At 42.8% G+C, this 65,769-nt stretch overlaps 1 protein-coding gene and 1 long non-coding RNA gene across 2 annotated transcripts; both read right to left on the reverse strand.

The window, feature by feature from the left end:
- Positions 1–513: 513 nt before the first annotated feature.
- On the reverse strand, positions 514–36,307 carry BARX2 (BARX homeobox 2). The gene is made up of 4 exons (XM_040534613.1): positions 36,021–36,307; positions 6,100–6,397; positions 3,080–3,164; positions 514–1,824 (listed from the first exon to the last, which is right to left on the reverse strand). Exons 1-4 carry the CDS (start codon positions 36,205–36,207, stop codon positions 1,573–1,575), a joined length of 822 nt encoding a protein of 273 aa, XP_040390547.1. The 5' UTR covers positions 36,208–36,307; the 3' UTR covers positions 514–1,572.
- A 1,879-nt stretch (positions 36,308–38,186) lies between these two features.
- Positions 38,187–52,987, reverse strand: LOC121058720. The gene is made up of 3 exons (XR_005814316.1): positions 52,835–52,987; positions 52,438–52,568; positions 38,187–44,760 (listed from the first exon to the last, which is right to left on the reverse strand). It is a non-coding gene; the product is annotated as an uncharacterized LOC121058720 (long non-coding RNA).
- Positions 52,988–65,769: the final 12,782 nt, after the last annotated feature.

Consider the following 65,769-nt stretch of genomic DNA (forward strand, 5'->3'; position numbering starts at 1 on the left):
GAGTTTTGCCATGTAAGTATTACCTGATGCAGATGCATGTGCCATTGCAGAGCTAATGCTGAGGTGGACTTAAAGTCTTTCAAATATCATTGAGCAAGAAGCTGGGAAAAGAAAAGAAATCCTTTCTCCCCACTGAACACTCCTTGAATAAGTCACTTGAGAACTATGTGTGTGAATTGTTACGCACCCCCTCGTTTATTGGCTGTCCAGATATAAGTGCAGGTGGGGAGGTGACAGAAAAAAAGCTAGAACACCAGTGATCCCACCCTGACACGTTCATCTGCACCCAAGGACAAGGTGGCATCAAAAGCACCCCTCACCTACCTTCACAAGGTGCTACAAGGAGTTTGCACAGTGCTTCCTGCATTGTGGTGTTACGGAAAGTTTGATGACTCCCATTTTCTCCAGTTTGTTAGAATGAAAAACCTAGCCCAGAAGTGTCTGGGCATTCTGAAGAAAAGTAAAAATAAAAATCTAGCATTCTGAAAGAGAAACAACAGCAATGTTTTTATTTATATATTTATTTTTTAATTAAAAAATAAAGGTTATCTTAATACATCTCTTGCAGCCTTTGGGCAAAATGCACCCTTAACAAGACTTTATGAAACATGATGCACATCTGTTCTTGGCACACATCTTAAACACGAACTTTCTGCAACAACTTCTTAAATCCATTCTTCTCCCCAAACCCTGGAAACATTTAAATGCTCTTTAAAAACCTTACAAAAATTAGAAGTGGGCCCAAAGCAAAAATCCCAGATCCAAGCATCCCAAACCTTTTGGAGCAGACTCAAATCCAAATCCTCATCTCATTCGAAGTTTTATCCTGGATCACTGCAAATTCACAGACACGGCACCCAAATAACCAAGAGATATGAAATCTGAACGCTGACCCAGCTATCAATCTCTCTTCAGAAGCTTTGATCTTTATACGGGGCCAAAGCAAACCCATGGGTCTGAACTCTTTCCTAAAAATGTTGAAGTTGGGCCCATCACTTACAGAAACAAGTGCTGGTTACATGATGAAATGGTGCTACCACAGCTCCCATTTTATTAGCTGTCCCTGGTCTGAGACCAGACCAAGTCCTCTGTCCATTTGCACTACTAAAAGGCAAGGATAAAGCCAAGCGAACACACTGAACCCTCCAACAGTCATATCACTACACATTTGCCTCACGCAGCCGGAAAGGAGCCCTGGCCTTCTCCTTTATTTGCCAGGAGCTGTCTCAGGTTTCTAGATGCAGTTTTCTCTGGAAATACGTCCAGCTTCTCTGGAACTCCGTCACTATCTGTGGGAAGGCGTACACACGCCACCAGAGAGACAGGTCATCACCACTCACACAGGATGTCTTTGTTCCACTGTGGCCCATGATGGCTGATTCCCAAAGGCACAAAGTGACAAATCTTTCGACTTATACACAAGGTCTACATATATATATATTTATATATATATGTACACACACACAATTACATACATATTTAAATATATATATATATACACACATATATATATATTTGGTTTTGGTTTTTCTTTTCTCTTTTTATCCCCCCTTTCCCTTCGTTCTTTCCCTTTTAACTTAATGGTGTAGCCTCCTCTGAGGAGGGTGCTGGTATATGTTCTGGAGACTTCTCTGTCTCTGAAGAGCCTTCTGGCTTCTCCTCTGTCACTTTAGGTTCCTCAGGGGCTTGAGATCCCTCCAGCTCCTGATTCTGAGCCTGGCTGTTCATTTTCTCTTCTGCTTCAATTTCCTCTGAGGTGGGAATGGAGTTTTTCTTTGGACGGCCTTTGGGCTTCGTTGGAGCTTCCTGCCCGCCTTTCAACACCTGGAGCAAAGAGATTAACAGTCAGCATCAGTCTGAACGTCACTGTTGTGAGACTGCCTTTAGAGGGTAGGATGAAATTCAGCTTTGACTTTAGAGTGGATCCATGGTTTGATCACCATTGCAGCTTCATAGAAATTCCTTGCATTCATGGAGTGAGTTCACTCATTACCTCAACTAAAACTAAATGCAAACAATACCAGTAAGGACACCTAGAACTCTGGAGCTGTCAAAGTCAGTTCCTACAGCAGGCCCAAAAGCAATCTAAGCACAGAGTCCTCAAGATTACATACAGAAAGATATTATGCAGAATTCACTTCCTTTTTTCGAGTGTTTGCTTTAATCAGAGCCCAAGTAAGAACAGTCATACTTTAGCCAGAATTTCCTCTGGCTGCCTATTCTCTTGCCAGTTCCACTTTGGCTTCTGAAATAGTCTTTATTATTAATATTATTATTATTTTTGTAACTCCTGCATTAAAAGACATGACACCCATGTGTTACACATGACACCCTGTGTAAAGGCAGGGAGTCATTAGAATAGGTCTGCTCTTATGTTTAATTCCCTTTCCCTTCACAAGCTGCAGCCTGAAGACACTTTCAGCCAAGGATCTGGATCCAAGCTATTCCCAAATTTGTTTCAAGTGGCAGTAACTTCTGCAGCTCTCACATACACTCAAAAATTCAGTTCTGATGCAGTGCAGAACTGCATCTCCTCTACTGGGTGGGAATACATAAACATCTCCACTGGAGAATGCACAGCATCAGTTCCCAGCAGGATTTATGGATAGCTCTCCTTTCTAGAAGCATTTTAATTGGAAAATTAAAGCTGGAAGTACAAGAGGTGACAGGAAGGTATGAAAAGCAAGAATCAGTTATATTAGTGCTTAAAACTGCATTGACTCCCACTGAGCAATATCATCTTTTTGGTCTACATGGATAACCGATCCCACAAGTGTTAAGATCACAAGAATGCCAAAAATGCAGAGGTAGATACTTTGGTTCTTTTCTCTGCTGTTTTATTTTCTTTCATCTCTTGTCTTCATATTCTTCTTACTGCCTGTTGTACAACTAGCCCACCACATATGCTGTAGTGTGAGGTTTTTTGTGTTTTTTTTAAGTGTATTTCTAAAAAAATTCAGAAAGAATAAAATAAAATTTGGTATAAATAGAGACAAATCACTGACACTATACTCAGCTTCAGAACCCATTCTTTTAAATGCAGTTTAAGGACTATGGAAAATGGTAATGAACCACTTACCATTTTCTTCCATTTCATCCTGCGGTTCTGGTACCACGTCTTCACCTGGAGCTGAGTCAGCCCCAATGACTGGGCTAAATCGAGCCTGGAAAACAAGACAGACATTGAAATGACTTGACAGAGGACGAGAAGAGCCCAGATGCCAGGGGCAGCCAATCCAACACTAAGTGCATGTAACAGGAGGACTGCCAGAAAAGACTGCTATTTGTTCCTCCAATCTGTTGTTTGAGAAAAAGTCAGACATAAGTGGTAAACCACTTTTGGATGAAAAGATAGCTGGCTCTTACAGAAGAAGCAAGAATATTTAGGTGTTTGCAGCACTGATTTGAGAAATGAACTCTCTCATTCGTTCTCTTTTCTCCTTCTCATGGAGGAATGAGCAAGCCTACAAATATCAGAGGTTTTTCTGCCCTTTTTGAAACACAGGACTGTGGTATTCCAACTGCTGACACTCCACATTTGTGCATGAAGCTACTGGTACACAGCATCCCTGAAAAACAGGTCTATGGTGTCTGAAGCAAACACGTAAGAAGAAAGACACTCAGCATCAGGCTGCCTTTGAAAGCGTTGCTCCTTATATTTCATCTTCACTACCTACATAATGGGGATAATGATACTTTTTCATTTCTCATGGAGTAGTAGTACATCTAAATCTATTAATTTCTTATGCATTCTGCTACTATAGGCAATTTAGGCTTATAAATGAATTTATTATTTGCGTGTTTAGCTTAAGGGTATATGTGGCAGACAGCCCATAATCCTGATTCATTCTCTGCAAATCTCCAACCTGTGCAAGTTCATCTGAAACCATTCATTAAAACCCAGGATATGAAGCAAATACAGCTCAGAGTAACCCTTTATCCTTCCCCACAGGTGATAGTAGCATGCATCTGGCAGTGTTGTAATGGCGTTGCACAACGGATGGAGTTGGAAATCCTCAGCAATGCTGGGCAAGTGCCCCAGCGTCACGCAAGTCCTGCAGGTGGGACAGCTCAAACAGAGTCACATTCCAAGGTGTTCTGGATTATGTGAGCTTTTTGGCAAATATTTCCCCACCTTTGCATGGAGAAACACACTGGTGGTTCAAGGCCAAGTTTTTCATAATACGACTTTTATTTCAGCTGGGTTCCTGAGGCAGACAGACACACTTTTGTATTTACAAACACCTCTGTACCCCACACCAGCTCTGTGCTCACACACATACTCCTAGCTTCATTCTTTTCCCCACTTTAGATTCCCTACAGGTTTGGTTTGCCTGCTGCCTATGCCACTACAGAAAGTCTGCAAGATATCCCATTGACTTAAAAATGCCACCACTGTTGTGTGAGTAGCAGAATCTAGCAGAGGCATTATCCCCTCATAGCGCACTCCTTTACTACCAATAAACCAGGTGCTCCAGTTGCCATCCAAGCAGTACAATGTTGCACCCAGGCCAAAAGCTGCAGGACTCAACACAGAGCACAACCCATTGCTTCACCATCACGTTTCCAGCCATGAGTTCACAGAGAAACACTGCTTGACTAACTCTTGCCACAGTGCACATCTTATCACACTTTGATTACCTGCAACCAGTTACCACCTCTTGCCACACACATTATTGTAACCAGCATTGCCTAGAAACCCAAGGAAACAAACCAAGAGGGGGAAGCGGTACAGGGACAGGAATTGCTCATCAGCCTCGAGCACATACAAAGCCAAGGAACAGTCATACTATTAATTTAATTTACCAGCCCTGAGTGCTTCAGCAATGGTGTCAACAATCTGCTTATGTGAAGCTGTGAGGAGTCAATAGAGGAGCATTAGGAACTCTGAAACTGTACAAGACAGTTCAGTCTTGCCCATGAAATTTGGTCTAGCTGTGATCCTTGGCTTCGTGACAGGCAGTACAAGTAGAGAATGCTGACTTCAAAACCAATTTAAATATTGGAATTCTGCCATCTGTGGAGCTCAAGGTCTGGTCAACCTTTCAAACCCTCTCTAGGTTTACAAACTTAATAGGAATTGGACAAAATCTTTTTCCTGTAATTTAAGTTTGCTGAGTAGCGTCCAAGGTCTTTAAAATAGATAGAACCTTTCCTTATTTTAGTTCATCCATTTGGTACCAAGCACTCCCTAAGAACTCGAGACAGAAGCAAGGCAGCCTTCAAATGTATGCATCCCTGGCTCTATTTCCCTGATGGACAGGCCACTAGCTCCTCATCGAATTGCTAACCAGGTTTGCTAGATGAAAGCTAGTTCAGCAGCCAGCTGAAGCCACAGCCAATCTCCCAGCCTCCACAGAGACACAGCCATACACCATTGGATCCCTGGAGGAAATCAGGCTGCATTTTTTTCCAAGGGTCTAGCAAGAACAGGAAAGGGAGAGCTTTTGCTCTGTTTCTTGTGCATCTCTGAGTGCCTGCTAGCAAGCACATTTATCAGCATGTGACATTTCCATTGATACAGCCTATCCACGTCACCTTTGATCCCAGGAAAAGTTAGCCTTGAAATCGAATCTGGTCATCTGCCCATGTTCTTGGCCAACAGCAGAGGCATCTCTGTGGAGCTAGAAGGCAGCACACTGCAGCCAGGGAGCATCTGGTATGGGAATGAGAACAGCTGAGCAGGGCTGCAGCAGCCCTTTTGCTCTCCTTCCTTTTCCTAGTTTAGGAAGCAGTATTTTCCTGCTCCTTTCTAAGCAGTATTTATAGCCACTCACAGGCCTTCAGATAGTTTCTACCCTGCCTGGTTGTCCCCATATCGAAAAGGGACAGAAGTGAGCTACAGATGAATACAAGGTGTGATCTGGCTGTCTTTCAGATCAGCCACTGTCAGTGCTGTCCCTGAAAAGGAACCAACACTCAAAGGTGACACTGAGCATTCAGATGCACTGCTGAGATAAAGCAGTGAACCAGAATGTTTCCTAGATGAAGACGAGAGCTTCCTGCACAGCAAAATGACTCTAGGAGGTGGTGCATAGTGGAGAGTCTGATCTGTGGCGGGCAGCTTGTATTTCACTGCCCAGCCCAGCAAACTCCTACCTGTCAGGGGTAGACAGATACTTCTGCTTCTGGAATTTCTTCTCCAAGCCCATTAGCTGGAGCTCTGTGAAGATGGTCCTACTCCGGCGTGGCTTTTTTAACCGAGGTGTGGGCTGCTCTGCCTCCGACTCACTGCTGGCATGGGTCTCACTGGCTGGGGTCTCCGAACTTGCAGTCCCTGAGGAGGCCTGGGCAGGCAGCACACGGGAGCTGGTGGCAGCTGGCACAAGGTGAGGGACCACAGAGGGCTGCCTGGTGATAACGGAGATGAGAGGATATGCCCTCAGAGAAGGGGACCCTGGAAAGGAAAAAAGAAGAGGTAGATAAGGGTGAGTTGAGTGGCAACGTGGTTAAGAAATAAGAGCATTGGAGAGAACAGGGAGAGGGGAACACTTTCCCTGGCTCTGCCATTCAGCTATTAAATGACCACAACCAAGTCAATTCCTCTCTCTGGACCTGTTTGCTCTTCCAGATTGTGTTTAGCCTTCTTGGGCTGGCAGTCTCTTGCTGTGCATTTCGTTTTCCTTAGCATAGAGTGTCTATTTTCATTGCCTTTTTTTTTCAGGAGCTATTAGGACACACATTGTTGAAGTCATCCATTTAATTACCCCAAGAGACTAACTCAGAGCAAACAAGACAAAATCTGTCCCCACTCATGCAAATCTGCTTCTCTATGGACACTAGGACAGCGTTCATTTGAGATAGTTTCCTAACCTTCCTTTATACCTGACAAAAAATCTCAAGTCACAGTTCACCTAGCCCTCTATCAGGTAACTCAAGAAGTCAGGTGGATCACACTTCTATCCTCCGTTGTCCATACTGACCCCACTGACCATACAGGCAGATGAGGCTGAATAGATAAGAGGCAGATTTCCTCACTGACTCTTAACTCTACTTTTTATACCAACCAGTGGATACCAGCCCTAGAAGTAAATCAGCAGCTCTGCTCCAATCCTTTCAGACCAGAGCCAGTCCGGGATGACAAATTTAAACACTCCCAGACACTACAGGAAGCTCTGATTCACTTCAGATCGCCTGAATTTACAGCTATAGACAGATTTCTGCTCAGCCTTAGCCCCAGGAAATCAAATATTCCTTTAAATCTCTGGGCAGTGAAATATGGCCACGTACGGGAAATGTGCACTCATTGCAAGATGGCTCTGTATACAACTTTGCAAACAACCTGCACAGTCTTGGGCAAGTCACTTTCTTGCTCGGTACCTCAGTTTACCTCATCTGCAAAAGGGAAACAATCCTTCTTACCTACCTTGCTGGTGGTAAAACATGGATTAAAGCTTAATGTACATAAAGTATTCTGAGATCCTTAAGATAAATGGCACTGTGGAAAGGAACGTATTACACCAACACGCCCGATTGTGAAACTCTTAATATGAATCACCACTAATGAACATAATGATCTATAGGCCTCAATGAGTCTATTTTGGTGAGTAACTAACTCATCACCAGCAGAGGAAAGATGTTACCAGCCTGGCCTGCTGATGACCTATATTCCTTACCCTCGTCCCCAGCGTGAAGGGTTGTGGGGCCATACATCAGGTATCAGGTAAACAGCCGTGCAGAGGGTACATAAGGAATTCTGAAGCTTGTTGATTGGCACTTCTCCCCACAACCACTTCAGTCACATGGAAAATTCAGCCGCTTACAAAGTGGGCTTGGAAAATTTTTGCCAATACAGTGTAAATCACAGCAGTCTGCATACAAATTAAGCCTTGCTTTTCCCCTCCACATCTTTGCAACACCATAAATCAAAATATTTCCATTAAATTTAAGTTATTCCACCTAAACCACCCAGGAAGTACATGAGAGATGAGATCAGAATTGCTTAGCCAACAACTGCTTGTGTAAAGCGTATCTATATCTTCTTACTGTGGATTTTTTCCCCCAGCTGATGCCTGTGTGCAGATCTACTACCACCAAGTGAAATGGCAGAAATTCTGCCTTGATTTACCATCTCATTGGCAGCTCAAAGAGCATAAATCAGGAGAGAGCTGTCCTTTGCCTTACACTACTAATTCTGCCCTCGCTGATATTTCTGCACCTGCTGACACCAGCCAGCTATGCAGAAGGTACAGCAGATCCTGCTCCCACAGTTTATACCTCCCAGCCAGTGCCTGCTGGGACAGGCCACTGTGGGACAGGAAAGGCAATGCCAACACACCACTGGAACATTCTTCCTCTGTTTCAGCCAAACTGGCCTGAAAAAGTCAACCTCAACCAGTGCTCAAGCTTACATGCCACGAAGGAGGGCGTCTAGCCTTGTGGCATGCTCTAGGGGGCCAGGGGGCCCTGGTTCAAACCTTCCCACCTGCTGAACGCAGCTCCTGCTCCCCAACAGCTTCATTCCCTGAGCCTTATCTCACAGCCTGAAACACCATTCCTGCCTTTGCACATGGGTGGTTTTTCGCAAAAAATTGATACTTTTACCCTTATGCCCTAGTGTGCTTCCAGCAGGGCTCTCTGCAAACCACAGGACTGCTGAGGAGTAATAAATCACCAGGACCCAGAAACCCCTGCAAGGCTCCAAGTGAGAAAATCCTATAGCGAAATGCATTTTTACATGGGACTCTCTTCAAGCGAGGTCAGCAAAAGGTATTTGGTATCAGAGCAATCAGGGATATTTGTTTTCCTGCATGCATGGTAGCAGCATGTGGAACTGCTCGGGGTGAGGGAGACTAGCTGTGACGGTCCCAGAGCTTGACATTGGCTTCAGACTAATTTTCTAGTAATTAGGTAAGATCAGGACAACAATCATAAGAAGACCACTTTCCTCCTTCCAGGATCAGCAGTTTCAGTGTAGCTATTTTTGCAGGGTAAAACAGTGGCTGGTTATTGGAGAAGCAGATGACACTGGGGTTGCTCGAGTGTTGAGCACCTGAATGAGGGGATACATTTTCCAAACTGTTCAGCAGCCAGCAACTGAGACCTGGCAAAAGCTCAGCACACACTTATTTTTGGTGCCCACGTCAGGACACTTATTTACTTACACAACTTCTGAAGCTGCTGCTCTACTTCTGGACAAGTAGCAATTTGCAACTGCTGAGTTGCTTCGAGCTCCAGGTGGTGAACAGATTTGTGAGGCTGTTGACACCAAGTGCCTTATTTGTTTATCATTTGTGATCATAAGAGAAGCCTTTGCTTATGGCATGACCCCAACAGATGGGACGGTGCTTTTAGAAGTGATTGTAAATAATAAAAGCATCAGCTGATGTTCGGCTCAGCCATATACATATATAAGACATCTCAGCTTTCTGCCCTTGGCCTGATGAGGGCACAGGATGGCTAGGACAGAGTAAGGACAGCATTTAGCAAAAAAACAGGGGTTCAAGGCTTTCAGTGGGGAAAGCTGGAGGTCAGGAAGAGGGCAATGTTTTAGCAACCACCTGCAGTTAGGAAAAAAAAAAAAGCAGAAATAGCTAACCTCTACATTGCTACTAGATCACAAAGAAAAAAGCGAATCACAAAAGCGAATCACAAAGAAGTTCAGCGTCCTGTTCTGGATATAGTTACCCCAAAGTTCAAAGACAGCTGAAGTTGAGTTAGTCCACTGTATCTAGGTACACTATTTATACAATTCCCCTTAAACCATCTGTACAGTTCTTACCCTGATAAAGTCTTGGCTTCCAAACACTACAAAATCTGAGGCTAGATCTTAATTTCACATCCCCCAGAGTTCAAAGGTATTTCTAGACTGACATGGTATTGTAAGAATGGAATAATTTCCTAATCTTCAACAAATTAAATGCTGGCAAGCAGCTCTTGTCTGCTCAGCACTGTTGTGACATGCTCTGTCTCCCAAGACGGGAAGGAATGGAGCTGAAGCACTCTGCTTTTTCATACCTGCCTTACAGAACAGTTTCAGCTGAACGTGTACTTTCCCATATCATTCTTTGAGTACCTTTTCCACTTTTGACCCACTGTCCTTTTGCCCTCAAAAACCAAAAAGAAGTCCAAATATGCCAGAAAATGAGGAATTAGTTTGCTACCCTAGCAGCACAGTGTTTTAACATTCCCCACTGATACAATCAAGAGGCAGCACTGATGAAGTGCTGTGAAAACACCACAGGTTTAGGATTCAGGAGTTCTTAACACTCTTCATAAGAGGACAGTGTCTTGCTACGTGGTTTTGTACAGAAAAGTCCTAATTTTATGTATTTGAATATTCTTCATCACCTTGTTCTTAATTTTAGGATAGTTTCATGTTTGCTGTGCTGCTGAATAGTTCCCAAATACTTGGGAAGTTTTAGTACAATCCATGCTTCATACCATACACAACTGGGGGAATGGTGGTTACACAACAGTTTTGCTGTAATTATTTTAAGCATTTAACTAGTCTCAATTTTAAGCATCAAGAAAGCTCTTATTTCTGTCCATCTTTATAATGCTAACATCTGGCCACTTGGTTGCTAAAACTAATAAAGAGCTAAAAATAAAAAGGACATTGGATCTGCAGAGTGTTTTCCAAGGATCTGAAAGCATTTTGTTTCGCTATTTAAATGAGCCCATGTTGGCAGCCTCCACACAGTGAAGAACAGACCTGACCCTCGCACAATGCACTGACCACGCAGCCTTGAAATGAATTGGCTTACTCAAGCCATGCAGGTCTAGAAGAACCCTGGACTCCTGTTTCCTAATTACATGCAAGATATTTTTCCTAGAAATGTATCATGATCTGACATATTCACAAGGATCTTTTTCTCACGTGTTTTGCTTTTCAGTACTAGCACCAAGAAGAAGGACAGAGAATGTGTCCCGTTTTCCCCAGAAGGTCGCAGTCAAGAAAGTCAATTTTTACTGGCCAAACCAAGCCAATATCCCAGGCATCAACCTGCAGTGTATCAGCCTTCAACTTCCACTTACCACACATGTGAAAACAAAGAGTAAAGCAGCAAAGGCTCCAGACTCCCCACCCTGCTCCAAGTCCAGATACATGAACTGAGAACAATTGCTTTTCATCAGCCCAGCCTGCAGCCAGCTCCACTCATCTGCTGGGATGTTTTGATTAAACTTATGACCATGAGATATGATGCAATAGGTGCACCACCACTGAACTGTATCACACTGCAAAAGTTTTAATTAAAAATAAATGCTTCAAACAAATCTTTTTCTCTCCTTTTTCCCCTCCCCCTTCTCGCTGGCTCATTTTCAACTGCAGCAGACAGAGACTAGAGGAAAGAGAAAAGGGAAAGCACTAATTAATTGCACTGTTTGACTGCCGGCAATGGCAGAACAGTTTTCCTCCTAGGCAAACTCAGCTAATTCTGTTTTGGAAGGAAAGGAAGGAAAGATTTATGGATCAGCTCCTCTTGGCAGGTCAGTCCTGCTCGGAGGCAGAATGAAATCTCACTCCGAATGGGCTGCAGTGAAAGGTAAATAAAAAAAGAAAACGAACTTATGACTTAGGAAGGTCTATAAATCTGCTGTGTCCCGAGTGTCAAAACAAAAGGGTACCAAGAAGGAGTTGGGTTCATTTAGGAGAGTTTCATTTTGCCAAAGGAATGAACAGCCTATTGAAAGGAAAAAGCAAGCCCTGAGCAAAGCAAAGAAGGCAAAAAGAAGAAACGTTCAGAATAAGCGGAACCAAACACAGTTTGTTTAGCAGAGAGAGCATTGAATCTACTTTCTCAACCAGATTCCCAAAAACAGATTTTCCAGCCATGCCATTGCCACACATCTTGGCTGGACTTTGCCACCAGCTTCCATGGGAATGGAGCCAAGCCAGAGCTGAGCACAGACCAGGTACGATCCAGCCACTCAACTTGGCCCAGGAGTCAAGTGGTCAAAGACAACAGCCAAACACCTACAGCATGCACTGGGACACAGGATGTCTTCTCAGGTCCCAGTGGGCTCCTTTGCCTTGTGGCTGCTAGAGCCTGTCAGAGGTTGGCTAGGGACATAACACGGCTCTTGCACAAGGGCCATGCTTCTGCTGGCTTCCTCAGCCACCATGTACCGCGCAGACCTGCAGCACCTCTTGCTCATCAGAAGAACAGCAACGAGCTGTGCATATAATGGGCAAATTCATTCCCCCATAGAAACAAGTAGTTAGGAGAGGGCTGAAGGGAAATAACTGGGTCTGCCAGCCTCTTCACAAATAACTCAATATACAGCCCTTTCCTAGGTGCCCTCCTCATTGGTGTGCTGTCATAAACTAATGCTCAAACCCCCAGTTCAGAAACGACCTGGGTGATGTTCATGCTATGCAGCATGGTGCTGTGCACAGATCTCTCAGCTATCTTTAGAAATGGGAAGCAGCACAGCCATGCCAGGGTATGATTGCACCTGAGCTAATTATGGCCTTAAAAGAGGTGGGCTAATTAGGCTGTGAATACTGTGTTGACAGCTTGACAGCTTCCAAGACATGAGTTGGTGTATTTGTATGGTGTGGCCCTTGCAACACATTGACACAGATGGTCTTTCAGACATAACTACCCCTCTTGTGTCCTCTGCTGATGGGCTGGGTGTTCAGTCATAGCCCCAGCATCTTCCTGAAGCTGCTCCCTGCTCAAGTCAACTGAACCTCAAACATGCAAATGCTACTTCTGGACTTGAATGTTTTTAGCATCCCTATCAAACCAAGCTTGGCCAGAGAGATGCTGGTAGATAACCTGCCAGGAATCCTTTGCACCAACCAGTGAAGAATGATTTTCTTCTCATTCTTTCCAGGCTTACTGTAGACATCCCTACAGAGCCTGCCCCTCTTTGAATATTGAAATGGCTGGAAAGCTTGGATGCAATCCTCTGACCTTTAAAAGGGCCATAACTCAGCTCTATAATCAGATCTTTCTGTGGCTATTACATATTAAATAGGAATTCTGGAACTGGGAACACTTGATAATGCTCTTTATCATCATTCTTTTCCAGCATCTCAGCACCTAAGAGCCTGGTTGATTAACAGAGTTAGCACTGCTCTGGGAGGGCAGATTTTCATTTGTTCTTGTTGGTTTTGTTTGTTTAAATGATTGTTTTTTGTCATTGTTAGTTTTGTTTTTCTACTAGCTCTTTTTCTTTGGTTGCATGGGGAACCAGTTGTAGCTAAACAGGAGCCAAAGTCTTTGCTATGAGCAGAGGTGAAGGGCACTTCTGGGAGATTTTGAAAGCTTCCATAAATAGTCCCAAAACTCAGCTCAAGTGCACAGAGCCAAAATTTCCATGGGAATCATGAGTGTCACAGAGGCTATGGGGAAAAAGAGCAGTCAACCCTGAAATCTAAGTGCAGAGCTTGAGTACAGAGACACTGGTGGTGCTCCAAAAGAGCATTCAGTGAGGTTCCTCAAAACGAAGTCTAACTGCTCCTCATCAGAGGTTGCAGGTACAGCTCACACCATATTCTCTTTCCAAATCAATTCAATAAAACCTATTAGCCTGACAAGGGCCATGAGTCTTGCCAAAATTAAATGCAACTCAGCTACACAGCAAAAAGTTGGCTTGGTAGCTAATGGCTTCTCTCCCATAGGGAGAAATCCAGAGCCAACTGATGTCCATGGCAAAATGCCCATCAGCTTCAGTGGAGCCAGAATTTCACCTGCGTGTGTCCACAGAAGAAAAAAAAAATTAGTGCAGCTAATTTTAGTGAAGCAAAAAAGATCCTTCACAGGGCACTCTGATTAAAGGACAATTCTCTTGGAACCTATACCTTCTGTGATGAGTCAAGCCAAAATTAAGGCTTATCCTCCTGGAGTCTTATTTTGCCTTCCCTAGGCACATGAGATAAAGTCACTTTCCTGTTCGATTAGATTATTACTATTTTTTTTTTTCTGAGGGGGGAAGGGAGGAGGGTTGTGTTTTCATCTAAGTCAGTTACAAACAAAAAACCCTGATGCCTGTAAATATTACCTTCCATAATACTGAATATAATGTATTGTCACTAGAAACTGCTCTTCCACCATGCATCTCTCACTGTGCAACTACCCATCCAGCTACCCAGGGGTGAGCAGAGCTAGACTCAAACTTCAGCCGCCCTTACCTAAGCTGTGGGGCACTTGGTTCTGTAGTTGAGTTTAGCCCAGTTTCAAAGCCACAAGAAAAATTTCCTGAGCATTTGGAGTTGCGAGATACAGGTTTTCTGTTTCAAGCCTGTCACCTTTAGCAATTTATCAACGTAATGTTTCAGTATAACTTTCACATAATAACAGTAATTAATAAGTTTGAATGCATCTGAAGCATGCATGCCGGAGGCCTTCGCACACACAGACACACAAAAAAACTAACCAGAAAGATAATTAATCCTTACTTAATAATGACATTTGATATTTATATTGTGCTTTTTGACTTCTTTAAGGCACTGTACACACAGTAAGTAATTGGTCTTGAGGAAATGATGAGGCTGAGAACCTCCCTGAATGAGAACTTGCCTCTCTCCTGCTGCCATGGGCAGATGTGTAATACCCTGCCTTGGACAGGGCTGGATGTGGGGCAATTATCTATCTTAAACACAATCCAAAAATTCACCTGCAGCACCAACGCCTCCAGCAATGCCAGATCCTTGAAGGGTGGCACCACAGTTCTTCTGGCTGGGATGGCAGTAACCATAATAACAAGCCAGCTTTGTTTGAGAGCCATACTGGTGAGGGAGGAGATAGGAATGCACATTGAACCAGAGTCAAAAGATCTGGTTGTGCTGCTGTCCTGGGGCTAGTCACTCCATTGTGGTTTCCTGCTATCCTGGGATATCAAGGCTTAGCTGCTGAGTTTCTTCTTAAGTGCAAAAAAGATAGGACAAGCACCACCTGGGCGCTACAGGTTGTTCTCCCTGCACCCAGTGGCCTTTCTTCCAGGTTGTCTGTGAAATGGGAGTGTGCCAGGACCTTGTCATATCCTTACTGAAGAAAATTTATATGGAAAAGGATTTATTTATTTAAGAAGTGTTTAAAGAATCTCTTTGGCCAGTGCTCAAGAAGTCCTTTGTAGCAAACGTAATAGCACTCTGCCTTAATTAGTGGAGAGTGAATCAGAAAAATATGCACTGCTTTTCTATTCTGAATTATCCCGCCTCACACAAGGGGCAACCTGCCTTTTGGAACAAAGTCCCCCTCGATTCACTTCCATCCTCTTCAGGCAAACTGGGCATGGCTCAGAGGTTCTGCTCTTTGTCTGAGGCTACAAGAAGTGATTCTGTTTGGGATTCTTCATCTTTACCAGATGATCCATTTAAATCCTACCCAGTAGGAAAGGAGGTGCTCCGAACCCAACCCAAAGGAGATCCTCAGATCTCCTTTAGGATGTATGGGCTTGAGGCCGTCACAACTGGAAACAGCTCCAAGTGGCGGGTGGGTTTGGATGTGAACCTCCATTCCAGACCCTTACTGTTTGGACTCTGAGGGAGTTTTAAGACCAGGCCACATTAGTCCCAGGGAAATAAACACAAGCATGTCTCTATAAACCACAGTGTTCAGATGGTGCGGGAAAGTTACTGGGATACAAGCCACCAGCTCTTCTACCATATCTGTATCGAGGGACACTTTGACTCCATTAAGCCAACATCAATTTGAATCCCTTTCTTTTGAACTAAGTCATGTTAAATACTTCAGCCAAGATTTTCCTCCATTATGCAGCATAAGACTCAACTCTAGAGCTCATCACTCGCTGGACCCAGATTTAATAAGCAAAGTAGCCAAAAGATGACAGAATCAAATAGCTAGAAGGAATGAATTTATAGGCAGTCTCTGGTCTCAGGGGTGGAAGAGAAACACAGCACCGAGGTGACCCAACTCTCAGGGTGGCTAAGCTGAAGCCGCAACAAGTTTCTGTCTTTGCTGATGACAGCCAGATGACTAGACACCTCGGGACACCGGGTAGTGACATAGGAGGCCAAATCCAGAACTCGGTACAGATGGTCTCACCAGGTAAGGAGCAACACTTGGATTTAGGTCTAGAAACAGATCATCAGAGCTGAGAGGGTACAGTTTAATGGAAGGATAAGTCATGTTATGCTCTTCATACTGTTCCCTAAGTATCTCTTACTGGACACTGTCCAACATACTAGCCAATACGGACTTTGGTCTGACACATTAGGACCATTCTTATGTTCTTACACATTTGATAAATAAATCTGCCTTCTCTCAGGATTTCAGAGTTTCTGTTCAAGTTCAAATGCATAATGCCATGCATGCATAAATCAATCAATCCTTTACTTCCTGCTCTGTTAATTATTATCACAACGTCCATAAGCAAACACTGGCCTTGGTCAGCTGACTAGCCATGTACACAAAAGCACTCTTCAGGTTTCTCAAGCCCACCCTTGTGTGAGCTCCAGCAAAAAGCTTGCCATAAATATCACCACCTCTTCCTGCTTCGAGCCTCTAAAACACTCTGGTGAGTGACACATGGGAAGAAAGAAAGTTCAATTGTTTCTAAACACCAGACTGCTTAAATTTTGTCTGATTGATCTTTTGGAAAATGCTTTTTTCTTCTCAGGAGAACAGTAGATCTGTGTTCAAAAACCACACACAGACCCCTCCTCTTTTCCTCCACTCTGAAATGAAAGGGGGACTTGAGCAAGTACCAGTGTTAACCTGAAAGAGACCTGTCACTTCTTGGCAAAGCCTTTGCCTCTTATAATCATGGCTTATCTCAAGGATCACCCTATTAATAATCTTGCCCCCATCAGGACACATTTAGCAGAGAGGTTGGTGTTACTGAGCTGCATATATGTTTCTTTGATCTTGCATCTGCCTTAACAGAGAGAAAACTCATCTCTGTGCTTCTATGCACAAAAATAAACTCTGTGGACGATTTTGCTGAACAGCTGCACAAACAATGCAATTTAGATGGATGCAAATGATACACAAGCAAGCTGTGTTCAACCTGTCCATCCTTTGTGTTTGACAGTTAGATCAGCAGTCTTAACCCAGCTCTTGTGGCTAGTGGAAAGGAGAAATGTCGATGGAATAAAGCTACATATAATGCTCATCCCAATGTTACTCTAAGAACCCTGAAACCTCACTGTCAGAATCCAGAGCACTTTCAAATAAGGATTTCATTCAAACCTGATTTTTTGGGTTGAAGAAGCTGACAAAGACTATGTCAAAGCTTCCAGCAGCACAGGGCATGGCTATTTTTATTCCCTCACTTCAAACAACAGCTCACTCAGGTCACTCTGTGGATTGAATCCTATCCCAAACAAAATCAATCAAGGTCAGCTAAGCTTTCACTTTATGGATGGAAGAGGGAATACAGATGAATTTCCAGTTCCCAAAGCAGCAACTTCTATAGGACTGTCTACATTATATGAAGCTAGCCATGAGCTGAAGTCATTTCAAGAACCTTCAGTTGTATGGCTTCATCACTGCCTCTACCTGCCCAAAATGGACACAGGGAGGCAGGATGCTGTCAGCGGTTACTCGCCCAGACTCCAGGCAGACTGATATTGTACTCGCTTCAACATCTGTACTTAATTAGCCAGCCCTGCGGTCCAGGAGTGAGTGAGGACAAGGAAAATTGCATTCACTACTACAGACATCATGGAAAGAGCATGTCAGACGACAGCATTACACATGTATTTTCACCACAAAGTATAGCCGGTGGATGAAAGCACAAGGAGAGCCAATGAGGCAGTTATGGGCTTGGTCTGAGACTAAACAAAAAGCAAAATAGCCAATTGCTTGGTGTAAAATGCTGTGCCCGCAGAGGATGCAAAAGTCACAGCTGCTGATAGCACCACAGAGGTGTCATGCTGGAGGAGCCTTGCCAGGATTCCAAACTTCAGCACGGCCCCTTCCACCCCATGCTGAGGTGTACTGTCTGTGCCAGATCTACAGCCTCTACAAATGGGAATAGCCCCCAAAATCAAAAATCAGTCTGACATACAGACCCGGCTCATTCATTTCAGGGTGTTTGTTTTTTCTTCCCTTTACAGGTGAAACACAAACAGGTTTAGCTTCTATTGCAGTTCTCAAAAAGCAAGCCAAAAAATGTCTCAAGGATAGGCAGTCTCACAATGGATGCGCCCAGAGCAATAGTTCCATGAGAAAAATGTCAGCCTTAGAGAGTTGCAAAGCACTTTGGCTGTATGTAACCATTTACATGTCAGAAAAGCGATGACAAGGTCTCTCAGGTACCAGGCTGTCTATACTCCAGTGCTGTTAGAAGGACGAGCCAGAAATTCCAGTTGGTGAGCTCTAGAAAGTTCCGGTCTCCAGAGAATATGATCCTTCACTCATGCCAGACATCACAGTGCTGGTTTTTTTTTTCTGTTCTGATAGGAAGTCAGCCAAGGAGACACTGTTTTCACATCTCCAGACAGATGCAGATTAGACTTAGGGTGGAGACTGGGCCTAATTAATCATAAGGGTTCGAATTAGGTTTCTACAGGTGCTCCAATTCTGCTAGCTTTAATTGTGAATTAATGACATTATGGACACAAACCTTAGAAGGACACCTGTTTCAGACACCTCCAACCTAGAACTACGAACACTCCCTATAAATGCTCTGATGAGGGATCTAGATGGGAGACCCTCCCTCACCCTAAGGTTTGGAGGAGTTTGAGTCAAAGCTCTGGTTATCACCCATCTCTGTTTTTCATCAGCACATCTGTTTACCTCTGATTTTCCTACGGCACTTGTCACTGTGGAATGCAGCATCACCACGTTCCACAGGTACATCTGTGACTCTATAATCTCATTTAAACACCAATCAGAAAGGTCAATACGCAAAGGACAATACAGCCCTTTCTTCCCTCCACATGTGTACGCGGGCGTAAAATCCCCACCAGTACTAGCATCAGCTCCGGGATAATGGGAATATCGTGTTGTTCCCACCGACTTTACTAACTCTCACTTGACTCATAAAGGGCAAGAAGAATCAAGTTTTGATCAATTAGGTGTAGGTTTTGGGGAAGGGGGACACTGACATAGCATTTCCAGCCCTGCCAGAGCCTTAATGTACAATCTCAACCAAATCCCAAATCTCACTGGAATTCTGTTTTCCCCACATGCAAAACAAGGATGATATCATCTACCACACAAGGCTGTTATATGGTCTGGAAAGTACTCAAACGGAAGCCACAAAGAGGAGGCAGAGGTGTCATTATTTCACACCTTGCTAAACACATTTCCCATTAATAGACTGCATAGATTGCATGAGCACTGCACTGAGAACTTTGTGTCATACGATTGTGAAATTCCTTAATGTACCATTAATATATATGTTAATAATGAAGCAATGCATGTATCCTGTTGTGCAACCAGCAATGTTTCCACAGGAACTCCTCCAATAACAGGTATACATGCAGTTCATGGTTTTTCAAACCAAAATAATAAATTTCATTATTATTATTATTTTTTTAATAAAGTTATTTTGTACCAAGAACAAAATTCTGGCAAAGATCAGATGTGGCTGCCAGTTTTTATATAGTAATAATCTAAGGAAAAAAAGTTTGCAGGAAATATATTTCTGATGTTTCTCAAATACTGTCACTGTCAGACTCTTTTATGTGGCTGGGGTGAAACTCATCTGACATTTAGTATTCCCATGCTCTTCCCGCATATGGGGTAAGAGTCTTTACATTGCTAGTGTTCTCACTAAGCTATGAAATGGTGGCCATATCCCACCTGCAGCTTTATTAGATATTCCACCCAGAGAACTTAGACAATTCTTGAGGTGCACTGCTTTATCATGAAAGACAACCAACTCTACTGATCCATCACACTGTGTTGTTTTGCTTTGCCCAGCCATGCCATAATAGTTGCAGTGGCTCTTAATTTCTGACTGCTAAATGAGCCTTTAATATTTGTTTGGTGAATGGCATATGAAAGCTCTTCAATTCTAAGTAATTAAAATCATGCTGATCTTTTTTTCCTCCTCAAAGTATCAATGCCATGCCTGCAGCTACTCTGTTTCCATCCTGGAGGGTCTGCTAGGAAGCCAGAGCTAAGGTGTTTCAGTTTATGTAGAGCTTTAGAAAGACTTGCTTGGTCACTGACACCAATTTTACTGTCTCCAAACTCTCCAATAAATTCAGGAGTGCTATTTAAAGTCTTCTTCCTCCTTTCTTTATTAAATCATTCTGTAGAAACTAAACCTTTAAGTTAAATGGGTGCAATGTTGAATGCATACAGCTGGCTTACTAAAACGATTTCCCCTGCCTAGCCTGTGTATTCAGACCACCACAAATACTCCACCACCACCTCCTTTAAACACACAAAATATCAAAGTAGTTAAAAATAAACAAAAAAACCCACGTGCAACTAATACTGAGGCAAAATCAGAAACTTTTTGATTTGATATAAGAATTAGCTCAAATTAACTAAAGATCTCAAATTATTTTGGTTTTAGAGCTTTACTAAAATGAGTCAAAAAGACTGAATTTAAGACAGTTAAATAACATGTTCCTTCTAAATTCATAAAACTTCAGACTGACACCACATTCCTACTCCTTTCCTGCTTGGAGGAAACAAAATGAGAATCTCTAATGAAAATGAAAAGTGCTGCATTAGAACAAATCCATCTACAATTCACCTAGTGTATCTTCACACTCATTACGGAGAGGAAAAAAAAACAAAACATTATTTCAATTATTTTTCCTCCTTGTGGGTCACTTTTCATTAAATTGTTGAGAAGAAAACATACTCCCACCAAGACGTTAATGTCTCATTTCCAGTACTGCTTTGGTAAAGAGACCAAATAAAAAAAATAATGGCTTCTACAATAAGACATATCATCCATCGTCAGCATGTAAAATGCAGTCATTAATCACCAAAGTAACCTACTTATTATAAGTATTCAAGCACTGGCAATACAAATGCTTATAAAACAGGGGCTCCTTTCATAATTCCCTGCCCTTGTCTCTCAATAGTTTAGAGGATTAACCCTTTTACAACGAAGGATGGGCAAACTGGTTTTGCCTAATTCCAAACCAACTTGACGTCATGGGTTCGAAAGTTCGACTTGAACTCAAACATTATCAGAAGCAGTTTGTGCTGAGGGGAGACAGCGAGAAAGAGCTCGAGGAGAGAAAAAGTTAAGAATACAGTGAAAGAACATGGCAGAAAAACCTGCCGGACATGGACAGAATAAAAAAATCTAAAGGGTCAAAGGATGGATAAAAATTACTAATAAATTATTTGAAATCCTTGCAAAGTAATAAATGCAACTTTGTCTTAATATATAAATGTCATTTGCATGGAAGCCTCTTCCCTCCTACAGATGTCTCTCTGGAGGGTTAAAAAAAATACAGATTTTTTTGTGCTTATTTAATCCTCACGAAGAACACAGTTATATGTATGCATGTCAATGTTGTAATCCCTACTGTCCATATTACTTTGGGCTTCTCTTGCATTTCTTAGCAAAAGATTTTATAATATTTTGCACAAGTGTGTAATGAGCCACCATTTTCCTGTAAGTAGTAGGAAAGATAAGCATTTAACTGGCTTCACGTCACATTGTGAATCAGGTACAAAGTTGAGTAAAGTTGGCCAAACCATTGAGCTTCCACTGCAAAGTTCTCTGATATTCCCTGCGTTTTGCAAAATCAAACTCCATTTGGTTATCCCTGCTCACAACAGCATGTCTCAAGCTGCCAGCTAAATGAATGCTCAGCAGAAAGTGGTCATATATTTGCAATCTGATGCAATTCCTTTTCTTTTCCTACACACCCAAAACTTCTACTGACTTCAAGGAGTAAATAACGTGGGGATGGGGGAAAGAAAGAGGTACTGAGAAAAGCAACTTTTGAACATCAGAGTTTAAAAGACGTAAGCCTCGTTATTCACTGATCATTGTAAAAAGTGAGACATCTGAAAGAAGAAAATTCTTGTGGAGAGAAACTAGATGAGGGATGAATTTGAATTTGCTCTCAAGTGTGCAAAGTGACCCCAGTTCAACCAGAGCAATAACTTTTCACACACTTAAAGAAATTTTGTCATAAACTGAGCAATTTTGTCCTATGTTGGTATCAATTACTAGAGGCAAATGACCTGTGATTGGCTTTGGGGAAAACAATCATCTTGAGACAACAAAATAAAAAAAAATCCCCTGTATTTTAAGCCATGCTAAAGCTATATGCCAGGTACTGGGCATGAACACGTAGTTTCTTCTGGCTAGATTTTTCAATTAATTAACAAAGCAGCAACAAGCAATAGCAGCTACTTCACTGTAACTTCATCTGTAGAAATTGCTCAGTGAATACTTTGTAGGCATGACTGGTTTCAAAGTAATTGAGATATGTCCTGGTAAATCATCAGCAAGAAATGCCAACCATTGCAAAGGTACTCAGAAAATCTGCACCAGTGCAGCTTTCTAAGAAATATCAGTTTTCTCAAGATATTTCCCCCTAAAGGAAATGTCTTTCTTCAACCAAAGTTGCCATCAAGACACTGCAATGAATGGCAGTGTTTTCAGTACCCTGTAATTTACTACAGTAAAGTAACATTTTTATTTTGCAGGCATATACTTGGAGGTAGAGAAATACAATCATCAGGTAAAAACATTATAAACATTAAAAAAAGCTATAAAGATATCAAAGTTAAGATCACTGGTGAGTTAATATGAGTCAAACGAATCACGCCTAAGCTGCACTAAGCAGTCAATATCTATGAATACATAATAGTAATGCTCAGAATTTAAATAGCTGTCAACTGATTTTAATGCATTTTTACAGGTTGTGACATGTCTAATTGTGCTCCTATTAAGGGAGAAAATAAGGCATGGATCACAAATCAGTAACAAAGTCAAAAGGAGAATCAGGATTTTTTGCAAGTATGTTAAAGCCACAGCTATTCAACTACAGCTATCTAGATTTCTACGCTGCTTTCATGGTAGCGTCTTTGTTTACTTGTGGGGAAGAAAACAGGCAGTATTTTTCTTTAAGCAAAGTATGTGCCGTAAGAGTCCTACATTAAAGTTTACAGTGGTTTTACCTCCTCACCCCCATTAACATTGCTGGTTAGGTATCACTTTCTACTCTTATTTGAAGGGAAATACCTAATTCATAGTTGTAAGCTCTTTGGAAAATGTTAATGGAAGCTATTAGTTGATCCTGGTGTTAAAAGAAAAGCATGTAAAACAGAGGAGGTGAGAAGGTGAAACAACCATGAAAGCTACAACAGCATAAAAGACAATGAAATAATTTGCCAAACTAAGTTTACCAGACTGAAAACCAAGCCCATTTAGCCAACTAAACAGCTCTGAAGAGACCCCTATGCTAGCTGTGCATGCAATCACATGGATCTCTTTAATTTCCACCACTAATTGCAGTGGAAGAGCTTTGTTACAAAAACCAAACCAAATACTAAGAGAAGTCTCAGGTGATTCAGAACAAACCCAGATCCATTCCTTTAGCATTATGCACTTGTATGATGTATTCTGTATGTAAGCTAAATGTAATACTGGAAAAGGAAAGGCTGGAAGAAGGTATGGGGGAGAGGTAGAAGGAAATCCAGGAGCTTCACTCCCGAACAGCCTTGCCTGAAGTGCGTTTGCTAATGCACAGCCTCTCCCATCCCACACCATAAAAAGCCACAGCGACTGTGCCAGCAGGTAGGTGATCCCCCTGATGATCTTGTGCAGGTACCCCAAGGTCTCCCAGCAGCTTTGCCAGGAATAGGAACTGTGGCAGTGCCTCTGCAGAGCAGGTAGTCATCTGCTTCGCATGTCCCAGAGGCTGCTTCTTACTGTGCAGGGGAAGCACCAGCCACAGCATAATATTTACCCATGGGATGGTAGAAACATCCCACACCTACGTCCCATTTTCTGTCCTTTAGCTGCTCTGCAAACATACAGCATTTCCATCCACCACACAGACTTTCACAGAGCCAGAGCAATGTTGTGTCCTTAGTTAAAACAAGGATCAGGCCCTATCACTCGTTTGAAACACAGCTGTTTAACGAAGACAGAAAACGAAACAGACCAACTTCAAACCCTGAAGAAGTCCTTTCAACACTTGGCGTTAACTGGGAGATCGTTTAACTGCGGGGACGAATTTAGTTCCCTCTAGCTAATGACCCCATTTAACAGCTATCCCCTGTTGTATAGACAGTTCGCAATGTCCAAAGCTTCTGACAGATCTTTAGTGATGGCACTTGGGATGTGGTGCTAAAACCTCCAGAGATAGCCTGCTCGGCTGGGTTGGACAGCTGCAAGCCAGGAAACCCTATACCTGCCAGCTCTGAGCTACTCCAAACAGCAGGGAGACACCTTCGCCCTGCTGGAAAAGAGCTGATGGGGAGAAATTCCAAGGACAGAATGAGAAGGATCAACCCTGAATTCATAAAACACAAAAATGTTCTCTAAAAGAGTCACAATTTAAAAGATGATCTCCCCGAGTTTCTGAAAACAACACCATATGTTGTTAAACTTGAACGTATTTATAAATCCATCTTTTTTATTATGTTCTCTTTTTAAATAATATTTTGGATGCTGTACTTTGTTCTGCTGAGACAAAGATGAATATCCATAGCCACTCCAGTTTTGAGATTAGATCACGCAGACATTTCAGCAGCCTATGAGCTAATACTTGCACAAAAGTAAGGTCTCTAAATCCAGACAATTAGGAATAAAAAACACCTCAATTTCTAAAAATCTCTTCTCAACCATCTTTGCTGTCTCTTCTCATGTAATTGCTAGCCAACTAGTCTCTGATGGACAGAAATATATCTACAGTATCAACCACGGTGACATCTCTTCACAACAGAGAGGTGCTGGTGGTCAGGCACCGTCGGGCACCATCGCAGAGGTCTCTGTCTCAGCCACAAGAAAAAGGGTTTCATTAGAGCTACACAAATAAAAAGCTACCAGTCTAGGATCACATTAAAACACAAACTGTTCACGAAATTTAAGCTTTAAACTACTTTAATATAATGTGCTTTTAAATGTTTACAGTTAAGGCATAATTGAATTTGACTCATGTTGGCCCTGATCCAACTACAATTTAATTGACTTCAGTGGGAGTTGGATTGGGCTCTAAGTCATTTTAACTAAAATAATACAACAATTGTTCCTCACCCACTTCATCAAACGCCTTCCCATCATTTATGATTGCTCTGTAATTTATTGCAACAAGGTAAAACCAACCCTTCTAGCTTTTGGCATGGTTTCCTGTCCCTCAGTGGAGAATCTCACTACCATCAAGCAACCTAAAACAAATTTGCTTACGGAAAGCATAAGAGCACAACAAACAGCAGACAGAAGAGATCTGAACTGCCTAGTATTGCCCTCTGCTGTTACAGAAACCTTCAAATATCAGCTCCTCCACTATTTAGTCACCAGAGGAACAAAATGAACTACTAGCATAGCTGTCAAGAGAAGGTTTTGAAGAAAACAGACAGAAAGGCAAAACCAAATGTGTTCACAAACACATGCAAACATTTTGTGGCCAAAAAAAACACCACACAAAAACATTTGGTTCAGACTTTTCACCATCGTATTGTATCAATTATTACATTACTTGTTTTCTGCTTTGGGGGGATTTGTACATATTTTTCTTCTTTTTCCTCTTTGAGCCGCAAGAGTAAAATTGAGCCCAAGCACTAGGCCCTCCTAAATATGTACAGTGCGATGCAATTACGTGCCCGTGGTGCTGCAGGCAAGTACTTACCATAAGAAGTACCACCGCTGCTAATTTTGCTTCAAAGATGACAGATTAACCTGTCACAGAATACCCTGTTTAAGTAACCACAAACACATCACACGCGTTTCTCTGTCTTGTAAAAGAGGAGATGCTTTTATTAAGGCTTCAACCCTTGTGTGCTTACACAACAGCATTTTGGTTTTCAACGTACGCATGTAGGCAGCTGGATACTAGATGTGGCAGCAGGCACCTGCACACGCAAAGCTACGGGGACCTGTTCTTGCTTCAACGCTTGTTCTGAAGATGCCTATTAAAGTTTACTTCAGGTGAAATCCAACTTCCATGGGTTAAATCCTAGTTAAAAAAAGTATCAGGTAGAAAACTAGCCATTAACTATCCTGCAACTTGTAAGATAATCATTAGCAGAAATATCCAGAGCCAAACAATGAGCAAATGTTTAAAGATGACTTACATTGAAAACTCTCCCTTGTTTTGAAAGAAAAATCCATAGAATGAGTAGAAAGATTATCTGAGTTATAGAGCAAATACAAACATTTCTAGTTCAAATCCTTCCTTGCATGAGTAGTCCTGTTGAAATCAGCCAACTAACTACATGAATAGAAACCACTGGCATGTTTAAGAATTTACAAGATAAGACCTGAATGCGCACATCCAAACACATTTTAAGGTCATCGTAAGGTTGTTGCTCTGAATATCACAGAAAAAAATAGCATATGTATTTACAAATTTTCTATAATTGCATTATTAATAGGAATTTTATTTAAGAAGTTCTGGAAAGCTGATCTCTTTTTTCCTGTTTTAAAACACACACACACAAAAAGATTGTCTAGGAGTAGTTGATTATGGGTGTCGTTCTTTCAGTTTGCGTGTTTTAGATAGTCCAAATAATTTCCAGAAGTAAATACTGGTGAAGACATAAGTTCAATCAGAAGTCTTACACTTGGGAAAAGACAGACTTGACCTACTGAGCTCTCATCATGTATGCCAGGATATTCTTTTAGAAAGTGTCTTGTTTTTACTGATAGCCATTTTTTCTTACTGAACTATAAATATTTATGCTCTACAAGAATCGGCAACTCTGGATAGGTATGTACAGACTGGTCAAAAAGGAAATAAAAGATGATGATGATGATGATTATTATTATTTTTTAAAGGAAGAGATGCTGGACTGCCATTCCACGTATCACACTTCAGAGAGATTTTACACAGAGCACTGTTTGGTGCTGACCCCAAGAATGCTACCACCTTCAACCACCTTCAGTAATTCTCATCAGGCGGCTGAGAGCAGAGTCAAGCCCCTAGCACCCTCACGGCACATGTCCTACCAGCATCACCCGGAATGCAGGACTTAGTGCCACAGATGTGCTGGCTGCAGTTGAAGGAGATTTTAACACCAATGTGGGAGTCCACGTTAGGGAGGCTGGAAGGAGTATTTGGGTAGGGGCTATTCTTCACCCTCCCTTTTAGTTACTGTAATTGGTCTCGGTGCTGAGTATCCGAACACCTGCCTGAAATATCTGCAATCGGTAACTTGGTGTTCTTCCGAGCTGCCTTCTGGCCAAGAGAAATGAGAGAAAAGAAGCCAAGAATCAGTCAAAATGTAAAGTTACATGAGAGAAAGATGGAAAATATTAAGTATTTACTGTGTTAGCCAGGTCCTGACACCAAATCTATATATATTTTTAAAGATGTCATTAAAATGTAGCTTGGGGAATTTCAGATCACTCAACAAGGGCTAGAAGCTTCTCAGCATCTCAGATTCTCCCAGAGCACTAGAACACAAGAATTGATAACTGGGGGGAACAGAAATCCATCTCCAATATTCCCCTGGATGATAATATTTATATGACCTCACAATTTATTGCTGCTAAGCTACTCAGAAACTCTCACATATGTCTCGTCCCTGCTATCAGCGGTGGGAGCGATCAGACACAACATTGCACAGAAACTCTTCCTAACAGAGAAAGAAAAACCAATGCAAACAGAGGACATTTTCCTTTATAAATCCATGTGAGCAGACACTGTTGTGCCCACCTGCAGGAGACCTAACCTGGTCTGTCTCACCCGAGCAGTGCAACGCTGTGTTCTTCTCCCTGCCAAGTCAAAGCATCCATTGGTCACCCACTGCTCAGCTCCCACGAGCTTGTTCTTGTGACCCAGCTCACTTATGGACTTTGTCTTGACTTACTTACACAAATACACCTCAGATCACAAAACAGGTTCCTAAGCTTTCCAAGGAACTATTCTTCCACAGCAAACGAAGCTTGTGTTAATGTGTTCTGGCTTCTGCAGTCCAGCTGGAGCAATTCTTAAATAGAACTGACTGAAAACGTTCAGTCATAACTTCCTCCCGTCAAAAATATATTAAAGGAAAAAGAAAGAAAAATCTTGCAATACAGAAAGTAACTTCATTGCTTTGCCAAACATCACTTTAAAAAAGTGTTACGAAGTTTCACTTTAGGCTTTAGAAGGTATGTTTTCAATATTTTATTCCAGATGAATTATTTGATCTGTTTCCCCCCCACACTTTTTAGGCTTTAAACTTGCCAAAATAAACTCTTAAACATTTTGTTTCATTCTGAACTGAAAAGGTCAAGTGATTATTATTTTTCTATCTACCAACAAACCAAAATACCCATTTTTCTCACTAATCCTTGTATTTCCACTACAAAGTGTAGAAATTTTGTACATGGCCTGCAAAGCCTGAGAGCCGCAGTCACGGCTCACTGGATAAGGTATCAAGGGAATGAGCATAAGAAATAGAGCATCAGAATCAAGAAAAGAACATCATCGGAGCAACAGTGAGCAAGAGCAGAGATAGGTTACTCCCTAACACAGTAAATGCCAGCACTGGGCTAAGAAACAACTCTAGCAAGCATGTCAAGCAAGTTGTTTACGGGGACCGGTTCCTGCCGTAAGGATAGTTCCAGATGATCGGCTCTGCCGTGTACAATTCCAGGCAAAGCTTTACTTGCAAGTCTGTGCTGAGGGCATGGAAGCAACTTAAAGCCAGAAAGCTAGAGATTTCTTTTGGTATGTTCTTACCAGCATTTAAACACTAAACCCTTTCTGAAGGATTATCTACGTCCCTGCACCATATAACAGCACGAGCTCTCCCTTCACCATACTCTTCACTGGAAGATAAATGTAATTAGCAAGCCAAGTAAACAGAAGGGAAAAAAGGCTCCTTAGCTACTGCGCAGCTGCCCATAGTGAGTAGACAGGGAATTTCACACTACTCACTGCCTCAGTACAACTCCACATATTTTTTTTCCCAATCTCCCCAAAAAAGATTCTGCCCTTGTTCATGCCCATCTGGTACTGAAGGCAGCAACGCAGGTGGGACGTTTATTCTACAAGGTTTCCTTTTCCTGCACTTAACACCAACAAGTTGAATAAGTTATAAAAAGAATAAATCACAACAACTTGAGAGCCGTGGCACTAGATTTGCATTGCACGGTTGCTGTGAGCAGGATCTGAACTGAGGTCAGCAGGCTCTTTATAAATCTACAGCATTTAAACCTAAACCAATGCGCAGATGGATTTAAACTGCACTCAGCGTAAGCTGTGAGGCTTTAGAAAATAAGGTGTAGGTGTCAATTTTCCCAGTGGAATCCCACATTCATTAATACCTTCTATTATAGCATTCCTCTGCAATGCTTATTCATACTTAACCACAACCACAATGCTGATTACTTTCCACAGTAGGCTTTATTGCAATCACTGGGGTATGATTTTCTGTTTTGTTCCTTGCAATTTTGCCTTTCATTAATATATTTTATTCAAGATTAACACCACCGAGATACAGACAGCGAAATTCTGTCTTGATTGCAGATTTTTAAATAACTCAGCATTTAAACTACTTTAGAGCCAGATTTCTGTGTTCAATCTAAGTGAGACCTGTTTTCAAATTCAGACTCTTCTCTGGTTTTGCTTCACTTCTGAAATACCACCTCTAATATTGGATATAATCTGACTGAGAGGATTGACAGACTCATCTCCAAATATATGGTTATTATTAGTCAGCTCATATGCCACTTTTTTGGCATTTCTGAACTATATTTTCTGCTAAAGACATCAAAACATGTAAAAACCAAGGCAGACGTCCTGAAAAATGCCAAGCTCTTTAAAATTAAATTTTGTGCTTAAGCTTCAGCCATTACAGACGAATCCATTTGCCAAGTCAACAGCATTTGGTCAGTTTATCTCGGCTCTGAGGCTGGTATGAGATTGGCATTCAGTGTGATTGCCGCACAAGGACTTTTTTTTTTGTAGGGCTGAAACCGACGGGAAGTTTTCTGGCTGAGAATTTTAACCAAACTTGAACTTACCTCCTAGTGGAGCAGGGAGACAGTCCTGCAGAGAATGTGACAACAAATTTTCACTTTTCTAGGTGTTCCAAGGAGTGCTCTGAGACACCAGCATAAACACAACCGAGTTTTCTAGGATGCGTATTCAATAATGTTGTCTCTGAATTATCTTACATTCATTAATAATACTTAGTAGTTTACCTAATACTGGATCAGAGGCACCTACGGAAACACCACTTCATACTTCTCAGTATTTATTTTTATTTTGTCCTTACTTTTTGCTATTAAACTGCAGAATTAAACTGATCTCTGTAAACTAAACCCAATAATTCATTTTTTTTAATATTTTTTTCATGAGTTCGCGCAAAAGAATCAGAAAAAAATTCCAAACAAACAGTACTGCAGCAGTGTAGACTCCCACATAGATACTTGCAGCTTTGCAATTTAAGTCGGCACCTATTGCTCTTTGCTGGTGGATTAAAAAAGATATTCATTGTGGCCTGCTTCCCTTGACAAGCACATTTCGGGACACAGGCCTTTAAGGGACCTCCTGGGTCATCAAATCCCAGTTTCTGCCACCATATGCACCCATTTCAGGCAGCTAGGTCAGAAAGCTCTTTGGAGCAGCCACGCCACATACAACAAGATAAAGACTCTTTCCAACTCCTTGCAATAATGAACGTAGGTCTGCCGGCAGAAACGCCGCGCTGCGCTGGGGATGGCCCCAGTGGAGACGCAGCCCTGCCGGGAGGCTTGGCACACTCAGGTGCGAGATCGCCTGGTAGTAGATACACCCACAACTCTGTATTTGTTTAACTGCATTAATCCAGCTGTTAGGTTTCATATAATATGCTTTGGAGCGGCTGGCATCTCGTTTTTCCCTGCACTCAGATATACACTACACTGATTCCCTTTTCCTTTCCCAGCTCTCTCCCAAGAGCCCCGTAACAAAATCTGTTCAATTTAAAGAAAAAAGGTGCAGCAAAGTATTTCAGCAAGAGAAATGCCTTCCATCACAATTTTAAGTAATGTCTCAGAGCAAATTCAAACCTTACCCATATCAAGGCCTTTTCAAACAGAATCAGGACTCTCTCTGTTTTGAGGTCACTCATATTAAGCCCAGTTTTTTTTAAGACGCAGTAAAGCTACTTTCTCACCATGATTTCCTAAACAGGTTGACAAGACTGATTGAAGATCAGGAATATCTATGCTCACACTTTACTGCACGAGCAGTGATTTCCCACAGGTCCCAGTGTTTAGCGGTATCACTGAATTTAGTCCAGAGAGCAAAAAAAAATATATATATATCACGATAATGGCATCTCTTTGGGATAAGCAGTTCCCATTTTCATCCTAAGATAAAACAACAGAAGACAAAGGAATTGGAAAATAAGAATTCAAGTTTTGAAGAATTCTATACTACATATCTACATCCATTAAAACCCTGATTGTACAAATACAAAACAAGGTCTTATTCTCCACCACCCCTAAATAAATAAACACCAAAATAATGACTTCAAGGAAGCAAGACACAATTACTACTTTGTTTTTTAAGAGCAACTTGTTTCACGGACCAGCAAGCAGAGTAGTAAATTTTCAAAAAGATGTAGACAAGCCAGGAAAATTAGGGCTATGTCCACTCAGTGAAGGTGTGGCACTTTTAAATATATGTGGAGCAGTACAATACCCTTCAATGCAACTCCTCTTACACAAGTGTAAGTATAAGTATCGAAGTAGCTAATTCTCTAAGAAGAGAAGTAAAACCACGCTAATACGAATGCTTCATTTGTAAAACTATGTTCATACAAGGTATTGTTCTAGCATGGCTACTGTAGCAGACAAAAAGAGGTGCAGCCCTACCTTGGATACGCACCAGTAAAAAGCCTTGGTGTAGAGTGGATCTAAATGATCCTGATGCTCACTGGGGTTTAACTTGTAAATCACCAAGATACTTTCAAATTTGAGATTTATTTATTTTTTTATGAGCTCCGGAACTTGTCCTCCAGAACGGGTCCTCACAGGAAGCATAGACAACAACTAATTTACGCTACCAAGTTTGCTAAAATAAACTGAATTTTCATAACAAGCTCTCTCAAAAAGGGCAATGTGATTCTTTTTAATCCAGCATCTCAGTTCATTTGGATAGTCTAGAAAGGACATTCAAAACCAATATTGTTCATTATTAATACACGATGTCACCAATTCCAATATCACCAGTAACACCACATAACTTTCCCCCTGCCAGGCTATAACCACTCTTTTATTTTTCAATAGATTTTAGTTACTTTGACAAATTTGAAACTTTTCCAGTTTGACCTCATAACATCACGCACTGACAGTGTCCTTTGATTCTTTATTGTGCTCACAACTACAAATAAGACAATTGGATTTTGAACTTCACAGTAAGCCAAGATTTAAAAAAGTAAAATATAAAAATAATAATAATAAAAAAAAGCCAGGAAACAAAACAGAATCAGTATAGGCTCTCCTACAAATATCTGTAAAGTGTTTAAAGTTAAGAAATTATATAAAGATCCTTTGAAAAGTGATTCCTATGGGACTCTACTCAGTCAGAAAGCAAGTCCGAGGTTTCTAAAGCCTTAAGAAGTCACTACACTGAACCACGCACAGTATACGTTAATGCTGTAACCATTACTTAGACAAGTTAAATAGGACATACGAAAAGCCAATAAATAATTAAATATCATGAAACAGAATAAATAATGTTTTCACTGTCAAAGTCAAAAATCAAAGAGATATTAACCACCATCTGAAAATACTTCCACTTAAATACTTAATGAGCTGTTTATTGATCATAATGTCTGTGAACCTGGACAAGCATTTTGTAACAGATTCGGTATGAATACAGCCTTCTTGTTTATTTGGCTCAGTAAATGCCACAATACTTATTCATACACCAAATTTAAGCTAATGATGGATCTTTTTCACAGGGAATTGCATTTTTCTTTCCAGAGAAGTTTGTTTGGGGCTTGTTCCAAGCTCTTCGCAATGGGAATCTTCCCCACGAGATTGCTGAGCTTTGCACCAGACCTGAACGCTCCCCATAACTAAAATGTCAATCTTCGACCTGACAATGCATGGGAAGAGCCCCGAACACTTTTTCCACCCCCCATCCCACTCTAGTCAACAGCTTTGCTTTGTGCCAATTCAGCTACACATGCTTAAATATTTAATCTTTGATCACAGCCAAAAGAGAAAATATTTTCCATTTTGTTACTAATGTTTTTCAAATCTCTTCACTTAACAAGGGATGTTGTTAAACACACGTGCTGTACAACATCTTATATCCTTCAGCTTCAAAAAAATTACAAAGCATGTCAGACTGTTCTGACTTCATCCTAGATGAAAGAACTATCAATTCTTTAGCCTAGGAAAAAGCCTAAAATTTTGACTCCTGAACCAAGAAAAAGCCATGCTGCTGAAGAGCAGTTCAGCTGAAGTGAACTAATTACTCATTACTGCTTCAAACATGTCCCAGGTCTCTGCTAGGACCACACTGGCAAAATAAATTTCTGTGATTTAGATTCAGGTTCATTTATTTTAGACTGCAAAGAGAATAAGAGGTCACTGCTTTCCCAATTAATTCAAGAGACAAAGGAAACACAAGCAGTAAGTTAAATGCTATAGCATGGTATTTCTTCAGTCTTTACTTCTAAGTAGTTTTTTTGTTTGTTTGTTTGTTTGTTTTAAACAGATTTGTGTTGGGTATTTTTCAAATTCTTTTATATTTAGATTTTTTTGTGCTCTTCTCCATTTCTTACACAATGACAGAATTTCCTCTCTTTAATAATAATAATAAAATTCCATTACCTAAAACATATAGGAATTTAATAGTACCTATCAGCCTTAGAAGGCTCACAATTTGGAAGCATGGACTTAGGTAGCCATTTCTTTTATAGCTTTAATCCCACAAACAAATCTCTTTCTGTACTCCGCTTCTCAATCACTGCAACTCCATGAAGCTCATTTCATTAGAAGCAGATAGTCACATTCCACCCTGACACAGGGACAGGCCAGAGCTTGGGCTAGAAACACAATCTTGAGGGCAAATTCATTAAAGATCCCAGGCACAAAGAGAAGTAAGGCTTTAATTCAGCAGTTACCACAAGAGCCATGCTAGCATCACTCAGAATCCACTGCTAAGTTATCTGAAGATCATTAATGACTATTTAATGAATATATATTAGTCTTGCAAATTCAATGCTTGCTATACCTGACACAGAACCACATATTCAAAGAATTTATCTCCCCGACACCCCGCCACAAGGGTGGTGAGTTGAAACAGCTGCTGGGAAGCACTCCACTCCTTAAAAAACCACATTCAAACCATTTTTTGATACTAAGTTCATCATACATGCTTCTGGATGTTGGTAAATGTTCAGGCTATGTTCATCCTGGGTGCTACAAGAAGCTTTCTTTTCTAATGCTCCCTCTTGCTGTACAGCAGGCTGTTCTAACCAGGAGGAGGTGAAAGTCTCCCCCTTCCTGGCCGTGTAGGTCTGTGGCAGGCATGCCGCTGACTCCGATATGAGCAGAATTGGGCCCCCCACACGTAACGGCAAGCTGCAACACACTGAACCCGTTTGAGATTTTCATGCCTATTTCAGCCAAACCCGGAATTTCACTGTCTACACAGTAGCAAGGGATCAGCTCTTAAAAATTCCCTTGTCAGCAATATCTTGATTAACAACCAGGTCTTCTTACATAAAAATACAGCAGCGATTAGTTAGAGAAAGCAATGAACGTCACACACAAATCAATAGGAAGAAATAAATTTTGAACGAGGCTCACACTATTCATGTAACTTCTGTTGAAAAGCTGGCCATCCCGGGACTTAATTGTCATTTGGCTTTCTAATCAATTTTGGTTCTTTAATTAGTTACATTTGCAAAATAAATATTGAGGTTGGAGAAAGACCAAGGGATCACTCTACCGATCAAACCTACCAGCAGGTTTTATATTAGTGCAGCTTCACTAAGACCTGGAAAGTTCCTTCTTATTTATACTTGCCTAAGCACAGGGGAAAAAAAAAAAAAAAGCCAAAGTGGTGTAGGGCTTGAAATTTTAAGCACAACATCACACAAATGCAAAATGAACTTCCAGTAATAGGAAAATAAAAATTTGTGACCTTGAAACATATTACTTAACTAAGAATTAGACTTTTCAAAATATTTTTGCACAGTTAGGATTCCTTGGATAATGTATTTGTGAATTTCAGTTTCATCACCCAAGTCACTGAAGACATTAGGTGTCACCACTGCAAGTGTGGCATTCTGGGAAGAATGTAAATCTGGAAAACTACCTGCTTCACCAACAAACTGGTTCTTTTTCTTTGTTTAAAATCTGGAATGCATTATAGAAATGACATTTTTATTTTGAACACGGATTGTAAAAGCTCACATTAGACCAATCCATTTGTGAAATTTAATGACGCCCGTGGTCAAGCCCCCATTGCTCCTGTGGATGTATTGTATCAGCGGGATGTGTACGGGGCAGAGATGCGGTTGCGCGCACCTATTTGTAGCGCCAGGTCCAGAACCCAATAGAAGTGCTTCCACACCTAGAAACAGCCCGACTTCTTTCAAAGGAAGCGAGAACCTCGGCCTGAAAAAGCCAAGGGAGTCGCTTTTCCCCTGCTGCCAGCTCCCTGCCCTCCCTTTGTAGGCGCAGCGCTGGCAGCGAAGAGCCCCGAGCGAGCACCGCGGCGCTCAGGGCGCACCCGGGGGGCTTCGGCCGCTGCCCTCCCGCTGCGCCCAGCCCCGGGGCATCGCTGCTGAGCCCCACACGGACAGAGGGGGGGCCCTGGAGGCCCAACGCCGGCACCCCCTGCCCCGGGAGGAGCAGCAGCAGCAGCAAACCCTCCTGGGGGGCAGGATGGGGTGGGGGTCCCGAGGGGCTGGATGGGGTGGGGGGTCCCGAGGGGCAGGGGACTGGACGGGGTGGGGGCTGGATGGGGTGGGGGTCCCCCTCCAGCCGCCTCCTGGCCCCCCGGGACGAGCGGCTCGGGCTCCCTACGGTCCCCGTCCCCCCCCGCAGAGCCGCCTTACCCGCGCAGGAGTGCAGCGGCTTGGGCCGGACCAGGAGGGACGGACAGACGGAATAGAGGGAAAGTTTCTCGAAGTAGTCGCACGTCTCCTTGGAGAGGATCTCGTCGATCATGAAGGTCTTGTAGCGCCTCCTGCCTGCCTTGGCGCGGCCGGGAGCGGCGAGCCGGGGCTGCGGCTGGCAGTGCATGGCCCCGGGGCTGCGGGGGGCTGCCAGAGCCGGGGCTGCCAGAGCCGGGGGCGGCCGCTCATGGGCTCCCGGGACGGCTGCGGGGGGCCGCGGGGGGCTGCGGGGGGCTGCCGGGCGCTGCCCCCGCCGCCTGCTCCGCTGCGCGCTGCTCCGCTCCGCTGCGCTCCGCCGGCCCCGCGCCGCGCCCGGCCGCCCGCTATATAGCCCCGGCGCCGATAAGCATCTCGCCGCGGCCTTTTTGGGACGCTCCGGCTGTCAATCAGGGCGCCCGCTGCTCCCCGCCGAGCACCATTGTTACCCTGCGCCGGGCGGGGAGGATCCCGCCGCTCCTCTCCCCTCCCTGCGCTCTATTTTAAGATACCGGGGTGTGTGTGTGTGTGTGTTTCTTCCCCTTTTTTTTTTTTTTTTTTTTGGGGCTCCTGGAAAGCGTCCAGGTTAGGCTTTTGTTCCCCCTCACCTCCCCTTTCTCCCTCCCCTGCGATTATTTAACGAAAGGAAAAGTGCGGGCACCAGGGTGGGGGGAGCTCAGCCCCCGGGATGCGCGGACCCTAAAGCTCAGGGCCGGCGGCCGCGGCCACTTTCGAGCCCGGAGCCTTCCCCGGCGGCACCGAAGCTGCAAGGAAAAAAAAAAAAAAAAAAAAAAAGAAATAATAATAATAATAAAAAAGACAAAATCCAAAACCCCTACGATCCGTAGGTGCCTCGCTGCAGCAAACGCTGCCTGCTCCGGAGCGGCGTTTTCAGTCCCGGGGCTGCTCTGGCAGCCCGGGGGTGATTTACAGGCAGACCGCCGCTGATCTCAGCGGGATTTCTGCAAAAACGATCTCCGGCACCTCTCCTGCTGGGGACTGACCCTGGGGCACGGCGCTCCGAGGTTTCCCCGCTCCACCAAGGCCGTCTTTCCCTTGCCGGCTGAGCCCCATCCATTTATTTTATTTTATTTTATTTTATTTTATTTTATTTTATTTTATTTTATTTTTTCTTTCTCCCTGTGGGCTGCCCGCTGCAGGTCCCCGGCGGGCCGGGAGGATTCGCCCAGGCGGGGGTCGCAGCCCCGGGCCCCCCCCGCATCCCTCCGGGTTTAGCCCCGGCCCGCCGGGCACCTTGCTCGGGGAAGGGCGGATAGGGAGGACCTGGCCGCAATTACACGTGGCCGCAAATGTTAAGCAGGTAAAGAGGCTCCTTATGGAGACGTGCCACCCCCAAAACATTGCTTGTAGGCTTCACGCAGGGATTTCAATACAAGCCACAAAACGCTAGCAGCCCCAAGTTAGTTTCTGTGCTTCGGTGAGCAGCAAACTCACACTGAGATGTTAGAAAACTGAATCTGCTTTCACGGAAGAAAATCATCTCGCACTCGCATGTATAATTTGAGCAACTTTTCTTTTTTTGCTTATCTATATTTAAAAAAAAATCTATAAGCTGCCTCTTTTTTTTGTTTTCACAAACAGTGTTTTCTTTTCATTACAAGTATCATTTGGCTTTAAACTTCATAGATACTTGTGGATTTGGAGAGCCCCAAAAACAAAAATAGACACTCGCATTGTCTGAGCGCTGTCAACACTGGAAGACAGACACAAGGAAATACAATACTTCTGACATATCCTTTGAACTTTTTTCTTAAAAACTCATTACGTGGTTTTAAAAAATCACAGCACAGCAAATTATATTAAAACAAGGATAAAACATTTTGCTTATTAAACCATTAGAAGAGCACTCTCGTTTAAAATAAATTGTTTGGAAACTTATTTTTTATTTTGAGAAACTAAGACATTCTTTCTAACAGGAATTTAACAAGAATGATAGCAACAACCAAGGAGTTCAAGTTCAAGTCTCTCCCCCGATGATATAACTATTTTAAAATTACTTAAACTGTTGCTTTAATTCCTAAACAAACTACAAATATTTAAAGAGATTTGCTGACTACATTATGAATGTAGTTTTATGAACCCTCGCTTAATTCAAACATAAAACAGATTTTAGGAGCACACTGTCTTTTCCACTTCCTCAGACAGTTATTTTTTCAAGGAAAGAAAATAATTACCAATAACATTAACTTAAGCAACCATTGCTTGCTAATAATTATTGCAAAGAATATTTCTGAAAAAATATCCAAACCAAGCAAGTGATTTAAATCCCAAACCAGCCAAATACAGCAGCAAACAGCATTTTGCTCCACTGTGTTTCCTCGGTGCCTGCGGGCAGTAGCTGCAGCCCCTTTCCCCACCTCCAAATTCACTGCTCATTTACTGGTTTCACAAAACCCGACAAAACCCAGCAGAGAAAAGTTTCCTAAGCTGAGAGCAGAATACAAATGCTGCAAATCGAAGAGGCTTCCATGAGCCCAACTCAATCCAGCCCAGAAATGAAATGGGGAAGAAACCATCGGCTCGCCTAAGTCAATTACGCACAACTGACCGCAAGACAAGGGTCTCTGCTTGTCTTTTAAAGCTCATTTCTTCCTCCTGTCTGAAAGGCTGGGCACCCAGGGACGTGGGGCTGGCACCTCTGCCTGGGCTCTAGAAACGCCGCTGCCCTCGCTGGAGCCCAGGGAGAGGGACTGGCAGGTGGGATTAGCACACCCTGATACGTCCCCAGTATCTTTCTTACTTTTATTAATGAGTTTTTTTTTTTTTATTTTATATTTTTTAAAAAAGTGGCCAGAGCAATACCGCGGGTTATATCATATGAAACACACACTGGCTGTCAATCAAAAAGGGGGTGCTTTGGTCAGGAATAATCAGGGGTTTTGTTTCCAACATTAATGAAGTGGCTGGAATAGCAAACATCTGCCAAGGGGACTCAAACCCCGAGCAGCTGTTGGAGCCCCCAGTACTCTTCCCATGTAGGACAGCCTTGCTGATAAGTACTTCTCCCTAAGGTTTCTCTAGCAGTTGAGAAATGGGGCCGTACGGGAGGGTAGAAAGTGAAAGGCATGTTAGGAAAGGTTTGGAGGGCAGACGACGACGTAGTTTGTGTGCATGAGCCCAGCACCTGCACTCCACAAATGGCAGCGTGAGAGCGTGTTTTGGGGATTGCTGCACATGCCCTTTTCCAAGAGGGAAGGGGGAGTTAATCCAAGGCAAGCGATCCTGCAAGTCACTGAGTGAAGCAGTTCTTTGTGTGTAAAGCCAGTACCAGAACTGAGGAGGAAAACAGCGCTGCCCGGAGCTTGTCAGCCAGCGGCGGGTCGGGCATGACGCCGGGCAGGGTGTTCGGCCCTCTGGCAGAGAACTGAAAGTAGAACCTCCAGGAGGCCCATCGCCTTATCTGTTACGGCAGGAGACCTTCCGAACCAGGGTTTCTGGAGACGTGTTTTAATCCCAGCCCTGGTGCTACCAGGCACTCGCCGTGCAGTGCTGAAACCCCACTGGTGCCGTGCACCTCGGGAAAATGATGAGGCACTGTAGGGTGGCCTTGTTTTGTCCCAGCACAAACATCAGAGGACGTGGTTAAGGCTACAGGAACTAAGCCACTGCAGTACTACTATGTTTGTTATTTAGGTAGTACTCAAGCCCCTGGCTCCGCTCAGGGTGGAGTTAGCCAGTTGTGATTTCTGTCTGTTTGTACATTGCCTGGCACACTGGGGTCATTTGTTAAAGGAGAGGAATTCTCTCTGATGGATTTTCAGTTCACAAGTTTTCCCATTTAAAGAAGAATTTAAAACGAAAAAAACAACTTTTTTTTTTCCTGTCCTTTCTGTCAATAAAGTGTCAAAGCCTTAAAGTATGTTTTTTCTTGTTCCAAATTTATTTTCCCTGTCTAAAGGGCAAAGATTATTTTCTCAAGCCCCTGACCTTGCCATGTTTGATTGTTAGAAAATTCTTTTTTCCAGTGAAATCCTTTGAACCACCTTTGAAAATACAGACACATACAGACATATCCAATCCTGTTAAATACCATCACTCTGATCTTAAGTGTATGCCTTTGTCCTGCATGGTGTCGGACTTGATACCTGATCCAGAATGGCGAAATTTGATGTGTAGGAAGAGGTAGGAACACTTGGGCCAATTTCACTGTGTGTCCAGAGGCTTTGTCCTCTCAGCACAAAGCGCCTCAGTGCATGGAAGATCTCAGCATCCACCCAACACAAGTAAAGAGGGTGTCTAATATCTGCCCGATGCCAGAGAATATGGAATCACCAAGAAAACTTTTTAAAACCAGGAGGGTGTAAAACCTCCCCACATGCACACAATTATGTAAACCCACATAGGTTTACAAAGCAGGGTCTCTCCCCCACTCCTGGAAGGCCTCTGTAAAAGCAGGAGCGTATTGGAGGGTGGAAGAGAAACCGAAGTGTTTGTTGACTCTGAACTTTACCTTGGCCCCTTTGCAGATGGCAAGATGATACAGCTGGGCACCGAAGTGTGCGATGTAATAGAAATTGCAAAGTGGAGAGGTAATTGCATATGCTCACGCGCTCCATTGGCTTCGGGGAGGCTGTTGCTTCCAGCTTATCTTTACAAGCAAATTTCACTCCTGGCCTCAGTGACTGCAGACTAGGATTGCTCCAAGTCCAGCGGTTTCATTGAATTATTATTTTTTTTCCTGCTATGGAGCCAGTCCCAAATCCTCACAATTACTTTGCCTGTCACCTCTAAATCTGTCTGCAGCCTCTCTGAGTGTCTTTTTGAGTGTCAACAGACCACACTCAGAGCCAGGCCGACTCTCCTCCTAGTCCCCCTGCCTTGCTGTGATGCCGCAGTGTTTGTGTGGTCCAAACCAGCCCTGGCTTCACTAGCAAGTTTTGTTCCTTATGTGACAGACCTTGGCTTATGGCAACACCACCGCAACGTAGTCCTTGACTTGGTCAGAATAAACCGAGGTTTGAGTTACTTTCTTCAGTAAAATTACACTGATAGCTGAACCATCAACTGGGTCTCCTCCATTTCATATCTCGCTCTGCCTAATCTCCCTTGCTTAGAGCCGACTTTTAACCATCTAGAAATCAAGTATAATGGTACTTTTCTCATGTGAGTGAAGACAGTGACTAGTCCCCCAGTCAGTTAAGATTTGGGCTTTAAAGCACTAATACAGTTAATAGCTGTTGGTAGCAGGCACAGAATGCACAAGCTGGAAGGAACTCATCGCAGATTGTGCAGCTCCTTAGAAAGGAGATATGGATGTGGTCTCAGATCTACATGCAGAGAAACTGAGGCAGAGGCTTCCTCTTTCAACCCCCAGGACAGCAGCCAGACCTTCTCAATCAACACCATATGTTCTCCAGGTCAAGAACAGTCTAAATCCCAATATTTTCCTCCTGTGACCTCATTTTTTCCCCAAAAACAACACTGAAGGATGTGAGAATGCATTGCTATTTCCCCAGTTACCTCTTTGCAGGGACACACACCACCTGAACAGCTTTTCTTTTCCTAGGTCCTATTGCTACCAAAAATCAAACCAGGTTCTGCCATTGGTGGTTAGAGTGGTTTCCATGAGCTCACCAGGGGCATTGCCTTGCCATTATTCAGGGCACCAAAGAGCATGCCAAACTGGGTAGAATAAATCATTATGAACCCTGAAACAGACTCACTGACAGAACTGAAGGCATTTAGAGAGATGTTTACGGGGTGGCTCTGTTTTCTGGGTGTTGTATAGGTACCACGTACACCTGTGCTGATGCCAAGAAACATATGCCATCTTTCAGCAAGTGGGGATTTGTTTTTTCATGTTATAGCTAAGAGGCTAGAATCCGGACTTGTAAACTAGAGCCGAGGAGTTTGGGAGCGGCAATCAGGAATGTAAAGGAGCCTTCTGTGCCACCCTGAGCAGTAAAACACTTATGGGACTCGCTGTGGAGCAGAGGTAGCAGATCATACTGGTCATGGACACGGCCCCCACTGCTGAGGAAGGAAAAAATCCTGGAGAATATCACACAGGGCAACCATTCCTGATACTGTCCTAAACAATATTTAAGCATGTGGTTTGGGCAAGACACGTGTGCCTGGTACCCCGTAGTATTCATCAGATATTAGTGGAACAATAGTGGTTTCCCCATGCATACATTTCTCTAGAGAACTCTACTCTGCATATCCATCTCTTCATCACCCTACCTACATTGCTGTCCTTTCCAGGATGCCAGTGAAAACCAAGACATCTATTTTAATGTGGCCAAGGTAACAAAAATTTCATTTAAACCGCTTTTCTGCAGGAATCAGAGCCAACAGTAAGGGGAAGCATCTGATCTCATGAGAGTGTCAGTGTTTGGGACTGGAACGTCTTTAAAACGCTCCCCTAGTTTTTGGCGTGGTAGGCTTCCCAAATTTAACACTGCTTCACTCTTTAATCCATACTCCAGCCTAATTTGGGTGAGGATCCACATCTGAATGCTCAATGCTTCATCCAGCTTTGCCTAAGGCCAATTATTTTTGCACAAGCCTTGCTAAATCTCTGCCAAGCTGGGTGGTAGTATGTTCAAAAATCAAAATATTTCCAACTCCTTCTATAAAAGGGACCAGGATGTTTTGGCATTCTGTGACTGATGCTTTATTCATTATTCGTGAGGATTATATCTGTTTGTTTTCTTTCTTTTTCCTACAAGACAATTTACCTGAAAGCAGAGAAGAAAAAGAGATCTCAAACCAATAGACCAGAAGTATGTCTCCAGTCTCCATAGAGACACCAGAAAAACACTACGATCATGTGGATTGTACACAAGAAGCCTATTCATACTGGAATGGGTGGTGTTCCAGGACGTTAAGTAATTTTGACAATTTGCCACTATCTCAGCCTGCAAGAAGCCCAGAGGGAGTTATTGATGCCATCGAGTGCTGATCTTTATAAATGGTTTCTAGACAGCCTTCTTCATTCTGGGCTCTGTGGGACCCCAAACCCAAATTGCAGATGGATCTCAGCACAGCCATTCAAAAGCAACCAGGGCCACCACCCCCAGAGAGCACCCAGGTGCTGTGTGTCCTACCCAGACGGCTCAGGCTTCCCCTCCCAAGCAGGCTGCAGAGCCAGGAGCTGTCTGCAAGGAGCCCGGCTGTACAAAAGCCTAGGTCTCCCTCTTCACTTACCCAGGCAGCATGCTGTTGCAATCCACTGACATAGAAACTTGCACTCCGTTAATACAAGGGCAAACAAGAAGGCACAAGGGCTCTGGGACCCAAGAAATAGCAGTGGATACCAGTATTTACTGTACCACTGCTGGGTCCTCAGGGTTCACAGGTAAGGCTGGGACTTTCATTGCCTATCACTAAGTGAAGGTAGGATCCTCAAGGAGCAAGAACTGACTATGCCTATAGATTTATTCCTTCTAAACAAGGAAAGAGCAAAACCTCACCTACAGTAAAAACCCTTTTCAGAGGTCCTGGCCAAATTTACCCTCCTGAGGTAGCCTGCTCGCAGGGAAATGGCTTGCTGTATGCATGGAAGGCCAGCAAAGACAAGGGCTGATGCTTGAAACAGAGGCAATTCCTTCAATGTTCCCCCCAGTTATAAGTGCCTAATTTGGCTACTTATGATTCTCAGTCCTTTCTGGACTTACCCCAAAGTCTGCTTAAGGCTCCTACCTGGGGAACAGGTCGGGAATCAGGACCATAGACATAGTTTGAGGACAATGCCATCCCCAGAAGGATTCATTGCCTGGCTTGTAGCAGCTGGCTATTTTAACATTAGCTGGGAACCAGCACACACCTCCAAGGGCTCAGGAGCATTGCATTTAGGGGATTCAGCACAGAGAACTGGGCTGCCTGCAGCATGCTCAGATTCATCAGCCCCAGCTCATTCAAGCCTACTTAACTCTGAATCCTTCAGAGACCGTTCCTAAGAGATTTGGCCCTGAAGAATAACCTGTCTGCACCAGTGCAGTTCTGGGAGCAAGTTTGTCACACTGAGGATTGCTCAACAGCAGCTGAGGCACTTGCAGGAATGTGCAATCCATCAGGTGGTGCCACCACTCTCCTCCGCAGTCATGGGCTCTGCCTCACTCCCCTTCTGTTTGCCACAGCATGTTTTCAGATGGAGCTTCTTGGATGTGCCTCATGGGGACAAGCCCTGCCCACAGCCTGGGGTTCAGATAAAGCAGCGAGTACCCGTGAGGAACAGTGAGAAATCAACTATAATTCAATTGCCGTTCAGTATAATTAGGACATTAAAATACACATAGTTGTTAAGACCCTGGTGCCATTGGTTAAGCCACAGAGCTTTTACTGTGTTATCAGTGTAACTGGGGGAGTAAGACATCAAACAGCTAGGTCATATTTCCAATCCCATTGCATTTAAGAGGGAACCTCCAAGTTTAGATTTCCCGTTTTTCTCCCCAGCCATAACCTCAGCTTTATGAGCAGCACTGAGCTGTCATTCCTCTCCCCTCTACACACTCCCATGCCCAGGTCTCTCAAAAGTGCTCTTGACAGTCTTCCCAGTGGCATTCCGGTAGGCCTCAGTATCTTCATGTGGTGGCTACTGCTGAGGACTTGTCTCCTTTTGGGAGGCTGAAGCCTGACAGTAGCTGCTAACTCACCATCATGCAGTGTCTTTCTTTCAGGGTTTTGCTCAGATTGCGCAGATCTTGTCTGCAAGCCAGGACTGTTCTCATTCCCCTTCCACCTATTACAAAAATATCCTAAGGTAGGTAAAATTTTACTCTCAAGCTTGCTGTAGACAGCAACAACAGCAATTGAATAAATTCTTTAATACAGAAAGAAGCTCTCTAGACTCTGCCTTGAGACTTATTCCTTCTTATCTGTGTTCTCATTGTCCATAGCTACCAACCTGCTGTTAACATTTCTTCCTATCCCATAGGCATTTCTGCTTGTTACACTAAAGCTTTTACATTTAAAATTCTTCATAGCCTGGCTCCATCTTGTTTTCTAATTTCATACTAGGTTTTTGTTGTTATCTTGCCAGAGTTGGGGCAGCATCATTCTTCCTTAGGAAAAAACCTTCCAGCGTACCATCTATCAGCAACTATTTCTTTTCTTTTTCACTTACCTGTTAGCTTAAAAAAATCCTCCCCTTAAAGAAAAAGAAGGAAAAAAAATGCTGTCTACAAACAAACAAAAAGAAATAGAAAAAAAAAAAGATAACCTTATCTTCCCACTTTTATAAGAAAGGCAGTGTGCCCACTCCCCTACATTCCCACGTGAAAGTACTAATCAGGGGTCACTGTGCTAAGTGCCTTCTGCATTATACTAAGGGGAGAGGTTATTGGTTACGTTGTAGTAACAGCTCAATATTGGTTTTAGAATTTAAAAGCAAAGTGTTTTGTTTACTGAAATAAGTAAGTCAATATGAAAAGAATATATATAGACTACGTTTGCATAATACTAGACTAAAAGAACACTATAAAGAAAAAAGGTCTGAGATCTTACGGTAAGGACATTCTGTTTTACATCATGCTTTCTTATACAAAGTCTTCCTTTTTTAATTCTAGACTTCAAATAAATGTTATATCTTCTAGCATTGGAAAAAGTATTTTAAGACTTGGTTTCTGCAGTGTTACTACTTCATATGAAGTCTTGCTTTCATCAGCTATGGATCCTTGTTGTCAATAAGAAAGCTCTTGACTAGATATAACATGGTGCCAGGAAGTACTCTGATAGTCCCTAGTTTTTTTTTCTCTACATTCTATTCTTTTTTTTTTTTTTTTTTTCTGTTGAAGGAAATAGTTATTTGCCCAAGTCACGGCTCCCAAATTTAGGGAAGAATAATAGATTTCTATTATCCTATGAACTTACAAAAACAGAAATGTTAAACTGGGTATGTGTAATGACATGAAAGAAGAGTCAAATTTTATAGAATGTTTTCTATGGACTCAGCAGAAAGAAATGATTCAGCTGCAGCTAGAAAATAATATATCAGAGCTTCTAACAGTGACATTTTCAACTTATTTCTACCATTTCATAGCCTTTTAGTGAAACCAGTGAAACAGCCTACTTCAGCCTCTTCTTTTACAGTGAGACAAGTCTGTTCCGAGAATGATGGAATGATGGAATGTACTTTCTTCTATACAACAGAATAAGAAATAGCATATAAAGGAACCATACAGTATTTCTGCCTCGATTCTTTTTTTTAAAGAAAAAAAAGGAGGGGGGGGCAGATTCAGTGAGCAGTTGGAGTGCAAATGAGCTGACAATAGAGGGCAATAGCCAGCCTGCAGGCACTTCTGCCCGAGCAGTTTCATATTTAATGTGAATTAGTTAATGTGAATTACTTTTAATGTGAAACTAATTCCAAACTTTGCTCTGCTCTATGTGACAATAAGCAGAGCTGACCTGAGTAGAAAGAAGTAGATGATCAACTTCGTGTGCATCACCTAGCTTACAGCTGCTCTCAGTCCATTCCAGCGTGACAGTCTCCTGTCTTAGCTTTGCCTATGACTGGAGCAGCTTGTGAATGCCTTAGCAGAAAGCAAGATGGGGAATCTGAAATCATGTAGGCATTGGAAACGTGAAAGGAGGTATGAGAGCTGAGAAGTAAATAGAGCTCTTAGCAGGATGGAGAGGAGTTTTGAATGATACTTCTTGGGGGGAACTGGCTGGGGAAGACACGCCAGGAGGCAGAGAGCTACCGCCAGTGCCTGGCACGTGCCTTCCCTTTTGTGTTGCTGCTCTGACCTGCATTGGCCAAATCAATGCTATGTCTGACATACTACCGCACTACAAATGTAGACAGCCTTCCACTTAACACTTGGCCTTAGCTGCTATCTTTCTGAAGACAAGAGCAGAAAAACTCCCGTGGTCTTCCAGAATACTAGGATTGTGAACAGGATCCAGTTTAAAGTTTAACATTGATTAATCCTGTTCCCTTGCCTGCAATGGGACTAAACTGCCTGATACTAGATAAAAATCTGTCTTGTAATCCAGATGAGGTAAAGCTTGAGATTAATTACAGCTAATTAGATCTCCATTGTCTCTTGGCTGAATTGAGATAATTTCTTAACGAGACCTGCTCTGAGCTTAGAGCAGAATCCTTGTGAAAAGTTCCCCTTTAAACTCCTGGTGTGTTTTTTTTGTATATGCAGTTACAGCATGCCAATGATAGCCTCAGTCAGGTGAAAGGATGGGGACTTAAGATGTAGTGGTAAGCCACAAATGATTGTTGGGGAAGTTGAAGATCAGTATAAATGGTTTTCTGTTCCTTTCTAAGCAGAACTGGTATGGCTACATTGCTACACAATGCTCCCATGTCTGAGTACAAACATCTCTCCCACATTCCGAAGGGCTCTCTTCAAGAGAGATGGAGGCACTACTTCAAGCTGAGGGTAGGTTTGTTCATCTAGTGCCCCGTTGTCACTTGCTACACAAGTAATAACAGACACAGAGTCCGGATCGTGGGCTGGTATAAATTGGGCTGGTTAAGTTTGCTTCCACAGGGCTTAGCCAACTTATATAAGGAGATATAGGTCTCTTGGGCAAAGGTACGTGTTGTCAGCTGTTGCTTCCTGTCTCCTCTGCATTGGTTTTTGAGGACTTGGTGACTAGCTCTCAAGCAATCTGCAGAGTGGATGAAGATGGAGTGCTCCTGGGTGGGTGGTATTTGTGAATTTTGCCCATTACAATTTACAAACAAACAAATGATCTCAGCCCTAAAATGAGAACTTGTAACTATCCTAAATACATGCAGATAAAAGAGGATGATAATGTTATCAGAGGACAGACTGTTTAGAAGTCCTGGACTCTTTCTGACCTTTTCACACTACACTGCAAACATGGAGACCAGCTTGCGGGTCAGAATCATAGCAATCTGTCTTTGACAGACTCCAATGGGATATTCAGAGTCTTGCTTCCCATCGAAAATGGAGTCACTCTATTAGGAGAGGCAGGTCAACACAACTTCCCTAACTTATCAATGAAGGTATTGATATCCATCCATTGAGAATCCCTGCTCTGCATATCCTGCTGCTAAAGCTGCTCGTATTGTTGTGGTGGGTGCTGGCAGTCTGTCTGAGGCACTAACGAACCAGTCATTAAAATGCTAAGTTTGAGACAATTTTGTCAAACACTGGGTGGTGTGTGTGGTTAGAATAGATAGCACCATAGAAACCCAGATGCTGGCTAAAGAGCTGAAAAAACAAATCTAACTCAGGTCTGCTTCAGCCTCGGGTGCCATCCAACCCATGTTCAAACATTCAGACTGGGCTGCTGTGTTCCCGTAACCGATTGACCCTCCCTTTTGGAAGTGCTGGGTCGCAGACACGCGGGTTATTCATGTTAAAAGACAGGCAACATGACTCTTCCATAAAAGTCCGACAGACAGACACATTAACCCCTGTAATCCCTTCCTGTGGTGTACATGACGCCACCTAGATTTATTAATTAAACCCTGTTATCCGGTGGCCACTGTCAATTAAGCGTTTCCTTGTAACATATAATGAGGGCTCATTCATTAGCAAATGTTTCCATTACATTTAAGGCTGTGAGTCTCTCTGAAGACTTTTATTCTCCAACAACGCAGAGAATTTGTTGCAGTTCGAGATCCTGGGTGGATAGAGGGTGTGGAGAAGTTGAAAGCAGGAAAGACAGATAATGGGTCTGTTGCTAAACTGAACAATTAATAAACGATCACTGCTGTGCCCTAGGAAGGCACAGTGCTGTCTTCAAACTCTTTCAGGAAACGGGTGCAATTCCTGCCTCTGCCACTTGCCAGCCCTGTGACCCTCAGAAAGCTGCAACACACCCCTACCTTTCTTGTTGCTGTTCTCTCCTTAGATGGCTCTTCGGAGCACTACGTGTACAGCTGAAAAAAGCAACCTTGCACGTGGAGTGTTCAGAGGCCTCAGGACCTCAAATTCCCAGTGAGGGTCTCACTTCCCACTGCATGCAATTCTTCCTTTTGCCTGAAGAGTCCATGCCAATTTATTTGTACCAGATTTCTAACCCTTCACGCTTAAGCTACAAGGTTCTGCCTGGCTTTGCCTGGCTTGCATATTTTCTTGACCTTAATTCTATGTTCCCCTGCCCTGACTCCAGACCTCTCCTGTCCTGTGGTCAGGAAAATCTTCTTTGTTCCTGTGGGCTGTTATGTCTACCCCTTCCTTCAAAATTAATACACTATATATTGATTTGATACAGGACTTATCAAGTGAATCCTAGGAATGAGAAGCAGTGTGACTTCTGACTCTGCAAGTGTGTTTTCAGATCAGGATTACCTGAGAAAACCATCTAGAGAACCTCACTCAGTAGCTTCTTCTGACCTCAGCACCGTTGGCTCAATACACACTGGCTCAATAATTCATTGTAAGACTTCTAGCGCTGACTCTGTTCTTAAAGCACCAGCTTCCTGAGTTGTTACTAGAAATACAAACACATCTGACAGATAAACTCTGACCTGGCTGCTGAGAAATCAAACCACCAAAAGACTGATCAAAGAAGTACAAGATGCTTCTGTCAAGCACTATCTGCAATAATAAAACGTTTTTGATTTTAAATGAGTACTTGAAGTCTTTTCAGACTTGATGTGACTTTTAGATCATTGGGTTTTGGCAAAAAAAATGACCGAATAGAATAATTAATCCACCCTGAATGTTACCAAGGGTTCTTCCCAGCAGCTGCCTCGAGAGAGAGGCAAAGGACTAACTGAACCCAAAGCTTTTAGGAAGTAGTCTGCCAGTTGTGCTTCAGCAGCTGTTGGCACATGGAGCTACAGCTCCCTCTCCTGGCAAAATTTGCAGCTTTTGAAAGTCCTTTTTGAAAATAGCCTGATTTATTCAGTTAATCCATGGCTGGGTTAGGACTCCATGTGAAGAAAGCTCAAAGCTAAGCATATCAGACAAATCAGAAACTCTGCACACCAGGGAAAAAAATTCAAAGGCCATCCGCAGATAACCAACAAATAGCTGAAGGAATTAAACTCAGCCAGTAACTTGTTGGCTAGCTTAACCCTAGTAATGATTTTATTAGTCCTGCAGTGGTGTTAGGTCTTTGTACCATGATCTCAAAGCTTCAGAGTTGCTGCACCAAGCCTCTTGTAGAGGTTCTTTAGTTGCCAGAGGCCAGTTGCAGAGCCTGGAAAAGATGGGAGTGGGAATTTGGACATCAGGCACAAAGTTACAGGGTGGTGTCTGCATATTGTTCCCTGCTTGCTGGAGCGCTGTGCTGGGCTGTTGCATGCCAGCACTGGGGAATGGTGTTGGCAGTAAATCCTGAAAGAATCCCACAGAAAAGATTCAAGCCAGACATTCCCCCTCTCGCAGGTCCTCTGCAGCCAAACTGAGTGAATGAGCTGTTACCATTGAGCACATGGAAAAGACGACCTTATCGAATCAAAATCACTGGGAAAAAAAGACAATACCATCTGGCCACTTCTGAGAGAGCTAGAGACCATGCTGGCACTATCTAAGGCAGACTGTACACTCATCCTTCCCCACGCATTCCTGGGACATTTCTAATCATAACTGTGAATGGCATCCCGCAGTGCCTTTCTGGGATCAGGTTCCCCTCTATAAATGCCCAATCCTGTGTTTGGAGGCAGCAGAGCTCCAGTTGAAGTCAGCTGAAACACAGCCTGACTCAATACTTTCAGAGCTGGTATTTCACGCAGGGTCCATTAATAACAAAATTTTCAATAGGATGCAATTTAGACTTTCAGAGCATTGTTGTACCTATTCAAAGTTGTCTTTTTTAAGGAAGTCAGAAAAAAGACAAGCAAGGATAAAATGATATATTCCTTGTCCTTTTTTTTCTGAATTGTTCTACAGTGACATATGTATATAATCAATTATGGAGAGCAAAAAATAGGATTATTTTTAAGAAGCCCACTTTACTTTTTTCCCTTTTTATTGTCGGCATGTTCACACAACTCAGCATGGATTGAAGTGATAACGAGTAACTCAGCACATGGCCCTGTCTGCTCGGTTTATTATCATGCATTCCTATCTGACTGTCTAATCTAAGATGCTTTTAAAGGACCCATCATCAAAATATCTAAGTGCTGCCACAGGATCTAATTACTAATCTTCAGGAAGAAACACTGGCTTTGCTGCAAAGTTGGAATAACCCCCCTTAAATCTTTATGAAGCAAAGGGGCAGAAGGCTGCAAAGCATACATGTACAAAACATAAAACTGCCTTTCTTGTGCCTAAGTCTGTGAGCACTCGATGCATGATGCAATATAAAACTATTGTTCTATCAGAAACTATGGTGTTATTTTACACTGCACGAGACCATGAGTCATTAAAACTGTGTTGTACCACTTCCAACAAATCGTTTATGTTGGCCTGTGTTATTCATCACTTTTTTTATTGGTTGGCTTTTCTTTGAGCATATTACCACAGAATTTGGGTGCCCTACAAGTACTTGTGCATTCACTCTCACAGTATCCACAGCTCACACAACTCTCTTTACATGTGGGGAATTAGAGGCGAAGATGAGGAATGAGGTTTGTCCAGGGAAATGAAAAAGATTTTCAGGGCAACAGTCCAAATGCAACCAGATGTCTTGTGTCATAGTCCTTCCCTGCAGGGTCTCCATGCAGCTAAATAGGGCTTTTTTCCTTGTCTCCTGACAAGCCAAGGACAGGTTCACCAGCTGGACCAAATAAAATTATAGCCAATTCTGTATCCTTCTGCTCAAAGAAGTTATTAAAACTCAGAAGGTGCAATAGGCTCACGGTAGTGCTGTGTTAGATACAGGCTTTGATGCCTGCCATATACAATAGGGGAACAGAAGGCTAGGAAATGAGCCTGGGATGCGTGTTCCATGCTTGTTATAGAAAATATCTTGCCTAATTTTAGTTCTTTCTTTTCTTCTGTCCCTGTTGAAGTCACTACCAGCCTTGTATTCAGCTCCTGCAGATCAGGAATATCCTGCATATCCATATTCCTGGATAGAGGAATAGGCAGACATGAGCTCATGAATCACACCCAGATGTGTCCCAGAAAGAGAACCTAGAAGTCTTCACTCTAACTCAGTCCATGCACAGTTTTCAGCTTTAAGTCAAAGTACAATTTTCCCCAAACCATTGTAAAATTGTGGCTGGGCACAATCTGATTTACTCTTTGTGTGGACCAAGTCAGTTTGTCGCAGTATAAAAACTAAACCATCATAGCTGCCTTTATCATAACAGCTATTGCACTGTCAGGTTGCACCAGTATAACTATGTTTCCAAACAAATGTATATAGACAGGCTATCCAGTCTCATCTTAAAAAATTGCTGTCCGCTTTCTTCCATGGACAAAAGCATAACCCAAGTATTCTGAAGTCCAGCCCAACCTTCTCTTCTCGTTGTTCAGGTCACCCTCCCTACCAAGCAATAGCAATACATTCATGGAGTTAAAGCACGTACCATAAAGCCATCCAGGCGGTTCAACCCAGGTGTCCTTGAACTGCTCTGGTTATTTATGTGGGGGTGAAACATCATCTTCAGAAAAGCATCCGTAGAGCCTTCATTTGACGGCATCATGAAACAGTGTGCCACTACAAAATAGAAGTTTAATGTCTAATTTGAATGCATTCAGCTTTAGCTTCTAAGTGCTGATTACGACTGCTTGGCATTTGATTTCTAATGCTACAATTTTATTAATTACTATTAATATATTTACCATTTAAATTTATCATTATTATTTATTTTATTTATCATTTAAATCTATTGTTTTAGCAATTATTTTGCTTTTTAGGTATTTAGTGTTCTGTGCATTTATGAGAGTGTTGATTAAAAAAGTTTTAATATTGCAAACTCTTACAGAGAGCAGGATTACGCATCTCCCAAGAAGTACACCCATCTCTGGGTGTACTCAGATGCCTCTGTCCCTCGGGGTGCGCACACCAGCGCTCGTACCGGAGGGACCACGGCGGAGCCAAGCGGCACTTCGGGTAAAGAAACTAAAACTTTGGCTGGGAAATGCCAGCGACACACCCACCCTCGCCCTGCCTTTCCAAGGGACGGCCACCAGATGGCAATGCTCCAGAGCAGAGCCTCAGAGCCAGCACACGAGCACAACCCTCCCTGCTTCAGGATGAGTCAAGAGCATCACCTCGAGCCAAGGAAAACTGAGAAAATAAAAGAGCAAAACGTCCTTGAGTTTCGCTGAAGAATTCAAGCTGAAAATCTGTACCATAATGGGCAAAACCATCACTGTGTGGCCTCTTCCACCCTTCATTTGCCTGCTTTTTCCACCCCGCAGTTATTATTATTGTAGCTATTTTTATTTTGGAATGCAATAGTTACTTCTCATAGGATGGCACCCAGCTGGGATGAGCACCCCTTGTGTTGGATGCTGAATCACTGTGCAATAAAAACTGACAGTTTCACTACGATTTAACAATCTAGCATTATTCTGTTTCTCTGGGGACACCCCCACCCCCATATCACACCTTTCCTACCCGAGCAGCTCCTATGCAGAAGTCAGAAGGCATGCACATACCTTGGCAAAACTGCCTGCCTGTTTCATGCAAGGTGGTTTGGACAGAAGGGTGAAGGAACTTGAAAGAACATAACATTTCTCCTGCCAGTCTTCTTCCTTCCCCTTTTCTCCCATAATTACTTCACTACATTTGTTACTTTAAAAACACTGAGATATAAACCAGTCTCAGCCTAGAAGTGTTTATACTGGGAAGGACAACAAAAGACCTTTAATAACTTTGGGACTGACTGCATGAAGTATCATTCAAAAAATACAACAAAAAATAAAAAATGCAAAGATTAGCAAATCAATCTCTTAAAACCCAGCCTTGGGAGGCAGATTGACAGGTGCTGTTATTCTAAAGATAGGGAAAATGAGAGAAGAGCCTGGAGTCAGTAACAGAAAGACATTCTCACTCCTGAGTGTGGGGTTCCCAGAGCTGAACCCCTCTGCCTGTTGAGTGCTAACACAGGACAACAAGCCCACCATCTCCACTTGAAGTCACCCTCCTGTTCTCCAGTACTGGTGGAGTCCTACTGCTGTAGCTCACTGCCTCACTTCTGCTCTGTTGCCACCCGCACCACGCAAGGGGCTGAGCTCAGCTATAAAACATTCAGCAGGAGCTGAGGAGAGCTGGAGGCTGAGTGCCAAACAGGCAAGGAACAGCAGAGGGAGGTATCAGGCCAGGCATGAGAATAACCAAGAGAAATTCCCTGCCCTGTGCTGTTACACACGGTATCACAACGTCCCTTTGGGTCTGCATGTCTCCTGCTCCCCTCTTTCAGCGGGTCCTGAAAGTAATTGTGCATAAGGAAGAAAAGGGTTCGAAAGGCAATATACAGAGACAATCTTTTGTGCCCTGGTCAACCGCACAGCAGCGTGCATCTGAGAGCTCTAGCAAGGACACGGTTACGGGAGGGACGTGTACAAGGCTTTGCCCTTTGATGCCCTTTGACTTTTGCATGCTTCTGTCTCCATGCCCACCACACGAGTCTAAAGCAGATAGACAGTAATGGCACATGCATCGCTGGAAGAGGATGTCACCCTACCCTCCCACTACACGGATGCTCTCAACAACCAGAGGTTCTAAAGAACACATCTGGAATCACTTACAGCAGCATCTGGAAACTGTCATGAGCTGCAATGAGACACAGTTGCTTAATTATTCTGGGTCTGCATCCTTTGCCACTGTGAAGCTGTCAGTGGCCATTCAGCCTCCTCGGCACAGATCCCAGCGCACCACCCGTGCATGCTACTCATCACATGTAACACTTGTCAAGGTATAGGGAGCATCAGCTTTATCTTCAGCCCTGTCCTGATTATGTCCAGCACAAGCAAATGACTGTGGAAAGTTCACTGTTACAGCAGGTGGAGTGAAATAAAATAATAATAATAAAAAAAAGGTCTTAATTACTTGAAGAGCATAGAACGATGGCCCTATAATATTCCCAGCTTATCTCCCCACCACACGACCAAAGATTTCATTCCACAGCATCAGTCCATTCTTTCATGAGAAGTCCATCAAGAAATATGTTTGCAGCAGCTTTATGGTTAAGATGACAAAAGAAGTATGACACTCCAGAGCATCCGGGACAGATTTCTACTTTACCATTTTATTCCTGGGACATCATGCCCTCTTACAAGTATAGAGTAGATAGACTTCCATGGAGGACAACCGTTTTTGTTTCCCTATCTCTTTACCAGCATTATTGCTTGCTCCTGGAAGTGAAGGAGTTAAGCAGACTGTGCTATGCGTTTTACTCATAGCACAAAGGGAGACAGGCTAAGGATTCTTGCTCATTATCCCAGTGCTGAACTTCAAGGCTGAACTTCCTCTGGAACCGTTTGCATCTTCCCTTTCCGCCTCCAGCAATGCCTCTGAGGTCAGTGTCTTGACCCAGGATGGATGGGATTATAGCACGAGGGAGGCTGATGCCTGTGCTCAGTCAACTGTTTCAGAGTGGGATGGTGCTCCCTGTGCTAACAGGAAGCAGAGAAACGTGAGAAAAAAAACGGAATAAAAGGAGCAGAAACCAAACAGGAATGTTGAGAAGCTCTGGGGAGAGGAGGAAACGTGAAAGTATATGGGATACAAGGAGACAGAGTTCACCAATGCAGCAGTAGCTCAAGGGAAGCAAATGAGACATACAGAAAATGCAAAGGAATGATAGAGAAATCATAAAACCAGGACCAAATTCCAAAGGATACATCTAAGAGTTCAGCCCATGCTGCAATAAACAGCCAGATGGCTGCGTCTCCCAGAGAGACGTTGCTGGGAAAGGAAATGGAGAGGGAAAGAGGGGGAGAGCAGGGTCACTTACATATGACTCTTCCATTCCCAGTGAAAGAGGAAAAGGAAATGTAGATTAAGGGAGGTCTTCATGGCCTCAGCACTGGCTGAGCCAGCACAGGCACAGGAGGCAGAAGAAGCCAAAGAATGTCTTTGAACCTCCTGTGCTCACATATTTTCCTTGCCCTCTTCCCTTCTCTTTCTCTCCCACCATTTCAGCCCCCTCTTTTCTCACTCACACCACCCCTCTCTCCAGTTCTGACAGTCTCTTCCCTTTTCCAGAGGCCCAGAGCAAGGACTGGTTTATAGCAATCTAAGCCACGTGTCACAGCATCACATCCTCTCTACTCTCTCCTTTAGGTGCCCCAGACCAATGTCCCTCACAGGTCACAGTCAAACAAATGGGAAGAAGCAAAACAAGCCTTTACTCTTACAGAAGTGCTCTCCAGCAACCAGAGGTCCACAGGATCTTCCACAGATTCATCTTCCTCATGGTAAGGGAATAAATCATACACTCTACCTATAGTCATACAGGTTGGACTTGCCATACCAGGAGACACAGCTAAGGGAAATATGGTGACTTTAGGATTGCATCAATTGGCCCCAAATCAGGACATCTTGTTGTTCTTGACATGCTCAGCCCTCGTTACATGATCGTGAATAAGACATCTGCCATCTGCCTTTCCTGTGTCTCAGTTTCCTCAGATGTGAAACAGGGAAGAATGCTGATGTAGCAATGTATAAACCCCCAAGATTTTGTGTTGAAAACATGAAAGCAGTTTAAAGAAACACTACTGGGTGAATAAGCTTTTATTAGTGTCTTGTCTAACTGAGATGTTAGACGCTCTGGTCCTTCAGGCAGCTGTGAAAGTCAGAATAACGCTGAATTCCAAAGCAGGAGGAGAGGTTTTGGTGTTTTTTTTATTTGTTTGTTTTTTAAGGGGCTCATCTTTTGCTTTCATCTGTACCTGTTACACGTTGAACACAGGCTCTCTTATCCTATTTAGTTAGGATGTGCCAAAGACAAGCTTACATCAAAGGCAGGTGAGACTAGAGTCCTCCTTTTAGATGGTCATTCACAGACAGCCCTGACCCTGCAGGGGAAAGGCAAAATCAGAACTACCTGGTGCCTCAGCCAGCTGGGAAAAAAAAAACAAACACCTTCACCATATTGGTCTGTTTTGGTTTGATAAGCTCCTTTTCATGGAAGAGTATTCAATGACCTGTACAGAAGCCCCAGTCCTCAATTAAAATTAAATGACTACGGAAACTGGGAGATCCGTGCTGTGAAGAAGGAAAGCATTGGTCTAAAAGGCACAAGAAGTGCGGACATTAAATGAACATTAAGTTCAATCCTTTGATTTTTTTCCGCAGTTGGCAGGATTTTCCTGTGGAGTAAATTAGCAGAGCTCCTTTCTGCTCCATGACACAGGGGATGGCCCCGTCTGCAGTGGGGACTGCACAGCCCCAGGGAGCAGGGAGGTGATGGGCTACTCTGCTGTTACCTGCGAGCAAAGGGGAAAAAAAAAACCTCTCTGACAGAGGGAGGCAGAAGCTGGTTGCATATTACATTTGTCCCCACGCTGAGAGGTTAATATGCAAGGCTGGTTTATCAAAGCTTTAAAAAATATTATATTCAGGGAAGGGAAAAAGGACCATGTTTTCACTTTTTTCCTCTTTGTTCTGTACGTTGCCTACTTTATGGTAAATAAGGTATTCTTTCTTCTAAGCATTTTATTTTTAGCACTGCTGTTTGTAAATTATTCTCCCTTTTACGTCTGTCTACCTTTAGAATGAGATTAAAGTCTGCTATTAGGAAGATGTTGGTTGTACTTCTGTCCCTGGGTACCTGAATGGCAGGGTGCGCTACTTGGAGAAGTCAGCATTTTTAGGGCTGTTTGCTTTCATCCTTGCTTCAAATCTGTTTTAGAACCTGCTGAGTAAGCAGGAAAAATAAAGAGATGAGGTGGGGGGGGTAGGGGGAGGCAGCTGAAGCAGGAGCAAGACAATAGACTGCCACAATACCTTGTGAAAGGGCTCTGTTTTATACTGCCTGCAAATAATGTTGCAGATGGTTTTACCATCACATCAATCCAATGAGCAGGAGCTGATATTAGGAGAAAATAATTTCATGTGTAAAATAGTAAACCAGGTACTGCAGGCTTTATATATAAGCGTTAGTAAGTCACTACATGAAAACTCATCCATAGAAAACAATTTGTGTTTCTGTCTTGCCTTTTGAGAATGTGTGCTTTTTTGGTGTCTCACATGACCCACACAGCATCTCACCCAGTGGGATTGCTGTGTCTCTAAACACCACCACAATGGGAAAATTAATTGCGTGGGCTGAAGCCTGGAACACAAAACTTGGCCACGATCGTATCATTTCCACTCAGCAGACAGGCAGATCGCTTCTGGCATCTCTAAGAGCAGGAGGCCTGTTTTACTGACTGGCTCAGATTCCAGATCCCCTAGAGCAACAGAAATTGAAACACACTGTCCAGAAAGATTTAATAAAATAGTCTTTCACCTACAAAGATGGGCACCTAGCCATTCTCACTTCGCCTTTGCCTAGCAGCCTACCTTGGCTGACAGGTGATCGGAGTCCAAGGAAGAGGGAGCACGGAAGGGAAAATGATTATTCCGAGCAGCACAGGAAGCGTTTGTATTTCTGGGCTGCAGCAGTAACTGAGATAAATGGACTTCTCTCAGGCATACTTCTCCATCAGCCATGTCAAATGTACTTCTCTATCAGCCATAGCATTTGCAATGTTTCATATGACTGAGCAGTTCAATGCATGCAGGCTTTTCAATGAGATTTGCCCTAACTTCCCAGTCCTGCTTCTGAAGCCAGAGTTCCCTACCTCCTTGACAATAATTGGTATAGATCTAGGCTGCAACATCGGAATATAAAAAGAATAGCAACCTTGCTGGAGTTTTCCTTGATTTGATTAATGGAGTATTTTTTATCATCATCGTAATCTATTTTGCAGAAAAATCTAGGTTTTCCAGTTGTACACCACAGCCCCATAGTCCCAGCTGCTTTATTCTTAGAGAAGAATGGCAACTGACCTTCCTCGAGGAAGTTTGCCTGATCAGACTTGCTGTGTCTGACTTGTAACCCACGCATGACTAGGTCCTGCACCTTCAGAAATGACTTGTGCTTTTGAATATCCAACTTATGTTTTTTCATTCTCAGGAAAAAAAAGCCGGTTCATACAAAATTAAGCTCCCTCAAACCATCAATCTGTAAAACAGACCTAGGTCTTTTCTCACTGTGAATTTTCTCATTGTGAAAATGCTTAGGCCCATTACCATTGGCGAAAACTTCCCAGGGGATAATGCCAGTTTATCCTTCCAGACACCCCTCCATGCTTCTCCAAATTGTCTGTCATTTGGATTATTCTTCATGTTGCACTTCATTCCCAAACTGGACACTGCACAGCACAAGCGCAGTGATGCAAAAAACCCAACCCAAATCAAACCAAAACAGCAACAAAACCAACAAAGAAATCCACAAAAGATAACCAAAACAAAACAAATACAGAAAAACAAAGCAACTTACTAAATTCCATGCTTTTATCTAGAGCTTTCAAGTATACAGGATTACCTACCCAGATTCTTTCTTTCTTTCTTTTTCTTTCTTTCTTTCTCTCTCTCTCTCTCTCTCTCTCTTTCTTTCTTTCAGGAAACTTTATTCAAGCAGAACTGAAGAGCATGTATGCTTTTGTGGGTTTCTGGAGATGCAGCAGCAGCTTTGATCAGGTATTTCTGTGTCCAGGGCGCCTGAACACATCCTTTGCATATGTAAAACTCATCCCTACAGCACCTGCAGAGCAAGACAGATGCCTCCAGGAAGCTTTGGAGCTATTAAGCACGCAGCTCACAAACAATGTGTATTCAGAGTGAATCCATGGTGTTCATAATGTAGTACACAGAACACCTGAACAGAAGCATGGCAGTCATACACCTCTCACAAACACCATCATTGTTAGAGGGAGTTTGATAAAAGGCTGTACGTATAGAGACCACATTCAATAGCTGTGCAACTGCTAGCAGCCATTCTAGTGCTGGGATCCTCCAGCTGTCTCGATAAGGAAGCTCATACTATTTTATGCTGGGACAAGCCTCAGCAATTTAGAAATATGCTGCATGGGTTCCAGTCCACCCTTTGGCAGCTGCTTCTGTTCCCTTGCAGATCCAAGGATCCTCAGCCTGAGCAGCCCCTTCAGTGCAAGTCAGCAGGAGCTGGAGGCGTTCACCACCTTGCAGAACATCCTGCAGCCTCTCCCTGTGAGCCCCGCTGCCCAGCGTCTTCATTTTAGTGCAGGCTTACAGCAGCTGTAGTCACACCTTGTTTCAGAAGACATGCCCAATTCCCGCCTCTGTTATCAACAAATTCCTTTGTTATCAATGATTCGTTTGCCTTACCAACAGCCTGAAGAGCTGCTGTAGTTTTCCGTTTCAGTAATTATTTTCCAGAGACAGAAAGAGCCAGTCCTCTCAGCTGATTTTAATGGTATTAGTCATCTTTGGCTTGGCACAGGGTTCAGAGAGCAAAGACAGGTCAGCTTTCTTTGGGTTGCATCCCTTCCACTTTCAGGCATTGCAGAACCTTCACGCAAACTGCCACAGTAAGCAGGTTTGTCTCTGGCACGGAGACAAACACTGAACATCCAGGTATTGAACCAAGCCGTATGAGGCACTTTGTTTTTTCACAGGAAGTAACAAGAGGATAGAAGTCTCTCTCCTCCTCCTCCCCTCCCATCAGTAAACAAATTTCTTCCGTAATATAAGAATGAACAAGCGTGGCGAGAAGCAGCACAGGGAACAGAGAGATTTCTGAAATGAGTAAAGAAATTCCAGTAATTGAACAGCCCATATTTTGACACACTGAGTTATTAAGTTCTGAGAACTGATGAAATATCTCCCTAGACATAGCACAGAGTGCCAGGATAAATACCAGAGTTTACGCAGCCCGGTTTTCAGCACAGATACATTGGCCATGCCCACAGGCAAGACTACAGTTGCTGCTGATACAGAAAATATTTAGGAAAAAGCCTAAATAGGAGAAGGCAGCTTTGAAGATAAAGGAACTGCAATTGCTGCATGCATGCAAAAGGATGCTGTTCAATGACCATGGCTTGAAATTATGAAATTAGAGCCAGTATCTCAACATTCCTCCGAGTTCTTCCATTTCCTACTAATTTTACCGAAAGCTGAGGAACCTCCTCCCACGCAATCACCTCCTCTGGTTTCTGTAACCTGCTGCATTTCTAGCTCTTTCCTGTTTTTCTGATAGAAACTGATGGGACCACTCCCACAAGCCAAATTTCAGAGCGTGCATCACTACCTAAGTTTTGGCTTGCAACCTGAAATATGCCCTGGATCCAAATAGACTGCAAAATTAACATTTCACAATAAAAATAAATTGTTTTTACCCTGCAAAGAGCTGGAAGTATTGCTGTTAATAACTAATGATCATCCTTTGCACATATGTAGTATCTTTCATTCAAGAGCCTTAAAGCGCTTAATAAGCAACAATTAATTAACCTCGTAACATCTCACTGGTGTAATTAAAGCATCTATATAAGGCATAATTGCACCACCAATGAATCCGGTTGCAGTGATTTCATCAAAATGCTGCAGGTATGTCACAGCAGTTTGTAGTGCATGCAAGAAACAGCAGCTGCCTGAGAAAGATCTTGAGAAGTTCTGTATTAGGCTCTGGAGAGGAATTTAGGAAAGCAGGACGCAAATAGGTAAATCATTAATGTTGTGGGATTTCTGGCAACACACTTTCACACTTCTCTTTTATGGGTGTATTAATCACCAATATAATTTTGTTCCCCACACGCACACTAACTTAAAGGCACCCTACAGAATTCCCATAGAAGCCCTGATCTATAATTCCTAGAGAAATACCAGAGTCTAGCAAACACTCGGTTTACAATTTCAGAGCACAAAGTTTATAAATCAGTTAGGCAAGACTGTCACAAACAAGGCAAATGAGTTTGAGTATCTAGCATGCCTTTAGAATAGCTTTGAGACTTTCAGGTTAAAAAAGAAATAGCATCAATGAGCAGGTTAAATGCTGTTATCTCAGGCTCCTGAGTATTACATTTGCATCCAGAGCGCAGGGCATTTAGCAAACAACAGCCATTGTCTCACGGTCATAAAGGTCCCTTAACGTCAAAGTATTTATTAGACACACTCAACAGGCCGGTTTGGGGATACTTCACGATTCATTATCATTTTGGATGAATAGCTGTACCCTCTCTCTTCTTTTTCTAGTGCTGCATTAGGTTCTTTCCTATTCTTTTATACCTCCTCTTCAGTAATAGCTGCCCTATCTTCCCATACAATTATGACATGTTATTCCAAGATGAAGGAAAGGGGAATTTGTTCCTTTAGAGAGCTTTCATCCGCACACAGTGCTTTGAGGCATCTGCCTAGATTTATATAATCTGACAGCTTAAAGGTGGAACAATAATAATAATGGCAAGGCTTGCCATTTATTCAGCAGCTCTCAAAGCATTGCAGTGTTCTTCATAAACACTGAATTTTAAACTACTGTCAGTGATTTTTGTAAATGCGAAACCTTAAGCGCAGGTTTTAAACTTAAGGGAAATCTCAAGCGCACAGGGCTTGTAGTAAGTCACAGGAGTCACTAATGCATCTAGGAATGCAGTCCAAGTATCCTAATTTTTCCTTATGCCTTTCCAATATGCAATTAAAAAGTGTTTCAAGTGTGCTGGTTTATAAGAAGAGCTTGTACTTCTCTTTCCAAACCCACATACCATCAGACTGAATCGATATCTAACACTGCAAGGATACTCTAAAGCAGTGCTTGAAATGCTAAACCTTGCAATGTTGTACCAAGATTTTCACAGGGCACTGGACCACAGCAAGAGGAGACTACCGATATTAAGTTACCTTGTATTTTTATGGAAAAAAAAAAAAGGCAAAACAAAACAAACAAACAAACAAAAAACACATAGCAATAAGAGACCAAAATCTCACCAGGTATAATTTAGCATAGCATTATTGAACCCAGAAACTCTATACCAACTTAAACAAGTTGAAGTTGTGGTAGCAAGATGCAAAGGAAGAATTTAGCATGCATAAAACCATTAATATCTGGAGTTTCAACAAAATAGAAAGATAAGCATCTTGCTTCAACATTTAAACCAATCTTCGGAAGAGATCCAGAACAAGACTGGGGGTAAGATTTTCCCCACGCACTCACCCTATTGCCTAAACAGAGGAGAGTCAGGCTATTTCCATCTAAGTCTGCCTTGTGGTGTGCAGAGTGGAGGCAGTTCTGGCAGTGCTTGGACCTGAAAGGCAGCATTGTTACAGTGACAGCGGGACAGCCAGCCAGCAACAAGATCGTTAACCCAAGTCAGGGTTTGTATTGCCCCCGATCCTTGCAAAGGCAGCAGACAAGAATCTGACTTCTGGCTTGGAAGGCTGGGAATGCACCAGCTGTAACTTCAGCAGTATGGGCAGCCACTGCTTTAAAGTTTTAGCGTGCTTCATACACCAATTCCTCCTGAATAGGAGCAGGAAACTAATGAGCGGCATCAAACATGCTGTTAATTAAAAGCTTCTAAAACGCCAAACCTTTCACATGCTTCATCTCAAGTCAGTGGATCTGCGGGACTTGATGTAGGCTGCAAACCGGTCTGCAGGCTCTGGCAGCAGCGTTCAGCTATTTAGAAGGATGTTCAGCCAGCTCTTAACCAACTACTAAGAGACATCCACATCTTGTTTAAATTTATCAGACAGCTTGCTCCTGCTAAGAAATATTTGACATGACAGACCTCTGTCAAACAGCTCACAGGTTGCTGTTTCTGTCTAGAGGACCCAATCCAACATTAAAAACATACAGGGAACACTCCAGCTTGGTGTGAAGTCAAAGAAAATGCAGCTAATTTACCTCAACAAAAAGATGCCTGTGGTGCTGAGCAGAAACAGGCCCCAAATTCCCAGGTCATAACAGAAGTCATAGAGCACAGGGTCTGTATTACAAAAAGAAGTGCGTCTCTTGCAAATCGCGTGGCATTGCCTGTGTTTACCATTAAGGCCCACTGTTTGAGACATCAATAAAACCATGCTGGAGGAGAAGAACGTTCTGATTTACAGAGCTAAAGCTGGGACTTCAGCATTCATTTCTGCCTAGATGCAACCAGAACAAGGAAAACCCATCAAAACGCCTTGAGGCTACGGCAAGTGGGACATTGAGTTAGTCAAAACTAGAAAGAAAAAGGAGACAAAGGGAAGCAGAGTAAGTCAGACCATGCTGGTCAGATCTCAGGGAATTCTAGCTGTCCCAAAGTTAAGAAAAATGACAAGATCTACATGTCATTGCAAAGTTCCTGAGTGTCCTCACATTAAATAAATTCACACTTGTAAATTGTCGTTATGTGGAATCTTTCAGATGAGAATCTCCTTATTTTATGTAAAGTACCTAACACGCTGAAGAAATAATGGATTAACTGCTGTCAGCAAGTGCTACTATTACATTGGGCCCTTTCTTCACCTAGGGACCTAACTGGATAATTACAGCTTTAAAAATGAAAAATTTAAAAGAAAGAACTCCAGCACTGAAGGGTGGGTAACAGTTTCTGCAGCATTAGTTCCTCATGACAGTTAAAAGCAGGTTTCTTCAAGGATTCATGGATTATTATACAGAAGACTAGATATCAAAATAAATACGTAGCATGGGACGTTCTCCTCTCATTTTGCTCCAAAGTGGTATATGGCATGGAGAGCTTGCTTTGCAAGGAATGTTCATGTTTAAATGGCGTGATAAATTGGATTCTTTTGATGCTGTGTTGCTCTTGTCTTCCTTAATCTCTCCTAATCATAATAATGATTTTTTTTTCAGCCTGCAATGCATTTGACCTACTTCCACATTCCCTCTATCCTGCTGTTCTTTCCTGTCAGTATTCTCTGTAAGCATCTGTATTTTTCCTCCCTTTTTCCATTAAAAAATAATCAATGAAATTTTGTTCAAAAAAAAATAAGATCCTCAGGCAAATCAGATGTTTTGATTCTTACCACCTAGTGAACACTGGAAACCTCACAGAAGGAGAATTCTTCCCCATTCAGCCCAGGCATCAACCTTTATAAGTCCCAAGACACTGCTTGTCTACATGCAATTTGTTGAACTATTTGAACCAGAGGGCTCTGACAGAGACCTACAAACTGCAAGCAGTAGCATCCAATTTTTAATCACTCCAGGGGGAAAAAAAAAAAAGAATTTGTCAATTAAAAAAACATTTTTGATACAGCAACCGAAAGAAAATAACTAGCTATAGTGGCAGGTGCATCGCTTCAGACAAGTTATACACCATCCAGAATGCTGTCTGAAACAGAAGGATAGCCCAGGGATTAGGGCTTTAACAGAAAATTTAGAATTGGGGATTACAGTCCTTGCTCCACCGTGGCCAGTCTGTACAGTTTGGCCATCTACAAAACAGGGTTAACAGTTTTCTTCCTCCCAGTAAAATTAAGGAGAGCAGCAGCACTGAATATTGTCAGGCATTTAAGGCTAAATACAATTTAAAATAAATAATTCTTGGATAGGATCTTGAGTACCTAACATGGGAGCTTCATAGGCATTTAAACTGAAACCACAACCACTCTGCCTGGTACCTGCATATCGCTGGAAGCACACTAATTTCAGACTCTTACTGACTTTAAGTGTCCCAGGTAGCTGTAGCTTTGTACAGACCTGAACAGGCCCTTATCTGAGCAGAAATACACTGTATAAACTCCACTATAACTCAGAAGGGAAGAGCAATGACTTTTTATACCTCTGTTAAGCTCTGCAGTCACCCTAGTTTCTATTTTACATATTTTTTATTTGTTTTTAATCTGACTCTTAGATGGTGGAGCAATAGGTGCCAGAAAAACAAGGTAAGAGCAGCTGGTTGCATGCAAACCACATCCAAGCACAGGCAGTGCAGATGTGGAC

Source organism: Cygnus olor, chromosome 22, assembly GCF_009769625.2.
Source record: "Cygnus olor isolate bCygOlo1 chromosome 22, bCygOlo1.pri.v2, whole genome shotgun sequence".
In the NCBI taxonomy this organism is placed as follows: Eukaryota; Metazoa; Chordata; class Aves; order Anseriformes; family Anatidae; genus Cygnus; species Cygnus olor.

Bases quoted from the DNA above. Each gene is read 5' to 3' on its own strand.
- BARX2 (XM_040534613.1), bottom strand. From the start codon at position 36,207: ATGCACTGCCAGCCGCAGCCCCGGCTCGCCGCTCCCGGCCGCGCCAAG. The intron at 3,165-6,099 runs GTAGGAGTTTGC...CTTGTTTTCCAG, and splicing joins TATCTGTCTACCCCTGACAG to GCTCGATTTAGCCCAGTCAT. The intron at 1,825-3,079 runs GTAAGTGGTTCA...TCTTTGCTCCAG, and splicing joins GGATGAAATGGAAGAAAATG to GTGTTGAAAGGCGGGCAGGA.